At 40.0% G+C, this 72,089-nt stretch overlaps 2 protein-coding genes and 1 pseudogene across 2 annotated transcripts; 1 reads left to right on the plus strand and 2 right to left on the minus strand.

The window, feature by feature from the left end:
* Positions 1–27,254: 27,254 nt before the first annotated feature.
* On the minus strand, positions 27,255–30,604 carry LOC147438430 (uncharacterized). Its single transcript, XM_086484543.1, has one exon. The coding sequence runs from the start codon at positions 28,304–28,306 to the stop codon at positions 27,824–27,826; it is 483 nt and encodes a 160-aa protein (XP_086340669.1). The 5' UTR covers positions 28,307–30,604; the 3' UTR covers positions 27,255–27,823.
* LOC147438431 (uncharacterized) lies at positions 29,604–30,594 on the plus strand (annotated as a pseudogene).
* Positions 30,605–31,585: 981 nt separating the features above from the next.
* LOC147438432 (uncharacterized) lies at positions 31,586–32,820 on the minus strand. The gene has a single exon (XM_086484542.1). It carries the CDS (start codon positions 32,540–32,542, stop codon positions 31,595–31,597), a length of 948 nt encoding a protein of 315 aa, XP_086340668.1. The 5' UTR covers positions 32,543–32,820; the 3' UTR covers positions 31,586–31,594.
* Between the last annotated feature and the right edge of the window lie 39,269 nt (positions 32,821–72,089).

Raw genomic sequence — 72,089 nt, forward strand, 5'->3', positions numbered from 1 at the left:
TCACTTGTATGATCGTACTTCAATGGATGAGAAAGAGCCGGATCACTATGGAAAGTTACTTTTACACATGTGTAATAGCACGGGTATGCTCATTGCCAATGGTGTATCTTTGTGGAGTGGAACCAATGGATTTACATGTAGAAGACATAATGGGGATAGTGTGATTGACTATATGCTACTCTTTGAAGCCATCATGTATCGCATAAAGAGTTTTATGTTTGGTCAATGGACCCCGGAATCCGACCATCGCACCTTATGTATTGACCTTTCATGTGGAGAAGCAACTAAGCATGATAATCTCAGCCAAAGGAAAGAGAAGTTATCACTATGTATGGATTTCAAACGGGCACCAATGTACATTGAAATGGTTGAGCAAAAATTATGGATGACAAAGCTTCAATGTGATGCACCATTGGAAACTAAATGGGAAGCTTTCAAAAAAGCTATTTGTTCTTGTGCGGAAGAATGCTTTGCCATAAAGCATCTCCATGGTATCAACAAAGATAGATCACGCAAAAGGTGGTTTGATAAAGAATGTCAAGATGCTCGAAAGTCCTTGATAAAGCTTGATGCAACTATGGACAAGGACAACTATCAAAGTCATTTGCATACATACAAGGCATTGATTCAAAAGAAGAGAAGAAGATGGGAAGTAAAGCAACAAGAATTTCAAGTCCAAGAAAAGGCACATGCATGTGGAAGATTTTGGAGAAACTTGAGAGGCAAGCGGATTGAGAATTTTGGTAACTTGAGTCTAGTGGATATGTACACACATTGTAGGCAATTATATGAGCAAGAAAATACTGAAAAAATGCCATTTTATGGTTCACTCCCATGTATGCCGTCTTTTTTTACTATTGAGGATGTATGCGGTGGGCTTGAAAAGTTGGCCACTCGCAAAGCAGGAGATCTTCAAGGTATCAAGCCGGAGATGATCAAATGGACGGGAGATTTTACCCATGAGTGGATGTGTGATATGTTCAACCTTGCACTTCAACATGGTATGCCTTATGATTGGAGTACTAATTGGGTTAAGCCTTTGCATAAAGGAGGGGATGTAAAGAATGTAAGCAACTACCGGACTATAATGATTGGGTCTCTTATGGCAAAGTTGTTTGGGTGCATAATGGAAATGAAATTGAGTGATTGGGCTGAAGAGAATGACAAGCGTGCAAAGGGACAAGCGGGTTTTCGTCGATGCCATAGCACCATTGATCATCTTGTCACTCTTCGTGTTCTCATGGAGGAAAGTTGGTTGAAAGGCAAGCGATTGTATTGTTGTTTTGTGGACTTTAAGAAAGCCTTTGATATGATTCCACGTAACAATTTGTGGAGAAGGATGGAAGAACTCCAAGTGCCAAGTGAGTTTATGCTTGCGGTTTCTCGAATCTATGAGAAGGTGATTTGTCAATTGCGCATGGGAAGAGAAATTTCAGAAATTTTTGTAAGCACTATTGGGGTTAAACAAGGATGTCCATTGTCACCAACTCTCTTTCGTCTATGCATCGATCAATTGGAACAAATGGTACTTGACTTTATGCAAGAAGAAGGCATTGAAGAGGTCACTATTTGCAATGCGGTAATCATGCTTTTGTTGTATGCGGATGATGTAGTGCTTCTAGCACACACTTTAGAAGATGCACAAAAGCTTATGGTTGTCCTTGAGAACTTTTGCTTGCATAGTGGGCTGATTGTAAATGAATCCAAAACAAAGGTTATGCTTGTGAAAACCAACCATAAGGAGAAGCCATGCATTGTGTACAACAACGAGACACTTGAAGTTGTTGAGAGCTTTAAGTACCTTGGCCTTGAGGTTCCATCCAATCACAAGTGGCATGAATGTGCTATGCGTCGTTTGGAAGCGGGAAAGAGAGCATATTATGCATTTGAGAACATGTGTAATGCGGGAAACATCAAGTGTTGGGTTCTCAAGAAGTATCTTTTTGATGCATTGGTGACACCGGTTCTTCTTTATGGAGTTGAAGTGTGGGGTGGGAGCATCTCAAAGTCTACTTGGAAAGAGTTTGAGAATGTCCAAAAGCGTTTTCTTACAAACTTTCTCCAAGTTAAGACACAAACATCATATATGCTCCTACTTCTTGAGTCGGGAGTCGGGATCTCTTCCAATTGAGGTTATGGGCATGGAAAGGGTTGTGGAGTACATGATAAAGATGCATCAAAACCCCTCACATCGACTTCCTACAATTGCATGGGAAGCAAGAAAAAAAGTTCAAAAGATGCATAAAAGCAAGATCTTGAGCACGGGATGGATGCAAGACATAAAGAAGTGGTTTGGGAGATGGGATGCATTACACTTGCTACATGATGCTTCAATTGACTCTCAAGTGAATGAAGCTTTTCTACAACGCCAATGTATTACGGCTTGGGAGAAATCCGGTGGGTCACGCTTCATACATTACACCACCTATATTGCCCCCAACTACAAAACCATGTTCTTCGCTGAGAGAGGAAACCGTACTCACACTTACATGCTTGAGCCTATTCCCTTGTCCGCGATACGCACTATCGCAGCAATTCGGCTTAGCTCCCATTTCCTTCGATGCGAGATAGGGCGTTGGGGCAATGGAGAAGAGTCAAATCGATTGTGCACATTATGCTCACTGCAAGTTCGAGAGTCTGAGTACCACACACTACTAGAGTGCTCAGCTTTTGATCACATCCGAACTTGCTTCTCTCACATTTTCAGCCATAACTAGACCTACACACTTTCCTCTCCTAGCCAAAGTGTGGGCTCTCCATTGCGACTCTCATCACTACAATTTTGGAGCATCGAGAGTCACTCATCAGCCATACACATACTACATCACATGTAACTTTGGTCCCATAGGTCATATTTGACCTCCGAGGACAATAATAAAATCTATCTATCTATCTATCTCTATCTCTCTCTCTCTCTCTCTCTCTCTCTCTTTCTCTCTCTCTGTGTGTGTGTGTGTGTGTGTGTGTGTGTGTGTGTGTGTGTGTGTGTGTGTGTGTGTGTGTGTGTGTGTGTGTGTGTGTGTGTGTGCGTGTGTGTGTGTATCTTTATTTCTGTCGCTAGGGGGATCCAGCGGGGGGGAGGGACTCTTATACACATTGTATGAGGAGAAAGAGAGGGAAAAAGAGTCTCAATAGAGACAAGGAGTGATGGAGATTTGATCCAGTCATTCTCTGAGTTAGACACTCAGTAAGATTCTTGTCAAAAAAGCCCATGCATGCATGAAGGTCCATGTTCAATCGTCTTTGCAAGTCTCATTGAGTTCCATGTAACTTGCCATGTTGCATGACATGCAAACGATCGAAGACGTGTCCACGTAACTCGCCGTGTTATGTGGACATCTGACGTGTATGCCACATCTTTGTCGAAAGTTGTTCCAGGAAGGCATCCTTCTAACTTACCAAGTTACGTGGTCTACCTAGTGACAATCTAGTAGTCTTTTTCATGTAACTTGCCGAGTTACGTGGCTTGCCTATGTTTGTATTACCACGTTACTGAGCGAGTTATATGGCAGTGCCATGTGTACATATACGTGAAAATAACCTGTCTCCTTTGTGACATGACCACATCACTTGGTAAGTTATGTGGAGCTTCTTACTAGTAGCTCATCGAGTTTTAGAAGTATGCCACATGTCGTAAGTTCCTGCTTTGGGCACAAGAATAAATCGATGAGTTAGCTACAATGCGGAGGTGGCGCGCTTGGGTGCGGACTGCGGGAATTGGGTACACTCTATCTTGCCTACACCCAAAAAAGAAGATGCATTGCCACTATTGTAAATCTAATGATCACTTGATCAAGCAGTGTACTAAGTTGAAGGCCAAAGAGGTTAATAAGAAAGAGGTTGGCTCCGCTACAAACGCTGGTTCCACTCCAAATGTAGCTATTGTTGAGTCTTTTATGAAAGGAGACAATGATGCTAATGTTGATGCAGAATGGAATTTTAGTGTAGAGTGCACTTATGATCCTTCTGTCCATGATGCATGCATGTCAGTTGCTGTAGATTCATATGTTGGTATTTTTATAGTTGTGCTACAAAGCACATTACCTCACATCGTAATTGTTTCACCTCTCTTGAGTCTGTCCTTCATAGGAATGCAGTCACTTGTCCCGACAATGTGTCTTATCCTGTTCAAGGTGTTGGAAATATTGTGCTCACTACAAAAAATGGCAGTTCTTTCACACTTGTTGATGCATTGTATGTACATAGGCTCAAGAAGAATCTTTTGTCTATGTCTGCACTTGCTAGACTAGGTCTTGTAGTCAAATTTTTGGATGACAGATGACATTACCTGATCTGGGTTTTGGTGATGAAATTGTTTTATCTGCCATTTTATGCCGTGGGTTGTATAAGCTCACTTTGTACGAAAAGTGTGGGAAGAATTTTGCAAATGCTATTGTGGATTATAAGGCTATTTCGGATGAAAAGAATTGGCATGCACATTTTGGGCATTCAAATTTTTCCAATTTACTGCGTTTACAAAAATTTGATACGGTTGCTTCTTTGTTGCCTCTTGAAGAACCTATCAAACATGTTTGTGAAGGAGGTTGTATTTTGGGTAAGATGAAGCATTTGAAGTTTCCAAAGGATGATTCAGTTGGGGCCACATGTAGATTGCAGCTTATGCATAGTGATGCTTGTGGACACATGCAAACTCCGTCCTTGAATAATTACCTTTACTTCGTGACTTTCATTGATGATTACTCCAGGCATCCATGGGTGTATCCGCTTAAGGGAAAGTAAGAAGTGTTTTTATGCTTTAAGAAATTTTTGGCTATGGTTGAAAATGTCTAAAAATGTACTATGGGCACCCTAAGTTCCGATCGAGGGGTGGAGTATATGTCTCATGAATTTAATGCATTTTTGGCTAGTTGTGGGATAAAACACCAATCAACAGTTCTGTATACACCTCAAAAAAATAGTGTTGCTAAAAGAAAAAATAGGTCTTTTAAAGAAATGGCAAGATGTATGGTCAAAAGTCTAGCTTTACCACATTCCTTTTAGATTGAGGCTATTATGTGTGCCAATTCTGTACTTAATAGGTGTCCTATAAAATCTTTGCATTCGATGACTCCATATGAAGCATGGCATGATAGAAAGCCTTCTATTTAGCACATGCGTGTTTTTGGTTGTTTGGCATATGCTTTGGTGCCACAAATGTAGAGTACAAAACTGGATAATAAGGCTATCAAACATATTTTTGTTGGTTATAGTGATTAAAGAAAAGGTTACAAGCTGTATCATCTACAAAAAGCATATCTTGGTTCCATGAGATGTTGTGTTTGTAGAAGATTCAATTCAGCCCTTGCTTTCATGTACTAAAGGCAATAATGAAAGCTCATAAGACATTTACGACACTTTTTTGCCTCTTTTTAGTGGTGGAAGTCCGAATGTAAATTCCAATGAGGAAAATTCTCAACCTATGTTGTTTTTTGAAAGTGTTACAGATCAGCTTTTTATTGATGCATATGTACATGATGTATTTGATGAGGAAAGGGCTGAAAATGAGCAAGCTAGAGGTATGCCAAAATGGATGTTGCATACTTTGTGTGATAGTACATTGGATGAACCTTTGTCTAGTCATATTTGTTCAAGTTCTTGCCATGTTCTTCTTCATCAGATTGTTATGCTTTGGATGTTCTAGTTTATGTGATGTTGAGGAACCTCTATCTTTTGATGAAGCATAAAACTCAAAAAATTGGATGGCTATCAAGCAATCAAAATATGATGCACTTATAGAAAATCTTTCATGGAATTCATGTGATTTTCCTCATGGCAAAAAGGCCATCGTTATGAAGTGGGTTTACAAAGCTGAAATGCAAGCTGGATGGTGAGATTGATTGCTATAAGGCTTGACTTGTTGCAAAGAGTTATGCACATAAAAAAGGCATAGATTATCAAGAGACTTTTGCTTCCACTTGTCGTATGACTACTATGAATTTTCTATGTGCATTGAAAGCTCATTTTGGTTGGGATGTATACCAGTTAGACATTGTTACTGATTTCTTAAATGGTGACATATTTGAGGAAGTTTATATAATGCAGCCTCATGGTTTTGTCAAGAAAGGACCAGAGGATACAATGTGAAAATGTAAGAAAGATTTGTATGGGTTGAAGCAATCCTCGTGCTTGGTATGAGAAGGATGACACTCATTTTGTCAAACGAGGCTTTCATAACATTCCAACAAAAAGAACATTATATGTAAAGCATAAGGGTGATTTCCTTCTCATTGTGGTTCTCTATTTGGATGATTTGCTGATCACTAGAACAAATGAGAGATATATTGCTAAATTTAAGCCTGATTTGAATGCTACTTTCAAGATGAAAGATTTGGGGCTATTGCATCATTACCTGGGCATATAATTTAAGAAATGTGATGGTTGTAATGCCTTGTGTTAGACAAGTTACATAGAGACATTACTATGTAAGTTTCGACTTGAGGTTTGCAAACCTATTGCCACTCCCATGGAAATAGGTTTAAGATTCATTCTTCATGTGCTGATGTCACTCTTTACCAAACTGCTATTGGCTTCCTTATTTTATGTGTGCAACAAAAGGTTGGATATTTAGTTTGAAATATGATACATCAACAGATTTATGCTTTGCCAGGGTCTAAGAATTAGCAGGATATCAAGAGGATTTTTTGCTACTTGAGTAGTACTTTACATCTTGAATTTTTTTATTTCAAGGGGAGATCATCACCGCCAGACTTACATGCTTTCTTGGACTCATATTTGGTTGGTTGTTTTGACACATGAGTGTCCACGAGTGGTTTTTGTTTCATGCTTGGAAACTCATGCATGTATGATGGTTGAGCAAGAAAAAACCTACTATGGCCACTTCTAGTTTTTTGAGGCTGAGTACAAGGTAGTCTTCACAACTATTGTTGAGTGTGTATGGCTTAGATGCCTTATGGATGATTTGGGTCTTGGGTAGGACATGACCAATGCTATCTACATTGAAAGTTAGAGCGCATTGGACGTTGCAACGAACCCAATTTTTCATGATCGCACAAAGAACATTGAGGTGTATTACCACTATGTCAGGGAGCGGCTCTCAGTAGGAGAGATCAGCTTGGCTTATGTGCCGACACAGGACAACCTTGCAGACCTTTTCACAAAGGCATTGTCTCGTGAGAAGTTTGAAGCTTTCCACAAACCTATGGGCTTACTGCCGTTTGTGGACTGATCATGTCCTCATAGGACATGGCACTTCCCTTTACTCTATGTTAAAGCTCTCGTTCACTAAATCATTCCCAGAGGGAATTTGTTACCATATACATGTGGTAATGATGTGTGTGAATAGTGACTTAGGATTGTCGGGGCATTTTGCTCCTCACTAGAAGTCTTTTCCCCAATGCATTGTATATACGCCCATGACTCTAGGGCTATCTTATCTTTCCATTGCACACTACACTAAGTAATATACTCTCTTTTGTGTTCCTTGAGCTTCCTTCATCTTCTCCAAGATATGTGTATTTTTCTGCAACCCTAATTCCAATTGGATCTCTTGTTTAAAAACCGTTAGAAAAGGTAGTCTCCTTAGCTCAAGAAGTAATTGAAATTATATCAAACCATGAATGTGAAAAGTGTGACCGAAAATAAGAGACAATGCATGAGGAGCCAATCATAATAGAGTCAGAGAATCCCAAGATTGTGAGGAACACCACTAATCAATCTTGCAAGAATCCTCCTAATTATGAGCTAAAATAAAAAACGGAAATCAATGAGATGAACAAGTTGTGGTGAAGAGTCAAAGAAGCAAATGAAGCCGATGCTCAAGAGAGAAGCATCAAAGGAGTGAATGGTAAGAGAAAAAGGGCGACATTCCCACCAATAGAGTAGTTTAATGTGGGTACACAAGTGAAATGGATTTTCCATCTTGTTGGGAAGACCAAGGTTCGGTAGTGTCATAAGAGAGCCGACCAAGGTCATGAGAAAACTTCCATCTTAGATGGGTAGTAACGATGAGAAGTTAGGCATAGTGCTTATGCCGTCTCATAGAACGTCTCCCAAAAAGGTGATAGATTTTCAAGGATTAATGGATATCCTATCAACTCCTACCACATGTACGATAACACTAGCAGAGTTGCTAAAGATCAAACCCCAAACATGTGATCGATGATAGGCGAATGTCAAGAATATTTTCAACTCAAAGATCTAGCAGAGAAGATTCAGAGAGGGATCCAAGAGCTTGAGAAATCGATGGCTAACACAAAGCCAGTTTTGTTGAGCAAAGTAGGAGACTACTGCAAAGGAGAAGATGGAAACACCACTCTTTCTATTGAGTTCCACGGTGTAACAACCAAGGCAATTCTTAATAGTGTGATGAAGAAAACCCTAAAGTTACCTTCATTCTTTATGTTGCCATCGTCTTTGTTGGAGTGATTTGAACCGTCCTAAGAAGCCATGTTGATTTTCCTTTTTTCCGTGTCTTTGTACAGTAATTGTTTTTGCTTGGAGTTCTTGGTGGTTTGGATGAATATCTGCAATATTTTGTAGATCAAGGAGATTTTGTAGCTTGAATGTGTGTGAGTGTGTGTGCACACGAGAGAGAGAGAGAGAGAGAGAGAGAGAGAGAGAGAGAGAGAGAGAGAGAGAGAGAGAGAGAGAGAGAGAGAGAGAGAGAGAGAGAGAGGATTCGTGCAAGTTGTATCTCTTTACTTACATTATGAACACTTCTATACTCAAGCTATGTGGAAGTAATATATTAATAGCTAGATTCCATGGACACAATTTGTACTATCCTACCATGCTTCAAACCTTTGGTAGACATGTCAAATTAGGACAAAAAATGGACACTAAACATCAAATACATCTAGAATTTGGTAGGTTCTATCACGTCCAATCAGGGAGAGAAAATAGAGGAGTTTATAGCTCCCCTAGTGAATTAAGCACTAATGGAACATCTCACACATTAGGGGAATGATGAAGAGGAAGATAATTAATGTAGGACAAGGAACATGGATATGGGATGTCTAATCAAAGGGATGATAATGATGATCATGACCAATTTCTTGCAACAGGCACACATGGATAGTAGACAAAAAGTACACATGGGACTAAGGCAATGGGAAACCAGTCCACAGATTAGACCCATCAATAGATTGACCAAACCCAATCTAGTCACACTCATAAAATATGTAGCATGGGGAAATGACCAAGATGAGGCTGCTATCATGATGAATAAGGGAAAAACAATAATGATAGACTTAGATTCACATATAGATCTTGATTACTCTATTGATTGCCCATGTTTCAATGAGAGGTTAAGAAAGGAGAAGGCACTCTAGATCCAAGAGTATCTGAATACTTGGATCTAGAAAGATTTCAGATATTGTATGTGTGGTCCAGGAGAATGATTGATCAATAGAAGATGCTCTATGTGGGCGCTAGGAGAATCATTAATCAATGGAAGATGGTCAATTATCATGAGAAGGTCCCCCTCACCGCAACACCAATCAAATGTTAGAATGAGTGCGTACATACATACTCACTCTTGATGATTTGTTGGTTAACCCATGCTATGTGTTTATTGATTAGTGATCAGGGCTTGCTAACAAGCTAGCCTAATGCTAAATGTATGCCAGATACGGCTTTAAAGGGCCAAAAAAATTCTTATTAGTTCTAAATGAGAGTATAGTTGAAGTGATAATAGATGTGACTTTATGGACTAGAACTGCAATACTCAAAGTGCTCCACAAGCTTGTCTTTAGGGCTCGTCAATTGGATCTAGGGTGAGGAAGATATAGCAGCTTGAAGTTGGGATATATTGCAGTTTTGTATCGGATTGGTCATCTACTGGTGAGGATCCATGGCTAAAGTGAGTACATGGGCCCAAAGTTCTCATCATTTGGAGCACGTTGGTCTTTTCAGATAAAAAATCAAAGTTCTAATTGTCTGAATATTGCCAGTTGAAGTTTCACTAGGGGCTAGTTTTGATCCAGTTTTTTCATCTTGGTCAATGTACCGTATGAAGATTTTTCAGCTTTGAGATATTGTATTCAAATTGTGCGGTATTTGAAGTCCATAGGAATTTACAGCTCTTCAATCGGAGCTCGGGTTTGTGAAATATTGCAATTCAAAGTCGGTGGCAATTACCTGTCGGATGACATTAGATGATTTTTCCTAGTCTTTGTACCTCAGTTGAAGGGCTTCGCAATGTCCAAGAGGGGTGGGCAAGGACTGAAGCCAAACAACAGATCTTTTATTGGAATTTTACAATTTATTAGGTGGATCACCAATCATCAAAGGGCATGCCAATAAAGTTGAAGGGAAAATTAATTCATGTAAGACATATGAGAGTTGATAAGCTGATTGTGGCCGATGTTATGGATGTTGTTGAAGAGGAGGCTAAGGTGCATTCATCCTCAAAAGTACCCAAAGCGGAGGAGCTAGTTCTCAACAATCTGGTGAAAGATATTCAAGAGTTAAATTTGCATCTAAAAGCTATAAAACTTGAAGGAGTATCTGCAAACGGTCTACTTTCTAGCCTAAGCAGCAACGACTATGCAAAGGTTGGGATAGTGAAGACCATAAATATGTTAAGGATAGTGATAGTGAAGACCATAAATATGTTAAGGAGTGTGATAGATTTGGTGAAGCCTATAAAATAAATGTGGTATTCTGTAAAGACATGAAGATTCACCTCAGGGAAACAAGTGAGATGCTCCACTTGAACTTTGGTAGGGGCGGAATGAAAAAGCTAGTGGAAGAAATGCAACATAATGTTTCTCTTGTGGATGCATCTATATATGGACTACATGTGTACGGGAAGGGAGATGATGAATGTGTAGGTGGAAAGGGCCAACTATGGCCTTATGCTACGAAGAGATTAGAAGCAGGCAAGGTGACTTATGGAAACTACGACACGTAGGGAATTCTATTCGAGAAACCATGGGGTGAACTAATCTGGTGGATTCTCTTTTGGTATACTCATTTATCTCTAAGTCTCAAGCTAATGAGGATATGGTGGAAGTGAAGAAAAAATGGGGTGAAGAAGTTGTAGGGACAACCAAAAGAGCAACCTATTGAGTAGCAAGAGAGAAGACGGACGTGGTCCCAAACCTGCTCCCAAAGTGTTCATGGAGGAGGCACCAAAGGACAAGAATCAAGGTAAGCCCAAGGGACCCTCTTATAAGCTGAAATTTGATATTGAATTGGTGACAAATATAAAGGGGTGAAAGCATGTTAACTTGTCATGCTTTTTCATGTCCTGGACAATGCTAACTAGCACAATTTTGACATATGCTAACTAGTACAATAACTTGAGCTACATCTCCAAGATCTATGACATATGATATATCAATAGAAAGCACTTGAAACAAGGAATCCAAATGTACAACCTCCGACAAATTTTGATATTATTTGTAAAAAATTTACCGGACGCCCAACTTTTCGAAGATGTGCTAACTTGAAACTGCTAACTAGCACAAAAAGCGCGACAGGTTAACATGCTTTCACCCAAAGAAGGTTTTTGAAGAGCGCATCCTTAGTAGTAAAGCGGAGCTCACATTGGGTGATATTCTTAGGATTACCAAGCGCGGACTCCATGTAGAGATCATTGATATTATCAAAAGAAAGTTGCAATAGATACCAAGTGAACATGAACCAGAGTCAATCAAGAGCCAGATTATTAGACACATTGAAGCAATTTTGGATGGTAATGAAGAAGAATTTGAAGATCTTGAAGATGAATATTTGAGGCATGTGGTGGTTTCAAGCCTGATTGTACCTCGAGTAAGGAATGTTCATTTTAATGAGTGATGAGGAAGACAGTGAGATTATACCTAGGATTCACTTTTCAGAGGACTCATTGGGCAAGGCCAACAATTGAAATTGTTGTGAAGCTTGACAACATTGAAGAGTCGGTCTTAGCACTTGTAGACCATGGCTCAAAAATAAATTCTATGGCAAAAGGCTTGCACAAAAGGTGGGAATGGTCTATTGATGTGGACCACGATTGGAAGATTTGATCTGCCAACATGCTTCCAGGTGATCTCTATGGTGCATGTGCAAATTGTTAAGGTAACTGTAGGGGATGTTTGTGATGAGAAAAGCTTTTTTTGTATAGGAGCATTCCTCCTATCCACATAGTAAATAAGACAACCCTACATTACGGCTGTACATATGGGGACAAAAGTGCTACATGATGGATCAACCTATGCCAGGGTCAATAGCCGAGATGGTAAGAAAGCAGCTCAAATTTTGACTGTATGTGTTGACCATGCCAGGAAAGATAGTCTACGCAATCATCCATTACCAAACATACGTAAAGAACATAGGTTTTCTAAGGATTTTCTTGTGGTGCAGCTATAAAGTGGGACTATGGTGGTACAAGTGAGGAGAAGTTCTCGCAAAGAGAAACTTTCTCTTCAAGATTTGTAGACTTAACATTTGAAGGTTTAGTATCTTACAAGAAATTCAATGATTTGCCAAAGTGGGAGAAGCAATATGTTTCACGTATCCAAAGTGAATTGCAAGGATGTGATGTGTGGAACTAGATGATATGATTTCAAGTATCTTTGAAGAGGTATCTTATGTAGATAACATGTCAGAGCTTGAGGAGATTATGCAATACCTACAGGTTACAAAGTGGAACTAAAGTTGTTAAGGTCCACTCAATGGACATGTATAAATATTTGGACATATATGAGGCACTTATGCATATTGAGGATGATTTGGGTAAAGCAGTTGAAGCATAGTTAGAGACAAAATAAAAGACTGTTGCAAAGAAAGTGAGACCAGTGGCTACACTTCTACCAAAATTAAGTGATGGGGTGATCAAGGAAGCCTCTCAACAACCTATACTCAAAAATCCGAAGAACAATGGACATAAATATATGAAGGAGACATTGGAGAAGCTGAAGATTGGAGAGGATGGTCTCCTCAATGAATAGAAGGTAAAATGCTTTCAAGGTATGCTAAAAAATCATGGTAAGGCTTCTTCTATTGAGCCAAGTGATATTGGGTGTGTGGATCCAAGTGTTGTTTTACCTATGGTTATATTCAATGTTCCTCACATGCCATGGAGCTTACATCTTATTCCAGTTCCTAAAGCTCACTTTCCAAAGCTTATCGGTTTGCTTAATGAGAAGATACAAATGGGAATTCTGGAGCCATCATATGCGCCATACTCCAATTGATGGTTCATTGCTTTGTATAAAAATGGTACTTTAAGGTTCATACAGGACGTGCAACTGATTAACAAGTTAACAATCCAAAATGTTGGATATCAATTGTGGATGAATTTGCTGAGGTTTTTGCAGGTAGATCTATTTACTCCATGGGTGATCTTTACTCGAGCAATGCTTTTGATGATGATGAATATGATGGTGTTTTTGATAATGATGATAATTGTGAGTAGTTGGCATAGATTGGAGGCTGTGCAAGTTTAGAGGGGGTGGATGTTGTGCAGCTTCTCTTCCATGAAGGGAAAATGAGCAAAGGGATGCATATTAACATTCATTAAAGGCTATGTGTTCATTGATCAGTGATTAGGTCTTGATAACAAGCTAGCCTAATGTTAAGTGCATGCCAGATACGACTTTAAAGGGTGAAAATTTGTCTTATTAATGCTAAAAGAGATTATGATTGAAGTGAGCATAAATGGGACTTTATGGAATAAAATTGCAGTAATCAAAGTGCTCCACAAGCCTATCTTTAGGGCTTGTCAATTTGAGCTACGGTGAGGAAGATATAGGTGCTTGAAGTTGGGATAGATTGCAAATCTATACTGGATTGGGCATCTACTGGTGAGGAATCAAGGGCCAAGGCTGAAGTGATAGTATGGGCCTGAAGTGATCATCATTTGAAGCACGTCGGTATTTTCACATCGGCAATTAGAGTTCTAATTGCTAGGATATTTCCACTTGAAGTTTCACGGGGGGGCTAGTTTTGATCTAGTTTGGCTGCTTCGTTCATTGTGCAATCTAAAGATTTTTCAGTTTTGCCAGAGATTGTATGCAAAGTTTGCAGCATTTGAAAACCATAGGAACTTACAGCTCATCAATCAAATCCCAGGTCGATGAAATATTGTAGTTCAAAGTTTTGGTGGCAACTTCCTGATGACGTCAGATGCTTTTTCCTAGTCTTTTCCACCTTAGTTGGAGGGCTCAACAATGTCAAAGAGCGGTAGGATTGGCACGGCTCGATGCTAATTAGTAGAGCTTCTAGTGGAATTTTAGGACTTATCAACTAGATCACCAATCATCAAACTCGCAGGTCAATAAAGTTGAAGGGAAAATTGGTTCAAATGAAAGTGGAATTGGTTGGATTTGAGAAGCCTTAAGAGTCTTGGAGCCTATATGGCTACCATGTGGCAGGAAAGGGGGGGAGAAGGGGAATCCCCTCATATGGAATGCATGACTATAGAGGTGGTGTATATGGGTTGGTTGAAACACCCTCTACAAGCATTGCAAAAGCCTTGCTTGAGAAGCTCATGGAGCTTGCAGCCATGGCGGTCTGCTCGGTGGGCGCTGCTCCCTATCATGCATGATGGTGATGCCTCTGTTGGATGCAGCAGGAGTCTGTTGTTGCCATTTTGATGGTGGTTTCTAATGGCAGTAGTGCAGATGTGTTTTTGACATGGAAATTTAGTAATAAGGGCTTGTCCCACACCCATAATTCTAGAGAGAAAGGGGGGAAACCCCACTAGAAATATCACTAGTGCCAGTGGAACCTTCCCACGGAGCACAAAGACACACATACGCACGCACGCACGCACACACACACACACACACACACACACACACACACACACACACACACACACACACACACACACACACACACACACACACACACACACACACACACACACACACACACACACACACACACACACAGAGAGAGAGAGAGAGAGAGAGAGAGAGAGAGAGAGAGAGAGAGAGAGAGAGAGAGAGAGAGAGAGAGAGAGAGAGAGAGAGAGAGAGAGAGAGAGAGAGAGAGAGGAAGAAGAAGTCCTCTATAAGAGACAATTTCACACGCAAGAATCAGGGAGTCGAGGGGCTTGTGTGATGCTCAAAAGCCTTGCTAAATATAGCCTATGGGCTCTATAAATCCCAATTTTTTGGCATTTATGAGGTTCAAAGGTTTTTTCTTCAAAGGCATTCATAGAGCAAATTTTGGAGCAAAAAGAACAGGAGAAGGAGAGTTCTTGAAGGCCATTACGACAGTGGAGAGAGGGGCACTTCCATACCGCCATCGCGATGACCGTGAGCTCTCCATCTTCTTCTTCTTCTTTGACATGGTTTCTTAAGCTGTTTCTCTATTATCAATATTAAGTTGGGTTAACCCATTGTAAGGGAGCTTAAATTCCTTAATATATAGCTGATATAAATTACGATGCAGTCTATAGCTAATCTTAATTGTGATGCAGTTAACAATGCCTCTCTGGAAATCAAACATCCTATCTTGTTCATGTTAGCAAACCTATTTATTTTTGTACTTTGTTTCATTTGAAAGAAGTTATTAGTCTATTGTACAGTGTGGTGTTTCTTCTTCCCCTCTCTTTTCCCCCAACTAGCAACCCGAAGCTGACCCGTGGCTTTCCTTTGAACCCTTAAACCCTCGACATTGGATATTAATCATTGTCAGAAGCATACTTGTAATTTTGGCAAAAACCAAAATTCAAAGAAATAAGAGACAGAATGTAGACGGTGGGAACAAGCCTTAGATGGGCACTAGTACAATTACTAGGATCTGGCAATTATTGGATATAGCTACCACCATAATTCTGCAATGTATACTCAATTAGATCCTAGTTCGGGTACCTATAAGTAGGACGCAATATTTTGTTTTGTGGCCTCGGCATTCTGAAGTCAAGAGTTACCCCTTGTAATCATTGAGCATTTTCTCTAAGGTATCATTAAGCTCTTTTGTAGCTTTATCTGGTGCTAGTTGTAAGATTTCTAGTATTTAAATACATATCAATTTCAGTCTCTTGTCTTCATGTTTCCATTCTAGACTTTGTTTGGTTTATGTGCTATCTAAAGTAATATCAATTCTTATCTCTTGTCTTCAAGTTTCCATTTCAGTATTTATTTGGTTTGTGTGCTATTTGAAGTATGGATCTGAAGTCTGGACATCTGATTTGATCTAATCAACTCCAAGTCTCTAACTTGGAATAGCTATCAAAAGTGAGCAACTCATTCCAGCATTTATACCCCACTCTTTGTATAAGGTTTCCAATTTCTATATTTAAGAAAAGAATGTACAAGCCTATGTAAAGACGCTTGCTTCCAAAAACTCAATAAAAACTTGTCCAAATATAGCAAGGATTGGTATTTTTAGAATGTTAAGCACCTCATTAGTTCGATCGGAAATTTTTTCAACCAGGTTCGGTAGAGAACCAACCCCCAAATCTTCACTAGAAATTTCATGGCTATTTTAACGAATAAAATAATTGAAAGCTTGGTAGATATTAAGGTACATAGGCTAAAGGATAAGAAATCACATGGCCTCCTAGATATTTGAGCTAGATATTTTCTTTTTAAGTAGCAAAGAAAAAACAAATTAGTAGACTTGAAAATTAACCTAGGCAAGTGCTTCAGGAGGTATCTTGACCATCTAGGAGGCTAAAATAGAAGCAAGGGGTACCCCCTTGAAGAGTGGGACTGATGGGGAAGGTGTCGTGCAGATGCTTGGTGGCCAAAAGCTTTAAAAAAAAAAGGAGCTCACATTTCAACTCAGACTAGCAGACCTTGGTAAAATCTCTCATGATTAGAGAGATTCTTCTAAAAAATCAGTGACAGAGAAAAACTCTAGTGGCTAATCAATGTAATTAGTGATAATCTCAGTTGATTAGTAAAAGGCATTTAATTTATGTTAATTTTTCTAATTATCTTATTAATTAGGAAAGATTAAGCCTTTTTTCATTATTAACTACACTCTTATATTTTATTATATTGTTGATTACTTAGTCTTTGATTATTATTATTAGTAATCTACTTAATATAACATATATTAAGATTGAAATTGCTTAATTTTGGCCTAATCAAAAGGAATTATATAAATTAAGCCTATTTACTTAAGAGTTTATTTTCAAATCTTGTACACAATGTTAGGGATATGTGGAAATTAGGTCTTAATTTTCTAATTAGTTTTAGTATTTAATTAGGGATTTGTTTTTTGTTTTTCAACCTACAAATGATGAGAAAATTAGAAATAGAGTTTATTAAAGTGTGAGATAACTTTTAGAGCTAGATTATAGTGTAAAAAATCCGTGATAATTATCTCAACATTATTCAATCATTTTATTAATTATATTGGCTTAAAATCTATGATTTTAGCTAAAAATTAAGCAAGATAGCTAGCAAATGTAGAAGTTAATGAATACTTTTCAACCAAAGATTTTAGTGCTAGAAACCCATGATAAATATCTCAAAACTAGTTAATTAGTATCTTGGCATAAAAACTTTGATTTTAGCTAAAAATTAAGAAAAGAAAACATGTTAATTTAGAAGATTGTAGTGTTAGCAACATGCAATTTACCTTATAATTATCTAATTAGTTTTACTACTTATCTTGGATTAAAAACTTTTCTTTTAATTAGAGATTGAGCAAGATAGTTAGCAAACGTGTTTTAAAGTTAGCAAGATAAATTCAAAGCAAGATTATCCTCTCATAATTAGCTAACAAGTTATACTAATTATCTTGCTTAAAAACTCTAATTTTAGCTCAAAGTAATCAAGATAATTAGCAAATGTATTTAAAAGTGAGTGACATAATTTTTAGAAAAATATTGTAGTGTTTTAAACTTGTAAAAATTATCTCACAATTATTCAATTAGTTCTACTAATTATCTTGGCTTAAAAACTCTAATTTTAGCTTTAAATTAAGGAAGATAACTAGTAAATATGTTTAGAAGTTAGTGAGATAATTTTCAATATTATAGTGTTAAAAACTTGCAGTAGTTATATCATTATTAAGTAATTACTTTTACTGATTATCTTAGTTTAAAAACTTTGATTTAAGCTAGAACTTTGGCAAGATAATTAGCAATATAAAATAAATATTAGAGCTTAAAAAGGTTATAAGAAATCTAGGATATAAATATCTTACCAATATAAGTAGTATGGAATTACTATGACAAAAAGTGATTACTTTTGACTTTAATCTAAAGGGAAAAGCTAGCAAATTAGTTTTCCTAAAAATTAGGCAAGGTTTTATAGGGATAAATTAAGGTATGAAGAACTTTTGAGAATGATATCAGCCCATAAGAATCTATTTATAATATTATAACCAACAAATTTCCTAAGTATTTATCCACTTGTAAGTTTGTGTTAGCTTCATTAAAATCTTGAGCTTCTTGGTAGAAATGTGCAGCATTTGTTTGCTCCCTTTGTATCTCATCTTGAAGCTCTCTTTGAACACCTTGCAAGTCTGCACTATTTTGTTGTATCTCTTGGTTAAGTTGTATGCTTTAGTTACCTCTTGTTTGGTGTCCTCCAACTCTAAATATTGTAGGTTGTGGAGGGCTCTTTCACAATGGAACTGTAGTTTGATTTTTTCTAGATGGTCATCAATTTCAAATAAGTCTATCAATTGTCTTCCTTCATCAACGATGGCCTCTGATCAACGCAACCTCGGCTTTAATTGTGTTTTTTGAGGCTGGTCGGAGGTGCCCACTTCTTGTTTTTCTTTGGCCGTCTCTTTCCTTTCATTATCCCCTTGTATTTGTGATACTGGTGGATATTTCTCTTTTTCTTTGCCTTTTACTTTGTTAGCCTCTTGACCTATTGGTGGTGTTGTAAAAACCTGCCCCGTTGTTGTCTTTAGCATCTGTATAGTTTGCTAGAATATGTTTTTTCTTGCTTTTTGATCAGCGGATTCTTGAGTGGAAAGAGGAGTGGTTGGTCGATTTGTTGTTGAAGGGATATTTTTAGTATGCATTTCCATAGGATCCACACCACCCTCCTCTCATTAGGAAGAGGATGGGGTGTAGGAGGGCCTCTTTATTTGTGATGAGCTTATGGAGGTGATTAGCATATTGACAAATAGGTGTACGCCATGTGTGCAAGAATGGTGAGTGTGTAAGAGATGTGTAAGAGTGGTCAAAGGATGCACTTTTCCCCCCAAAAGGAGGTGGAAAATTTTATGATTTTCGACCTTCCAACACTCCCACATATGGTCTCCAATTTGAGCGGAGATCATAGATCTGCAATCTACACATTGAGCTCTATCCATAGATATGCTACATGATATAATTTTACCCGTTAGATTTTAAAATTCATTTTGGGGGGAAACTTTGAATTCAAATAAAATAGCGATTTTGCCTGTTTGAATTCAAAACCTGTCCTTTGATTACTTTGTTAATACTAAAGGTTTGACTTCCTTAAAACTGTCAATATTGGCCCTCCTAGACCCCATTTTCTTGCTAATGACTATCTCTTTCTTATCAGATCAAGTTTTGTCCACCTCTTGGGACTTAGTGGATTTGTTGATGATTTGAGATCATCAAAGCATTGTTGCTTGGAATCTTGTTGTTCCTTCTGTCCTTCCTTACGGTTGAGCTCTTCTTTGATCCTTTACCACATTTTGCCGGAAACTTCTAAATCTGCTTTAGCTGTACGTCTCTTGTATTGCTTAATCTACTCAAGTCACTCTCCTTTTCTTTGTTTTAACGGCCTATTCTGGTTTCTTTCTCCTTTATCATAAACGTCATCTCCGAGCACCCTCTTTTGCGGAGCTCTTCTCTTAGTTTTTGGGCTTCTTTCATTGATATGCGTGCTCGAGAGATCCCTCATCCTCTTCCTTCCCTTTCTCCTTGTCATCTGAGAATTTGTATTGAGACAGGGTGTCCTCACTCAAATTTACATCCAACTCCGTCTCCTCACTATCAGACTTCTTTCTTCTTGAGCTTTGCCCAATCACTTTGTTTGTTGGAGGCTGTACTATAGAGGGTCCAACCGCTAATTTGGCTGTGCGTTTGGATTTGTGAATCAAATCCAGTTGTATCTCTATAGGTGGTAGCTTGTATACAATTCGTAGTTCTTCGTAGGCTATCCTTGTCAACATTGGTCCACCGTTCCTGCATGTTTTGTTGCGGTCGTTGTTTTTCAGGTTTACCTCCACCAAGTTTTCTAATAGGTAGATTCCTAGATTGCACTTTATGGTTCTTCTCTTTGATAGCCTTATTGCCATTAGTACTACAATGTGAAGGTTCATTTATGTGTATCTTGGTGGCTTTTAAACCTTTAGGTGTTGGGCGATTAGTCGGAGGGGTAGTTCAGTCTCTGAGTATACTAGGCCTTTGTAGTTGAATTTTTGACCTTATCCCCTTACAAATGCTTTATCATTATCATTGGACTTTGTCTTCAGGATCAAGCTATGGTTTGCAGGTGGTAAGTGCAATGCTTGATTGATCATGTCCAAAGTGATTTTGACTTTTTTAATTTTGGTCATCCTTGTTATTACAATTGAGCTATGGGCCGGGCTTGTTGGCTCCACATGTGTATTCATAAGTGATCACTGATGATAGGCGCATGCCACATTTAGGAGAGAGAGAGAGAGAGAGAGAGAGAGAGAGAGAGAGAGAGAGAGAGAGAGAGAGAGAGAGAGAGAGAGAGAGAGAGAGAGAGAGAGAGAGAGAGAGAGCATACTAACTGTTGACCAAGTGTGGATGCCCAAGTGTGGTTGAGACGACTGACATAAGGACTTGTAACCATAACTTTTCTCTCATTCTTGAATGTTTGGTATGCTTGCTCTCCTTCTCTTCCACGTAGACTCTTGTTGTGTGTGAGCATGAGAGAGAGAGAGAGAGAGAGAGAGAGTGCAAGTGAGGGTGAGTGAGCGACCTTACAGTAGAGACGAGCCGGTTGAGCATCGGCAACGGCAGGCTCCCTCTTCATGGTGGTGCAAGATTCCAACAACAAAAGGGAGATAGAGGTAAGTGACACACCATTTTCATTTGTGAGTTTATCTGCACACAGGTTGTGTGTTTACAGCCTTAGTAGACACATCGCACAACTAGTCTCCTGCAATACAACATTTTTGGCACCATCTCCGAGGAGGCACTATGCGTTTAGCTTGCAATGCAGCTGGTTTTTGTCCTTCCTATAGTTTTCTAACTTTTGATGCTTTATGTAGATCTATTGTCTGGCTAAGAAAAGGTTTAGGGTTTGAGCAGATGTTGTATTTTTTTATTCTTTTATTTTTTGCATTCTACAGTAATTTTTAATCTTTTTGTAATTTTTGCATTAAATTTTTTGCATCTTCTATAATTTTTTAAATTTCTGGTTTTAAATCTATATTTTTTTCATTTTACAATAATTTTCTCTATTTTTTGCACAAAAATCTACATTTTAAAAAAACTAAAGTAAAATAAAAAATTCAAAAGTAAAAGTTATAAAGAAAATATAAAAAAGTATGTAATAAAAGAATTATTAAGATCATTCTCCAAGCCCAAACCCAGGCCTAGGCTAGGCCTGAATCCCCAATCTTATGATATAGTATAGACCCAAAACTATATATATAGTCTACCCTCACAAGAGGGAGTGAGGGCATGTGGGACATATCCTCCATCCTCCCTTCACAATTACACTCTTGGACTTTCCATTTTAAGCCTTATTTCCAACTAGAAATATAATATTTTGAGAATTCTGAGGGCATAAAGTAACCAAATATTGGGTTTGTAAAGCACGCCAGTTCCTCTGACCGAGATTCTTCTTTTGTTGTATCACATGCTATATTCCATAACTTCATTAAAAAAAGGACCAAATAATAAAAAAATTGAGAGTAAAACCGGGTTGCAAAACACCCAAAAAACTAGGTGAGCGGCCTTCATGGGCACTCATCAATAGTTCTAGGGTGTCAAGGTCACATGCACCTACACTCTATTGTGTGCTAGAGAATGAGCATTTAGAGAGTGCCTTTGTTTACGCGGGCACCAATTATTCCTCCAAATTAGACTCTAGGTCCTCAGCGAGAACTCAAAGCACTACTACTCCAGAGCCCCGCCTAGTAGCCAATGACTCTCCCTATGAGTGAGACACGAGGTTATCCTATACAAAACCCAGAGGAAGAAGGACATGCTTCCATCGGGGCTCCACAACCTAGTGCTAGAATGTTTAGCCATTTTATAGAGACATTTAGTAGAGCTACTCGCTCCGAACTAGAGGCGCTACCTCCCTTGGAATTTCCCTCTAAAGTACCAACCACAAAAGGCAAAACCACGAGGAGCAACATTGTTTCCACCTCGCAAAGGACCTCTAACATGTCAAGTCTGGAAGGGGTATTCCTTAATGAAAACAAAAAATATAATCTCCACACTCAGATGCTGATGGATCTATACTGTAGCCACTCCTACCATGTACGTTGGATAGAGATTGTACAATCCACATCTAGCACCATTAATATTGAGGAGCAACAAAGAATAAATATGTGATTTCTTCCATGCCATCATCCACTCAAAGAAGGAAAATAGAGTCAAAAATGTATCCTCAATTGGTCCCATGATATTTCTAGAAATGAGTAAGGCCAAAAAGCCTACTCTATCACAAATGGAGACTCATATGATGAGTCTCGTGGATCTCTCATATGTCGTTTCTCCTGGAGTCCCAATGTAGTCCAAGCCCACAAACTACAACTTTAGTTTTCCTAGTTTGGCTCAACTTCCTCTTAAAAGAAATAGCTACGCCTACTCTAGTGATGGGTGTGACAAAGAATGCATCCATGAACTTTAGGTCTAATGCAGTACCGCTACCTAGTGGTAGAGTACCTACAATTGGGACCCAAACGTATGTACTTGTAGCCACTTATGCACACCTAGATCTTATACGTCTGATTGTACCAATAACATATGCTCCAGGAGTGCCATTCTTGAGACCTTATCGGAGTGGACCTAGGCCAAGTCATATTCCATATCCTACATTGGCTACATATATGCCAGGGTCAATAACCACCCCCGTACCACATATGATTGCAGAGTGCCTCCCTCCACCATACCTCCTCATATAGGTGATTTGGAAGCATTTTCTCAAACAATAGGTCGATCTATTACAAAGAATTTGTGTCATGCACCTAAGGAGAACCTAGGAGTAAAGCGGTGCAAATTGCAAAGATTACGCAAAAATTCAATGGGGATTAAGATGCTCAAAAGCACATCAAATTATTTAAAAAAAGTATTTGATTCCCTAAGAAAATACATAAGTGTAATGCTTTAAACTTGACTTTGAGTGGGAAGGTCGGGTATTGGTATAGGAACATAAGGAGGATAAAAGTGAAAATGATTTACCCTACTCTTTGGAGATTTTTACTGAAGAAGTACATACGAGAAGGTGTGCTTTGGGGTGTAGCATCTCAGGTACAATAGGCCAAACGTAAGAAAGGTGAGTCAATGAGAGACTTAATCAGTTGTCTAAAGCACTTAAACTCTCGTTGCCCTTTAAATGAGCATTTCAACAATAATCAATTTCTCGATAGATTCCTTTGAGGATCACAAAATGAAAATATATATAATGTCCTAGTCATTAGAGGTATTACTACCTGTGAGGCAGTCCTACTAATGCAATCCAATTGGAAGACAATTTAATGATTGCAAGTGAAAGAGTGTCCTCTGAGCCAAATTCTAGTAGCTCGCAAGCATCGGGGCATGCGCCAATGACCATAAAGCCTATTGTTAAAGAGCCAAAGATATTTGAGATGACTTTGGCAGATATTACTAAGGCCATTCAATAAAGTCTTAGAGATAACCATGCTCCACAAAATGGTCATATGTATCCAAGAAGGGAACAACAATGGTGCTCAATTTTCTTTGGTCCACATAGCACTAGTCGATGCCCTACATTTAGAGTAAAATAGAATGGGAATTGTGATGCATATGGTAGGTATGGTCACCAAGCTAAGGATTGGGCAATGTTCAAACATGTGATGGGCCAGACGGATTCACCTTGAGTTCCTGCATTGATGCCTGTCCCACTTTGTTGAATAGCTATTGCAATACATGGTTCCTAGAGCCCAAAATGTTGTCCAAGCTACACTACTACCACCTCCACTGCTAGTACCATAGCCCCCGCATTCAAGAGTGAACCCTATGAAACATATGGGTTGCAATACATCTAGTGCTTGTTTGGGACTATGAGAAAGATATAGACACTAATATTGCCTATGGGATGGATGCACTTGAGGAGTTTCCACAATACTACATGGAGGACTACTAGGGACAAGTCAAACCTATTTATCAAGTAGATTCTCTTGCAGCTAGAGGACAAAATATGAATCTCACTCCCAAGAGACCACCACTTCAATTCTATGATTATGGGGGTCCACATCGTGTAGCTGAGTGTCCTATTAGACTACAAAAGAATGCCACAATAGTGTATACCAATCAAGGGAGCACATCTACAATGATGATATTTATGTGTAATCAATGTGGCATAAATCATTTGATTTCACAATGTTCGAATAATCCAAATGCACCAAAGATCACACCATTGAACTTAATTGAGATTACTAAGGTGCCATCACAAAGTACACTCGTAATACGAGTAAATGCACTCACACAGTTGATGATTCAAAACCAAAATTATATTCTTGAAGAAAGAGACATGGCATCAATTTCCCAATCCAAGAAGAAGAAGAAAACACGAGGGAAGAGATCACAAAATGTAGAAAATTCAAACCCCAGTTCAAAGACTAACATAGGAACTGGTGATGACCCTGTGTATATGAATGATACTAAAAATGATTTTGATTTAGATGAGACCATGGAGGCTAAAATGACCATTACAAAAGAAAAAAACAAGGAGGATCATGATGATGAGCCACAATGGACACAACCCAAGGAACATAGGAAGAAGATCCAAACTTACCGAAACCCTATAGAGGAGATTGAGCGAGTCAATCAATTAAGGATTTTTGTAGATGATACCCAAAGGGAGCTAGAACCAACACCTAGGAAGATCCAAACTACAGTCACAATGTTTCCTACACAAAAATCAACCTCACAAGGACCATAGACCACTAGCCATACCTAGTGTCATCCAAGAAGAAAGTGACTTTAAGTCATTGAGAAGTAGGCGTACTCCCTTCTTGTTGGAGAGAATGTTTACAGAGGGATTACCTCACCCTATTGAAGAAATTGAGATTCCATCTTCCCCATGATGTTAACCATTAGGTGAAATTTGGACTCACAAAGCAGCCCTTTAAGGAGTTTGACTTTACCTCTCTCTACCAAAACGGGTGCATGGATAAATTTTTGCAAACAAACTCCAAATTTGGCGGGGGTTTGAGAGTTAGAATGTCCTCTTCAAGCTCTATCTACTGATCCGATAGATAGGTTCAATGCAATGCCAATAGAGGAGGAACCCTTAGATCCACAACCCAACCTAAATGAGAACTCTGTTGTTGAAATTTTTGTTAAAAAGTCGGGACAGTACTTTGCAAGTGATGAATCCAATGAAACTCTACCAATAACTACCAAAGGATGAACAGTGAAGGGAATCCTTAATGGGGGGCGTTGGGGTTAGCATTGTAACTTTATTTTTGGGAATCTATGGGAACACCTCACCTTGGGACTACAAACATAATGGTAATGATGGCCAATTGGACCACTATTAGACCTATTCGGATGCTAGAAGATCTCAAGATCAAGGTTCTTGGACATAATTAAGGCATACCATTGTTATGAAATTTTCCAAGTACACTAGGTAATCTGAGATGATCTTAGGAAGTCCTTTCATGAGGGAAGAAAAATGGTACATGACTAGTCTAAAAGCCACGTCTACTTTACAGTTCCAAGACTCTGTGATTCGAGTAAATATTGTGACTGGTGGAGCATATCCTCTAGGAAACAGATTTAGAATTGACCATTGATATGACATCAAAATTCACTCGGCCCCATTGCAATATTGCTACACGTGTATGAATGTTACCTTCCAAATCTTATTAACGTAGTCCAAATAACCTAACGGCCCCCTTAACTAGTCTCTAAAGTCTCTAATTTTGGGTAAATAGAGCCATGAATACTACTTCCATACACAAATTTTTTATGTGCTTACGAATGGAATTACTTTCTCTATTTCCCTTACGTTATCAATGTAACCATTTTTTTGAAGTATACACGTTCAAAGATTCAAATATTGTTTTCGACTTTTGAAAACATCTACATTTTAATTGATTTGCAAACACACATATGAAAAATTCTTCTGACACTACCATGGATATAACAAATTGGAATTTTATATTAATAATGATCAATTATCCAACTCCCCAGCCTAGTGCTTTATCTAAAAATACATATGCCAATTTGATAATCCTGTTTTTGAATTTAAAACTTTCACTAAATACTTTCAAACAACTAATTTTTTGTTTTTCAAATTTAAGTTTATGTTAAAGTATGATTTTATTTTTAGATTTTTTATATATATAAAATGACAAAATTATTTTCATGTTTTCATAAAAACAAAACAAATAGTTATTACTTTACTATTTTAAAATTGACTCGACTAACTCGAGGTTTACTCAAGCTTCTGCTGGCTATACTATTGTCTCCGTCGTCCTTCATCGATTCCGTTTCCATCTCATCTTTGTTGTTGCTTCCTCTTGCTTGTTTTGGAATTGAAATTGCTCTCTTTTTTTCTCTCAAAATGACTCTCTCTCTCTCTCTCTCTCTCTCTCTCTCTCTCTCTCTCTCTCTCTGGCTTCTTGGCACTCAAATAGTGACTCTCAACTACTCTCCTTTTAGTCACAATCTCTTTCAAATCCCACTTCCTCTCTTTATCTCTCTAATTATTCTCTCTCTCTCTCTCCCTTTCTATTGCCCTATGACAAATCAACTCTCTCTCTTTATTGAATCATAGACACACATTTAATCATAAACTTACATACAATATGTCGGAAACAAACATACACAAATATCTTTACCCACTCCTTCTCTAACTCTATCTCTTTTTGTCTTACTCTTACTCTCATACACACACATGCAATATCACAATCTCACACACTCAAACTCACACTCTAACCTACAATCCACTCCATTTCTCAGTCTTGTAATACTCTCAATAAGCCTTACTACAGAATGATCTTCTCGTTCTCTCTCTTACTCCATGAATACTCACACCAAGTAAATCTCTCTCTCTCTAACCCTTTCACTAACAATTCTCCTTCAAGAAAAATCCTTCTCTCTTTCTCTCTGTGTTACCGAGGGATATGCAGGAAGAAGATGCATGAAGCTTTATTGGAGGGTATCAGTTTTCTTGTGCGGCTATCGGATACAAGGGACAACAGATGCTATCAAGATATGTATGCCACGTGTGGCTCTTATTTGGTCAAATACAGTTTAGAAACTTTGCGAAGTTGTGATGGATTGAGAGTGCTAAGGGTTGGTGGATCTCACCCTCAAATGGTGCTATGATGTATGGAGGATGCTTGTTGTCTAGGTGCTAATACCTAGCAAGTTTCCGATCGAGAAATATGATAAGCAACTATGGTTTCCAAATGGATAGTCAGCTCTATTTGTGATCCTTAGCTAAGCATGGGTTTTTTTTGGTGGAGCGGGGATCAAATCCGTGTCATGGGTGTGGAGGCGAATTGAGCAAGAGTTATTTTTATGTGGAGTGGAAGGTGATGACGAGGGGCTAAAGTGGAGCTTATCTTTTTGGGACTGCAAGAAGTGGAGGTTAGACCAACCCCATGGAAAAGTTCCCACATTAGGAGCGGAGTTGAGCGACGTGGGAAAGGCAGTAAATGTAGAGATTGAAAAAGTATGCTTTTTAATGTGAAGGGGGAGTCGCGGCATGCTGGATCGGAGGACGCTACCACTCCACATGGGAGAAGGACACAAAACAGGTAGCAGAAGGTGAGGCCAGCCGAGTGGGGGGCGACACTACAGGTGTTTTCTGGAGATGGCACCATCTGGATACAAGGCGGGCCGCTTTTGCATGCGAGGGGGCCAATAGACTGTTTTGAGGGGTCGTGACCAGATAGAAGGTGTCCAATTAGAGGGGGCTGCAGGAGGGCGACACCTGCTACAAATAGTTAGGGAGGCGGTACTTTGAGGGTTGAGGGCTGCCAATGGTGGGGTGGCCGTGGATGGCGAGAGGTTGAAAGGCACAGGTGGGTGGAGGGTGGATAGCCGTCGAGGACTGACAAGAGGAGAAGAGCTCGACAGCAGTAGACATAGGCGCCAACCAAGGGTAGTGTGTAGAAGCCGCCAGGGCGTGAGGAGGAGAAGAGGGCCGAGAGGCTGGACGAGTACAGGACGGGGAAACTGAGACCCTGTGTTTGAGGGGTTGAGGAGAGCTATCGATTGCAGGACAGAGAAAGGAAAAGGGAATGGAGAAAAGCAAAGAAAGGGGTTCGCCTGCATGAGGAGGGGTTGGTTACATATGAAAGAGATTTGAGAAAAAGTGGAACAAGCAGTGCTCCCTTGAGATGCCGGGAGAAGGAATTGGAGCTTCAAGTTCGAAGGGCTTCATATATTGTCGAGCGTGCATAAAGGAGGCATGTAAGGAAAAAAGAGCTCCCATAGTGCAGGAGTAACGCTTGTGCTCCACCATCATCAACGGCAAAAAAGCATCATTCTAGACCTCTCTAAAGCATAGCCAATTGCATCGATATTGGCATAACTTCTATATTCTCGATGTTTAAGTGTATATTTTTTCCTTCTCTCTTTCTCTCGTGTTTTATGGTATATCGAGTGTGTGAGTATGTCCAAAGTGAAAATAGTGCGTGCAAAATAGATGTCGGATTAATATCAGAGTGGATACTCTTTTGATCCACTCTTTTGTATGGTTGTGGTGGGTATCTCGAGCATGATAGTTAGCAAGAAAGTTTGAGTCTATCGATGATCTTGGGTGTCTGTGAGTATCGGGTCTATTTATATGTGAGTGTATGGTGCTATCAAGAATCAGAGATCGAGATAATTTATTGTATGCTTTGCGATCGAGTGTATACAGTTAGGGTTGGTTGGGAACAGGCTTGGGCATTGATTGTTTGTAGATTGTGTGTCGAGGTGTGTGTTTGCTAGGGGATAAGGATGTTGTGAAATAACTGGGTTATAGAAAGGCATTCAACGAGTGCGCTGGTGGTTTTCTCGTTTTCCCCTTTCCATCTTGTGGTGCCCCCGCTAAGGATCTACTGATTGCTTCCTAACAAAGTGTTCGTGAATCAAGATGAAGTAGGAGTTTGGTCCGGTGTTCAAAGGAGACGAAGATGCAGACGATTGGATTGACGATTTTGAGCTATTTATGTTGGCAGTATTGCAGATGCCAGGTGATGAAGCAAAGCTTTGGACTCTACCTTTGGTGCTGCGAGGTAAAGCAAAAGTTTAGTTTGATGGCTTAGAATATGTGCATAAGCAGAACTGGATCAGATTTCAAGTGCACTTTCTACAAAGGTATCGAAAGGTGGTGTCGGCTTCGGAAGTAGATGCAAAGCTCAAAGGCTTGCAACAGGAAGTAAGTGCAAATTTGGATGCGTTTGTTGATAAATTTGAAGCTTATTAGGGGGATTTTGCGGTTTCTACCCAAGCAACCCATGTGGGATACTTTAAGCTGGAAACGTTTCTATCTTGCTTGTATCCCTATGTTCGTGAGAGGGTGGAGTATGAAGATCCAAGGACCTTTGATGAAGCTGTCAAAGTTGTTAGAGCAAAGAGTCAAAAGATGAAGAAAAAGATGGAGGTAGGATTGCTACAATCTACAATTGCGGTAGCCAGTGGACCTAGGCCCAAGAAAATTGATGAGCATCAAAAGGTAGAAGCTCATTTTATTGATATGCATTTGATCAAAGTATGTGAAGGTGATGCCAGGCTAGAAGAGGTAGAACAAGTACCAGTAAGGGCTCAAAAGGTGTAGAGAGGCATATTCAAAGTGCCACCCAGCTTGCTTGCTCAAGAGAACAAGGTGATAAAGGACTTCAAAGAAGAAGTGCTGGTTCCAGAACTAGCAACGGGGAAGGTAGCAGTGGTGAAAAAATCGGCAAGATCAGAAGAGGAGTCCGACAGTTCTCATAGCTCTAGCAGCATTTTGGATATCGATGCTACATGGGAGACAGAATCCATGTATTCTAGGTATGAAATTTATGATGTTTCTCATGTAGATGAAGCGGAAAAAAATGTATACGAGTTGCCCGCCAGTCATTTGAAGGTAAAAAGAGGAGCATAGCGCAAGTGTGGAGATGCCTTGTGTGAACAGGCCAGTCGAGCAGCCCTATTGAATGTCTTGTGATGATGAGTCCCTATTGGAGGAGGAGGTATGGTTTGATTGTGCATCAAACCTAATTGAAGAGAAGGTTTTTGAGGATGACTTGCAGCAGCTAGGAGCAGAAGCTGTGGTAGGTCAAGTTGATTTATCTATGCAGGGGGTGGGGCAACCTTGCCTTGATGGGCATGTCGAGGTGTACTTTAAAGTTTTAGAGTTTGTGTGTAGCCATGGAGAGCTAGCTCCGACAGATGACTCTATAGAAACTGATACAGGTGCAGCCTATAAGAGAGAGGTTCCATGCAGAGAGGAAGGTGCCACCAACCTTGTTGGTGATGAGGTATTTGAAGAACAGGTTGTAGATCGAGAAGGTCATACTCTTGGATATGAAGAGTTGGTGTCAGTGCCTATTATAATGGATTTGGATACAGGTTCGCAAAGGGAACAGGTTTAGGTTCGCAAAGGGAACAGGTTTACTTGCCTATGCAGCAGGCTCAAGCAAATGGCATGGTTTTGAAGCTATGTGTTGTGTTGTTGATAGATATATTGTTGCAGGTTGCTTTGCAAGGTGTACTATGCAGGTTTCACTGCTCATATGATAAAGGTGATGATATGGAGAGTTCTCTAGCAGGTGACATGATAGGTGCTTATGGTACCAATGCTTCAAGTGATCGAAAGTATTCTTATGGTTGGCGCAAAGGCTTGTGGATGCAGGGTGACAAAGCTCCATGCTATAAAGAGCTGTTAGGGTGGCCTATCTATTGGCCTACAAGTGCATAGGAAGGCTTGGAAATGCATGTTGTAGAAGTGGATGGCCACGGCCAATGTTTTGTTTTTGATCCAGGTGGAGATTACACCATGCTTGGGGGAGCCTCGAGCTTTCCATTTGATCCTAGCAGATGATTGCAGTAGTAGATGATTTTCTCTCTATCTCTAACCTATCTATATAGCCACTATATTATCATTTTTCTTATGCAGTCTATGTAGCTATCTTATATCATTCTCTCTATACATTCCTATTTTACCTAAATAATGCTATAATTGAGCAGAACCCTCAACGAGAGGGTGGGTAATGATGGTGTAGCCAAACCCTGTCGACCGAGGGATATGCAGGAAGTAGGTGCATGAAGCTTTATTGCAGGATATCAGGTTTCTTGTGTGGCTATCGGATGCAAGGGACAATAGGTGCTATCAAGATGTGTATGCCACGTGTGGCTCTTAATTGGTCAAATATAGTTCAGAAACTTTGCCAAGTCGTGATGGATTGACAGTGCCAAGGGTTGGTGGATCTCACCCTCAAATGGTGCTATGATGTATGGAGGATGCTTGTTGTCTAGGTGCTAATACCTAGCAAGTGTCCGAGCAGTATGATAAGCAACTATGATTTCCAAATGGATAGTTAGCTCTATTTGTGATCCTTAGCCAAGCATGGGTTTTTTGTGGTGAAGCGGGGATCAAATCCGTGTCATGGGTGTGGAGGCGAATTGAGCAAGAGTTATTTTTATGTGGAGCGGAAGGTGATGATGAGAGGCTAAAGTGGAGCTTATCTTTTTGGAAATTGCAGGAAGTGGAGGTTCGACCAACCCCATGGAAAAGTTCCCAAATTGGGAGCGGAGTTGAACGATCGAGGTGGGAAAAGCAGTAAATGTGGAGATTGAAAAAGTGTGTTTTTTAACATGAAGGGGGAGTCGTGGCATGCAGGATCGGAGGATGCTACCACTCCACAGGGGAGAAGGACACAAAACAGGTCGTAGAAGGTGAGGCCAACCAAGTGGGGGGCGGCACTGCAGGTGTTTTTTGGAGGTGGCGCCATCTGGATAAAGGGCGGGCCGCTTTTGCATGCGAGGGGGCCAATAGACTGTTTTGAGGGGTCGTGACCAGATAGAAGGTGTCCAATTAGAGGGGGCTGCAGGAGGGCGACACCTGCTACAAATAGTTAGGGAGGCGGTACTTTGAGGGTTGAGGGCTGCCAATGGTGGGGTGGCCGTGGATGGCGAGAGGTTGAAAGGCACAGGTGGGTGGAGGGTGGATAGCCGTCGAGGACTGACAAGAGGAGAAGAGCTCGACAGCAGTAGACATAGGCGCCAAGCAAGGGCAGTGTGTAGAAGCCGCCAGGGCGTGAGGAGAAGAGGGCCGAGAGGCTGGACGAGTACAGGACGGGGAAACTGAGACCCTCTGTTTGAGGGGTTGAGGAGAGCTATCGATTGCAGGACAGAGAAAGGAAAAGGGAATGGAGAAAAGCAAAGAAAGGGGTTCGCCTGCATGAGGAGGGGTTGGTTACATATGAAAGAGATTTGAGAAAAAGTGGAACAAGCAGTGCTCCCTTGAGATGCCGGGAGAAGGAATTGGAGCTTCAAGTTCGAAGGGCTCCATATATTGTCGAGCGTGCATAAAGGAGGCATGTAAGATAAAAAGAGCTCCCATAGTGCAGGAGTAACGCTTGTGCTCCACCATCATCAACGGCAAAAAAGCATCATTCTAGACCTCTCTAAAGCATAGCCAATTGCATCGATATTGGCATAACTTCTATATTCTCGATGTTTAAGTGTATATTTTTTCCTTCTCTCTTTCTCTCGTGTTTTATGGTATATCGAGAGTGTGTGAGTATGTCCAAAGTGAAAATAGTGTGTGCAAAATAGATGTCGGATTAGTATCAAAGTGGAAGCTCTTTTGTATGGTTGTGGTGGGTATCTCGAGCACGATAGCTAGCGGGAAAGTTTGCGTTTGTCGATGATCTTGGGTGTGTGAGTATCGGGTCTATTTATATGTGAGTGTATGTTTCTATCACGGATCAGAGATCGAGATAATTTATTGTATGCTTTGCGACCGAGTGTATATACTTAGGGTTGGTTGGGAACGGGCTTTGGCATTGATTGTTTGCAGATTGTGTATCCAGGTGTGTGTTTGCTATGGGATAGGGGTGCTTTGAAATCACTGGGCTATAGAGAGGCATTCAACGAGTGTGCTGGTGGTTTTCTCGTTTCCCCCTTTCCAACGTGCCTGCTAATACAATGGTAATACATGCACATAGAACGGGCACAATAAAAGGAAATTTATAGTAGCCAATTTAAAAGCATCTAAAAACCCCAAAGGGTCCAGAGGTCCTCTCTCTCCTGAGGACTTTGATAAAACTAAGAAAGAAAAATTATGTTTTCAATGTTTAGGAAGCAGTCATGGCAAAAAGGATTGTCCCAAAGGGAAATCTGCTACTCATGGCAAGGAGAAAGCAATACACACGGTGCAGCTGCTTCCTCTTGAGTCTTCCTCACGATTCTGTACAGTGAAAGTAACACACACCGAGGAAGTGCATGAATGCTGTCTCGAAGCTTCCATGTGGCAAGAGACCTTCGGACCACATGAGTTAGTACGTATGCACGGATCTCTGCAAGGGCACAAGGTGTGCATCTTGATAGATGACGGTGCTACTCACAATTTTATCAATTATAGATTGGTGAAAAAACTTAAATTGCCTCAAACTCCGAGTACCCGCTGCTACAAGGTAACAATGATGAACGGACATGATACAAAAATCTGGGATACTCAAGTTCGAGCCGTCCCATTGGAAGTACAAGGCTACTCCACATCCTTGGATTTTTAGGTTATGAACATGGAGAGGGTAGACGTGGTCCTTGGTAGGGAATGGTTGCATAGCTTAGGACCATCACTAAAGCGTAGCTATGAGCAGAAGAGCTTGATGCTCGAATCCCATGGCGCACATGTGTTGTATCAGGATGACAAGAGTTAGGGAACTACATGTTTGTCTCATAGGACTAAGAACACTTTAAGCATTGAATTGCACCTAAGTAGAAAAGAAAATGGGTCTTGTTGTGTACCGTGCAATCTTTTCCTTCAGAAACTTTCTGTCTGATATTGGTAACAGGTCCTGTCAAGCAACATCTCTATCTTGGCCCTTGCGACATGCAGCTGAGACCTTCCCTGGATTTTCGGCACGGTGCTAAGCGATGGACATGACATGGTTGACACTATCCAATGTGGTGTAGGAGGCGTGAACCATAGAAACAGGGGACCCGGGGACGTGGTCCTTTTTGGTAGGTACAGAACGGGGGATGCACGATGGGACGGGGGGATGCGACGCAGAGGGTTTCCTCACATGGGACACAGAGGGGAAGCATCCCGGGATGCGGGTCCCCGGTGACACATGCAAGGGGGACACGAGCAGGGGACCCCACACCTTTTTTCTAGGGCTTTCAGAGTCTTGAGCTATATATGAATGTTGCCACTAGACTCTACTATTCCACTCTTCACTTGTACATCATTAATTTCTTCCCTCTTGAGTATGATGACTGATCATCACGTCAACATGTGCAGCGCATGCTCGCCACGTTCTTACCGCATGTCATATTTTAATATTTATGAGTGCAAAACCCACTTTTTCTTTGCAATCTTGTGCTCTTAGTGTTGTTTAGTATAGAACAAGTTTTTTTTAGCACACATCCCTTGGCCCGTCCCCTGCTTTGCCACGTCCCTGTCCCCGGGACCCGTCACGTCCCCATGTGACTATGGCGTGAACTCCAGCATGAAAGTTGCATGTCTTTAGTAAAGCATCTTGTGAGCTCACCACTTGAAAGCTGTAAATTTGCATGCCACTTCTTGTCTACGCTCCACATTTATCGAGTTGTTGTCTCCAATATGATGACTACATTACCATCATTTACCTTTTTGAGCTCTCCCATGGGCGCAAGCCTTCATAGAAATTTCAATACCGTAAGCTCTCACTTAAGCTTATTTTTGCCTTGATATCAACCTCCATCTAGAGGTCTCTTTGAATTCAATGATTTGTTATTGATGGTTGCACCAGTGAGCTCCGATATACATGCTCTAGCATGCATCTTCTCCAACAAGGGTGCTTTCATTGAGCTTCTCTCTTCCAAGAAATGTCTTTTAGGTGCCACAACCATGTGGAGACTTCATTGTGCTTCCACCACCAAATGTTCTACTCATCTCCTCTACAAGGGGATGTTCGATTTTTGGAGGTCATCTCCTGGGTTTCTTGTCTAGATCTAGGGAGAGAGGGCTTCTTTGTGGCTGTGCCCACTCTTGTGAGGCTCTACCAGTGTCTGGGGGTAATGGATATTTTCTAGTTCTTATCCAGTATAGCCACTGGCGTGCTAGTTCTGGGAGTGGTGCCCTACTTTTATCACTGACGCTTGATATTCCCCATTTTCTGTGGGTTACATGTATGGGTCAACAACCTTGCTGCATTCCTTTTAGTGGAAAATGGGTGCCCCCATCAAGAGAGTTACGTAAGAGCCTTGTATGCCTCTTGTTCAGTGCATTGTACAAGCTCTCTCTCTCTCTCTCTCTCTCTCTCTCTCTCTCTCTCTCTCTCTCTCTAACACACACTTTTTTCGTAATGTCAGATTGAATTACAAGTGGGAAACCTCAAAGTGAGGAAAACCCATAGAAAGTATTACAAGCTGTAACCCAGAAATAGTCAAAGTAGAGCTGGTAATGGCTAATAGGGAGCTCATCCAAGTCATAGGCAACTTGAAGTGACCGTCTAAGAGATATCTTGAAGAAAGAAACATATTCCACTTGAATCTACTGAAACATGAGGGAATTCCGTGCTTTTCACATTGTCCATAGTACCCAGAATCTAACTCAGCCAAAAAAGTATGCATACGGCCGAAGAAAAGGCCGAAGCACTCCAAAGATCCAAAAAAATTTACTAGATTGTGATCCACGGAAACATGAGCGAAGAGCTGAAGAGATGCTATCCACAAACTGTCGCGTACAAGAACAGGACCACAAAAGATGTGATATATTCGCAATGCCTGCACCACAGCGAATGCATCTTGAAGAGGCCAATCTCCTAGAGTGCAATAATTTTCCAGTGGGGAGAACCCCAACAATACATCTCCACATAAACAATTGCGCCTTGAGAGGTAGCTTAGCATGCCACACTTTAATAACTTTACTCCACCACCAAGTAACACTCTTATGCATATTTCATACCTTTTTATAGTGTTCTTGGATTGAAGAGGACGACTGCAAATGATAGTACACTTTCTTTGCCGATATCGAGCCAAGTGAAGAACTAGCATAGAGCTAATCACAAATTCAATTGTCTTCAACTAGCGGCGGGATGGGAGATACAGAATCAACCAATTTCTTAATAATGTCCCACATGTATTTGTAGTGTAACCCAAGTCTAAAGGTATGAGTAGCCTCTCTGAACAAGAGCACCCGCCCTTTAGCACCTACGACGTCTGCTATCCTGTCAATACCTTTGTGGGAGAGAAAGTAGGCCTGTATAGGAGAGCGTTGAACAAGAGTCGGAGCAAAAACTCTACTCTAATGCAAACTCTCCAGCCGAAGTGAATTTCCACAGACCTCATCTCTACCATTCCACAAAAATTTTGAGGTGACCACCTTCCAATCCGACACTAGACTAGAAGCAAAGGGACATCTCAAAATTGTAGCTTCAACTTTACCGAAAACCACATCCCAATACGACGGCTGTCAATGACCGAAGGCTGGCATAGAAACCACATGAGAGCATAAAAATGCAAGCATCTGCGTCCAAGACTGTTTTTGCTCAACCAACACCAACAACAAAGTAGCCTTCCTTGCTGTAACATGAGAACACAAATGAAGGATATTCAGACAACCACAACGTTTTGGAGTACAAAGCCTATCCATCACAAGCAATTGCAAGCCTTTTTTGTGAAAGTAAGCGGACCAAAAGTTCTCTAGAATCCGAGACATGAAATTCCGAAGACAACGGGATGGCCAATGCAACAGCAGTAGGAAAAATTGTAGGTATGCCACCAAAATAGATTGCACTATTCTAAGCCTTACATGGAGTGGCCAGGTAGACAATTTCCAATACTGCAATTTGGATCTCTGTTTATTCTCAACCCATTGCAAAAAATTCGCATTGTTAACCAATCAAGGTAACGGACAACCAAGATGTCTCACAATTTGATCAGGATTCACTATCTCACCGGGCCATAACAGAGCATGCCACCTGAAAAACGGCAACCATTTAGAATTTTGGAAATTCACTTGCTGACCTACAACCACCCATAAATATGCAAAGCTTCCATTATACAACGAACATCCTCAGGATGATTTTTGGGCTTGAACATGGAGTCATCCGCATACGCTTGTGCCACAAAATGATCATGAGCTGGCAGTTGTAGTCCATGTAGCCAACCAAATGTTGTTAAGGAGTCCAAATACAACAGTACAGGATGTGTAGCAATAACATAAAACATAGCACTCAAAGGGCATCCTTGCCTGACCGATCGCCCAAGATCCCATAACTGAGTCAGCTCACCGTTAAGAATTCCGACAGATTGACTGTTTTCATAAAGAAAATAGACTACCTGGCGCATCCTGGGCCCAAAGCCCAAAGCCGTCATGATCTGAGCAATGAAGTCCCAGTAAACAATGTCAAATGCTTTATCTATATCAATCTGCATGATAAGCACATCTTGTCAAGTATATTTTGCATACTCAATTCCAATAAAAGCATTCGCAATATTATCCATAATCTACCTATGAGGAATAGATCGATATTGAGTCAGATGTATGCCGGAAAACAAGTGGTCAGCAACATGAGTAGCTATCATTTTTGACAATAACATGTATACAACCGGCATAAGCATTATTGGTCGCCAAAAAGTATTCACACAATGCTTGCTTAGGCAGCAATTTCATTTGTCCTTCTTTCCACAATTGCAACAAAGATTGCGCATTCCATGCATGGTTTATCATGAAAAGGAGAGACTGCTTAAAGGATTCCCAAAAGCAAAGAAAAAATTCCACTATAAGCCCATCCCATCTAGGCGATTTCCAACGACTAAGATGCAACAAACTGTCATGCAATTCATCCTCAATCAAACTCTTCTCAAGGTTTTCTACATCATTCATTGTCAATATAGGATGTACATACGACAACAGCAACTATTTGGCTTGCAAAACCTCAGCCGAGGAGGCTTCAGGCTTTGCAAAAACATGTTGAAAATGATCCACCATTGAATCCGCCAATTGACCTTTCTTGGTTGTCCATTCCCCAGCTTCATCTTTAACCATTTTGATAGAGGTAGAAGTCCTCGAATGATGCAAATGCTTAAGGAATTGTCTTGATGAACAACCTTTATCCATAAAAGCATATTGCCCAGATCTACTACTTTACATTTTTCAAGTTTTCTCTGATCATTACGCATCAACGAGGTTTTAGCTATGAATTATTCCTCTTGTTCTAAGCCAGTAAGCGTTCTAGTATTTGCAAGACTTCCAAAGGCTTGACATATTGCCTTATCTTCCTACACTTTATTTATCAATTGATACATGTACTACAAACCATAATCCTTTATGACTTCCTGGATACGCATGACAAAGCGATACCAGGGCACACCCACATCAATAAACATCTGAGAGATAAGTGGTGGAATTACTACTTCAATCAAAGTTCTAAATGTTGTATGTGAAAGATACACATTATTAATATGCAACAACTAGTTACGAAGGAGTGAGGAGTCTATATCTATTGCCTCAAAATAGACCCAAAGCCAAAGAGGAAAATGATCATATAAGGTGAAAGAAGCGACAAGAGGGACGTAAAGGCCAAAGTTAATGTAGTGCTAGCAAGAACGTGAGTTAATAAGACAATCAATCCTCATATCACAGGCATATCAACGATCCAAATGTTTTTGCATTGGCAACAGCCTGGCGACAGCAAGAAGCAGCAGATCCCCTAGCGTTAGCAGATTTCCCATGCAGAATAATAATCAGCCTTGCGTTTTTGCATCAATTTTATCCTCAACATTTTTGCAGACCTTCGCGATAGAACCTCTAGTAGACTCAGCTTTTTTAGTTTCCAACAGTCAGTTACCACAGAAGAAGTCCCAACCTTGCAAATCTCACCTTCTCGCAGCAAATCCTCACTGTACGGTGAGATTCATCAGGGTTTATAGTTTCAGCCCGAAAAATGCAGATTTCAGCATTTGCATTTTCAACTCATCGTCGTTGCTGTTGTCACCGACATAGAGTCAAAATTCAACAGATAAAGATTTGCAAATTTCAGCCATTAGCGTTTTCAGATATGAGCACGTCTCGTCGTCGTCCTCATCGTCATCAAAATCGTCGGCAAGTCCAACGCATTGTAGAGATTTGTGCAATCATAAGTAGACCGCTCTCGCCATACAGAGTGGGGACTTCGGAGGAGGGTTTGACAACATTCTGGTGCCGTATTCTTCTCTCTCTATCTCTCAGTCTCAGTACCCTCATTCACAGTGTCTATTCACTTTGTTTGTGTCCATTGCACTCTCTCACTAAAGGAACGGAACGCTCTCCCTTTTGTAAGTAAAAGGAACCTTGAGCACAGTTCGGAGCACTCATCTTGAGCAAAGTTCAACATTCACTTCCGTTGCACCTTACATTGGTATCAGAGCTTTGGCAATGTTTAGTATCACTCAAGGAAAGAACCACAAAATCCACATAACTTTTTTTACTTGTTGAGATCGCAAGTAACCCAAGTCCTCTTGGGCGTGTCAATTCCTAGTCATGTTTTTAAAGAGTGACAGGAAACCCAAGAAAGAAGGGCTTGTCGAGCCTCCCCTTGTTGGACTATCGAGCACTAAACCATATCACTATCAAAAACAGATTTCCCGTGCCTCGGGTAGAAGATTTGTTTGATAAGCTACAAGGCTCTACCTACTTCAGTAGGATTGACCTTAAGAGTGGCTATCATCAAATAAGGATAGTGGATGAAGATATCCTAAAGACCGCGTTTCGCACAACATTTGGTCTTTATGAATATCTAGTCATGCCTTTTGGCTTGACTAATGCACCTGCTACTTTCAATCGTCTCATGGAGAAAATTTTTAGACCATATCGTAAATTCACTGGAGTGTTCTTTGATGATATCATCATCTACTCCAAGTCTTTGGAGGAACATAAGCAACATCTCCAAGTGATTTTTCAAGCCTTCAGGGAGAACAAACGTTTTCTCAACCAAAAGAAAAGTGAATTCTTCCTTTAAGAGATTCAATATCTAGGTCATATTATCTCTCACGATGGTATTCGTATGGATCCATCAAAGTTAGAGGTAATAAAATCATGGACTAACCCAAGGAATCTACATGAGCTAAGAAGCTTTATTGGTATGTGTGCATACTATAGACGCTTCATAGCAAAATTCTCTCAAGTAGTAGGACCACTACACGACTTAACAAAAAAGAACGTTAAGTTTGTATGGACTCCTAAGGAGCAAAATGCTTTTGAAAAAATCAAAGAGACGCTTACTTCCCAACCAGTCCTCGTGCTTCCGGATCTCTCAAAGCCATTTGAGGTCCAATGTGATGCGTGTGGTGATTGCCTTGGAGCGGTTTTGCTTCAAGAAGGGCATGCCATAGCATATGAGAGCCGAAGGCTCAATAGTGATGAACGAGTCTTGGGTATTTATGAGAAAGAGCTTTTAGCTGTTCTACATGCCCTAGACACATGGAAGCACTACCTATTGGGGACTCCATTTATCCTACGAACCGACCACCAAAGTCTCAAGTATTTCATGACGCAAACCAAGCTTTCCGACAAATAAATGAGGTGGGAAAATTTTCTTTCGCAATTTAATTTCCATATTGCTCACATAGCTGGTAAGCACAATCAAGTTGCCGATGCACTTTCACGATGACCAAAAGTTAATGCGGTGTCTATAGCTACTCACAATGATCTATCCTCTATGATAGATGAGTATGCTACTGACCCTGACTTTAGAGACATAATGTCAGCCCTTGCTTTGGGGAAGAAACATGAACCATTCACCTTGGAGGATGGTTATCTTCTCCACGGAAATAGGCTATGTGTTACCCATTCCCTTCGTGAGAAGGTTATGTATGAATCCCCTGCTCCTCCATATGCAGGGCATAGAGGTATTCAACCTACTCTCCGAGGAGTAGAGACGTATTTCTATTGGCCTACCCTGAAAGTGGACATACAAGAGTATGTTTCAAAATGTGTAGTATGCCAAAAGACCAAGTATGATAGAGGGAAGCAACCTCGATTACTCTAGCCATTGCCTATTCCAAATTCACCATGGGAGAGTATATCCATGGATTTCATCTTTGGATTACCCAAGTCTATCCATGGGAATACGGGAATATGGACAATAGTCGACAGGTTTAGCAAGCAAGCACATTTTATTTCTGTCAAAAAGACTATTAAGGCACATCAAATGGCAACTCTCTTCATATCTCAGATTTTCAAGCACCATGGATTACCCACATCCATCGTGTCAGATAGAGATCCTAGAATGACCAGTAATTTCTGGAAAGGTCTCTTTGAAAATCTAGGAACAAGATTGAATTTCTCTTCGGTCTATCACCCACAAACGGATGGCCAAAGTGAGATAGCCAATCTTACGATACTCGATCTACTCAAGACTTATGTTACCGACATAGATCAACACTCACAATGGGAAAAGTATTTACCTCTAGTAGAGTATGCCTACAATAATACTGTCCATACTTCTACCGGGAAAGCACCTTTCGAGATCATAGAGGGAAGACCTAAAAGTCCCTTGCTACTCAAAGTACATGGGAAGATCTTCGCCACCGATGAATATAGCCATGACAATCTTTTCAAAAGATTAGGGAGGCTATAGCCATCTCTCAACAAAGGCAAAAAGCTACTGCTGATAAGCACAGAAGAGCCTTAATGTTCAACGAAAATGATGGGGTCTTACTCAAGTTTCCTAAGGCTCGATTAAGGCAAACGACGGGCAAAAATCCTACGGGCCATCAAAAGTATTATGCTAAACTAGCAAAAAGATACTATGGTCCTTTCCAAATCTTGAAGCCTATCAATGAGACGGCTTATCAACTCAAGTTGCCCAACCATTGGCTTATACACAATGCCTTTCATGTAAGCCTACTTAAGCCCTACAAAGGTGAGAAACCAATTGAACCAATTATTGAAGACCCTCCCGAAATTGAAGACCAAGAAGAGGTGCTACAACCCGAAGCTATTCTTTGGCATGAAGACAAGGTACTACGACATGGTAAGATAATCTGACGGTATCTTATTAACTTCAAAAATTATCCTTTTGAAGATGCTAGATGGATGCAAGGAGTACAACTTAAGGATAGTATGAACCTTGTCAATGCTTACAATGCTACATTAGAGTAAGCAAATGTACAAATTTCTTTTAAATGACTCATGTTTTTGTCTTATATGACTAGTCCTCTTTTTAATTGTGCACAAATTTAACTAGTATGCATGCTTAGAATCATGTTTGTGATGACGACGTCTCTCAAACACCAAGTAGAATTTGTCACTCTACTTTGGGAGAATGAAATGGACTAAAGAGCAGACATGCTTGCGGCAGCTATGTCTCTCAAGCACCAAATGGATTATTCATCCATCTTGGAAAGATGTTTTAGGGTAAAAAAGGGATCCTCTACCCGCTAAGTACGATTGACTAATGACTAAGCCTTTATCTCTTCTACATCATAGTCGAGGACGACTATGATTTCAAGAGAGAGGTAATGTCATAAAATCTAATATCTAACCAACCCAAATGATTTTCTCATATTAAATTGATCACTTAATGTGGGAGAATAAACAGGAACAAGTGTAAGATATAGATATGTGCTTATAGATCTATCTCAACACGGGGCCAATAGTAAAGGGGCCCAAATGGGAGATGGTCTATCAAGAGCAAGACTAACCAATGGAGCATAAGACCTTAGGGTTAGCTTCATTGAAGACCTCCAATAATGTGTGTAAAAGTTCTTTGACATTAGGTGAGCTTGAGGTGGGAACCCGGCCCAAGCTCGAGGTGTTTGTCCTGCTTAAGGTGCTTGTCGTGCTTGAGGTGTTTGTCCTGTGGCATGATTCCTCTCACTCCCTCTTGAATGAATTTCAAGGAAGAACAGGGTTCTTTTTATAGGTGAAGGTGAATCTTGATTAGGGTGGGATTAAGTTCCAATTACAATCAATCTTTTCAAAGTTGATGGTGTAGTGATGATGAAGCATTCTCCCAACCACCTTGGTTTTTTGCATGATTCCCAAGTGATGACTAGGCCTAAAAGATGCCCTCATCCATGTAGGTGGTTACCTTAGCTAGGATCCTAGTAGGTGGTAATTGCTAACTGATAATGTACAAGGGTAGAAAAAGTTAGTGATGATGTTAACAAAGCTAGAAAAAGTCAGTACTACTAATTTTGAGTGTGTGTCAGTGTTTTAGAGCCATGAGTGACCACATTTAAGCCCCTCGGGTCATACTTATTGGTCAAAGGTCCATTCTTTGGCACTAAAATAGAGGATACGGAAATGTTCACCTCAAAAATTAGGAGAGAGAGTCAAATTCAAGGTCTTCTTTGGACTCTTGTGGAGAGGACTTATGTGTCTTCCCGTAGGTCCCATAGCCCTTTCTTTTGCATGTAGTCCACACTTCCACATGTCTTATTAGGCTCCATTTCCTTGAGTCATCACCCACTTGTCCATTGAGTAATATTTCCAATGTCTTCTAGCACTTCCACCTTGGAGACTATAATCATTCCATATCCCCATAATTCAAAGGTTAAGAAAAGTGTGTGTCCTCTTACTCTTAAGTTTTCTTTGAAATATAGAGATGGCCCTTGAAGCCTTGTCTACTTCTCCTAGAGTAGATTCCTCTTCGTTTAGGTATATTAAAGGAAAAATCCTACTAGTAGGAATATGAGAAAATTATGAAAAACATATAAAAGATATTTATATTAAGAAGTACATTAGCTATAGGATCTATCTATAGTATGAGATAATAATGAGATGGTAGACTGAAAGCACCATTGCTTTGTTTTAGCTATTGAGAAAGTAGAAATATGTTACCCTTAAGATAAATAGTAGGATGCGGTAGAAAGCTTATACTTATACTTATAAATGCATATGTAAATTATGGAAAATATTCTCATGCATCTAAACGTCAAGAATTAATCTCTTAGCACTCGTTCACATGATGAATTGTTTGCCACTCTCACCATCCAATGATGTTTTGTGTCCATTGTGCATTTACATTTGTTGTAAAGAATGTTTGACATTATATTTATTCAAGAACCATGGTAAATTAAGGCAAAAAATGGTTCTTCAAGTTCACCTACCTTGACCAATGACTCTGTAGTAGCCCGTGCCCAATGGCTTCTAGAATAATGGCTCCTATGAATACTTTGAGGTTCTTCCCCATCATTAGAAAATTTCACTTGCCTTACATTCCAAGAATACTGATAGCATCCCACCATAGCTTCATCACCTGATTTAGCACAATCATGTACTTGTGTTTTCACAGTATCGCCCTCAACTTGTGGGCGAATAGACTCTCCAAGTGTTTGCTTCTTTCTCTTGATGATGTCAATAATTTCTTCATAAAATTCACGCTTGGCTATGCCAAGCACATCCCCCAAAGTAAACTCAACCCTTTTATTCAAAATCCTCTCCTCTAGAAATTTCTTTAACTCTGCAGCAAGCTCAATGTCAGATTGTAATTTGTAAGCTAGTCCTTTTGGCTTGGACTTTTGTTGGGTCCCTTTTATTCCTTGATGTAGATTCCTCCATAGTCACTTCTAGTGAAGGTGCCTCCTATGTTGGTGGTGCTTGCAAAGGTGCTGCATCATTCCTCCCTCCACTTATTGCATCTATTTTTGGAGGCCCTTCATCACCATTTTCACGCCTACACTTTTCTTCTATAATGGCTTGAATATGGATTTGGCAGTTTGTAATGTATGCATGGATATACATTGAATCCACTGGATCACTCCACCCTGTTTCTAGAAGTATGCAATCACTTTCTTCATGTAGAATGTATTTTGTAAGCTTTCCCTTTTTAGCTAATTCCATGACATTTGGCCAAAGTCGACCATGATGATCACTCACCTCTTCATCACTAAGATACTCAATTTCTACTCCATAAGTAGTTGCCTCAACCAAAGAGGTGGCATGGCTAGTTGCCATATCTTCAACTAAGGTTTACATTCCCCCTTCCCAAAGCTAGTTCTCTAGGGTAGATTTGTCTCTCTTAAGTGGATTTTACCATCTTGAAAAAAGACAACTTTTTTGTCAAAGCATCACTAAAACTATCACAATCCCTTCTTACATGGTCTGTACTATCATACCAAATACATTAAAACCCTTCTTTGGGCTATGTCAAAGTGGCCGTGGTGGTTGGCCTTTTTCTTCAAGCTTTGCAAGCTTCACTTTCAAGTCACTCTTTCCCTTCACAAGCTCATCTAGCATGGAATCATCAAAATTAGGAGATATAAAAGTAGGCTTTACCATTTCATCTCACCTTCTGACACGCGATGCAGCTCCATCTACTTCACATACTCGCACAAGTACTTTTTTACATCTTTTCCATTGAACTGATCCATTCTATTAATGACTACTTGTATGGATTTGGTTGCTAAAATCTTTCTTCTATCATTGGCATATTGTTGTTGCATGAACATTGCAAATGCTTGAAACATTTGCATTGTTACTATGTCAAAATGCATACCATTTTGCTACACATGATCACCCATGGTTACCCACAAACTCTCACCCCTGTAGATTTGTGTCGAGTTAACCAAAAATATGTCAAGAAGTTTACGGTCTTGCCTGGAAACCATGGCTTTTGGCTTTAAGAGTTTGTGAGAGAACTCCAAAAACTATATGATGAGCTATACCATAAATGCCATGAAGTCTAGGGTTTGGAAGGAAGTGCAATCAAAAAAGCCCCACTCTTTCTCTCTTGCACTCACACATACAAAGAAAGAGCACAAAAGAGTATATCAAAACTGCACAAAGATGAAAACATCAAGGCTATGGTTGTATCATATCATGGGTAATATGAAAGGGTTAATAGATGAGTTAATGGCATTCAATCTTTGCCGACCAAACATGCTACGAATTGTTCTTTGGAATTGTAATTTTGTGCTTGCCATAATACATATGTTTTGTCTAGTGATTGGGATTAATTGTGTGTACAAATCCTCTTCGTTCATAGCAAGATAACTACACTTATGTCAAATAAAATCTATATTATATAAGGGTTAGTATGATGGGATCCGGTGAAAGAAGTATTTCATTGAGCCTTTTTGGACCAATGAGAAACACTATACATTGTTGAAAGTGTATTCTACGGCTAATCCATACGTTAATTGCAATAGATTGCATAGAGTGGAAGCGATACAAACTCACATCATGTGGATTATTCATGAATGATAACTCTATTATGTGCAAAATGTAGATATGAGAGATGTGAAGAGAAGAGAAGTTTCACTCCCAAGACCTATTCTTGCCCGTAGACAATAAGGATACTTTGGTTAGAGATGTAACTTGTGCACTAGTATTTCTTCACAAAAGGTTGTTCATAGAGCGTTGTTGCTTGAATTCCTTCAAGAGAAACAATTAGGACACAAGAGAGATGGAGATAGGAGTAGAGATAGAAGTAGTAGAGGACGTGGAGGTATAGGTTGGGATTGGAGATGGAAAACAAAAAATAAACAAAGCAAAAACACCTTACTTATGAACCCCTTCGAGAGTATTTGCCAATTTGATGAAGATGGCAAGAGATAGAGGGCTTCAGCCTTGATTTACTAGAGTTGATGTTTACAAGGATACTTTCAAGTTTAGGTAGCCTTCCTCAAAGGAAAGTGTAGGGCTAAAGGCTAATTTGGCATGAATCCTCTCACTCCCTCTTGAATAAATTTCAAGGAAGAATAGGGTTCTTTTTATAGGTGAAGGTGAATCTTGATTAGGGTGGGATTAAGGTCTAATTATAATGAATCTTTTGAAAGCTGATGGTGTAGTGATGATGAAAAGTTCTCCCCACCACCTTGGTTTTTTGCATGATTCCCAAGTGATGACTAGGCCTAAAAGATGCCCTCATCCATGTAGGTGGTTATCTTAGCTAGGATCCTAGTAGGTAATAATTGCTAAGTGATAATGTACAAGGGTAGAAAAAGTTAGTGATGATAGTAACAAAGTTAGAAAAAGTTAGTAGTACTAATTTTGAGTGTGTGTCAGTCTTTTAGAGCCATGAGTGACCCCATTTAAGCCCCTGGGGTCATACTTATTGGTCATAGGGCCATTCTTTGGCACTAAAATAGAGCAGACAAAAATGTTCACCTCAAAGATTAGGAGAGAGAGTCAAATTCAAGGTCTTCTTTGGACTCTTGTGGAGAGGACTTATGTGTCTTCCCGTAGGTCCCATAGCCCTTTCTTTTGCATGTATTCCACACTTACACATGTCTTATTAGGTCCCAATTCCTTGAGTCATCACCCACTTGTCCATTGAGTAATATTTCCAATGTCTTCTAGCACTTCCACCTTGGCAACTATAATCATTCCATGTCCCCATAATTCAAAGGTTAAGACAAGTGTGTGTCCTCTTTCTCTTAAGTTTTCTTTGAATTATAGAGATGGACCTTGAAACCTTGTCCACTTCTCCTAGAGTAGATTCCTCTTCGTTTAGGTATATATATATAAAAAATATACTAGTAGAAATATGAGACAATTATGAAAAACATATAAAAGGTATTTATATTAAGAATTACATTAGCTATAGGATCTATCTAGAGTATGAGATAATAATGAGATGGTAGACTGAAAGCACCAATGCTTTGTTTTCACTAGCGAGAAAGTAGAAATATGTTACCCTTAAGCTAAATACTAGGATGCGGTAGAAATCTTATACTTATACTTATAAATGCATATGTAGATTATGGAAAATATTCTCATGCATCTAAGTGAACAATTAATCTCTTAGCACTCGTTCCCACTATGTACATACCACAACATTCACTTGAGTGATCTCTGTCTGAGGACATAGTTTGACCAATTGGTGTTCACAGCTTTTGTGACAATCTGTCTCTAGTTGAGGATTTTCTTCTTGCATTTCCTCTTGGCTGTAAGTAGGCTCTGACCTAGTTAGGCTGCTTTTTACAATGAACTGCAAAGTCCATTCTTCCATCTCATACCTTCTTTCTTCAAGTTGAAACACAGGAGGTGGAGGTTTTATCAGCCTCACCACACGTGTTTCTCTCGTCTACTATTGCTCTAAAGGGTAGTATCCACTTTAATTGTTCCAATACATTGTAGTTGGTACCAGTGCTTGTTTACTAGATGCTTCCATCAATGATGTGTATCTCATGTCTACACGCATTCTAGCATCTAGTGGCAAAGGTTGTTGTCCTAAGACAGGCTCTCCCTAGCTTATTCCTTGCTATACTAGCACTCTTTCCTCATATGGTTTGTCCATTTCCTCTCAATTTTGCACCTATTAGGCTCCCCCAAAGAAGACTTTACAAGAGGAGTTAACCTCTTCACTATGTCGTCAATGAACTTTTTTGATCGATAGGTGCCGTTGGTTTTGCAATGAACTCAATCATCTAGAAATCATTGTGTGGAGAGGATGTGTCATCCTCTCATATGAAAATCCTTCTAAAGACCCGCATGTCTCATACCCTGGATAAACATCAGCATCAATCACGCATGCATAGGTATTTTTGCTCTCGGATAGAACTTGACAATATCTATTGAGCCTTAATGTTAATTTTCATACAAGTTCACCTTCTTTCTGCTTGGATGTATGAATTACAAGACCCTATTGTGAGCTATACCGCCTTTCTACAAGAATTCTTTGATGAATTCTTTAAATAGATCATCAAGAGTCTCAAAATCAAATCTTTCCATTGAGTCAAAACAAGTAGCCATGTCATCTTTTAGACTCAATAAAAATATTGCAAAATGTGTTGAAAATTTTGAAACTTCCTCTGCTTTGATCACTCGTGATGATGCCACCATGTGATCTCTTGGATCTTTATCTTTGGAGTATTTCTTTTTTACCCATTTCTAGATTTAGGACGGTTTGATCCTGCACTGATCTACCAATCTAATTTTGTTTTCCCAATCCATCTCTATTTCCTAGCCTTTGATCATGGTTGGAGTTTTCCCCTATGTTGTCCCTGACTTTGTAACCTCATTGTTGACTAACAACAAGAGGGTCCTTTCCTAGATTTCTGTTTTCTTGCCCACACTCTGCTTGTAACATTTCAAATCCTAGAGATGAGAGGCGGATGTGCAAAATAGACCCGGTGACCTCTACACCAAGACTATGCACGATGGCCTCATCATGGGAGGTACACAATAGGGGCATCACCTACCTTGGGATTTGGCTAGGACATAGATATAGATAGCCAAGACAATAGGAATGACACACAGTCAATGAGGAAACACTTATGATACAAGGAGTAGGAGGAGCACAGTCAACGTAGTGATATGCATGGCACATGTGAGTGGTCTACATCATAGCTTGTTTGGCAGGGGTAGCTCGCTATTGGAGGCATTGTAGTGTGAGATATTTGACAAAATCAAGACAATGTGACTCGCAAAGATACTAGAAAGAACAATCCCAAATGGAGAGCTAGGGAGATGGAGATAATCACATACAAGCATGAGGAGATCGAACTTATTTTCTTAATGATACTTACAATGGTGGTTTGGACATGACACCAACATCCAAGAAAGGGGGCGGGGAGAGAGAGAGAGAGAGAGATCATGATGTAGAGCATGCACAAAGGAGTATGGACCACCATATGGTGCATGGCAATCTCCAGAGTTAGGAGTTTACACTATAAGAGTAAAATTCAAGAACCACTATCATTGCCATGGATTAACAAAAGAAAATAAAAAGGGAAAATATTGTGTGTGCGGCAATAGAAGGGGCAAAGGATGCGCTAGTAATTTAACAACAATATACGTGATAATAGGTGTGGTAATATAGTCACGATTATTATCGTGCATATTATGGTGCATATTGCTGCTCATATTACCTCATATATTATCGTGCGGCATATTACCGCCATACGGATTTTCAAAAATAAAGATGCTCATCTGGTCCATCCAATTTGGATGGCCCAAATGAGCATCTTTGTTGTTGACCTGCATAAAGTCATGCAATCTATGACTATTTTCTTCAGGAACATAGTTCACATCATCAAAATATTGGTCGCTTCTTCTTATTCCTCTTCTCTCACAATGGACCTCTATTTATGTCAAGGGCTTTAAAACTTTGTAGCATTGTCATTTCCATTGTCTCATACACACTCATTTTCTCCTCAATACATGTATGCATTTCAACATGTTTGGTCTCAGACAAGTTTCAACACATGTGGTTGCTCCTTGCCTCCAAGCTACTTAGGAAAAAGAACATTTTGAATGAAAGGATACTTGCACCTGCCCTTGATCTCCAAAAAATACTCCAAGCCCTTTTCACTTATATGCTTTGACCACTTGGTAGAATTGAAGTTCCTCTCTATTTTTTGTTGCATATTAAACCTTTTTGGATCTCCCCTTTGGTGGATTGCATATGGGACCTACTTCTCTAACTCGCTAGGATATTTTCTCTATCCGTGCTAGTTTCCATTTGGCATTCTCAATGATTATGCATTTTGCTCATTATGACATCTATGTAGGTAGATATAGGTAAGCAAATAGATTGAATTATCATCCACAAAGGTCATACATCACTTATGGAAAAAAAACAAAACATTACAAAGTTCCTTCTGAATGAAGGGGTTGTTGGATACATCTCAAATAAGGAGTAAGGGTGGAGTTCTTACTTTGTCTGTTTGAGTTAGGTGGGTGTTAGATCTTTTGAAAACCAGAATTTGGTGTCCTTGCAATTGCTCAAGGAGTTTTATTTGATTCCCCATGGTCTTGAAAGTGAGGATTGCATGGGTGGTGCAATGTCTGTGTGAAAAAGAGGTAATTGTGGCTGACCCCATTGTACCATGTGGGCTATTCTTTGGATGTGATCAACGGAATCACAAAACAATGAAGACAATATCCTCTTGGAACTGTTGTTCATGTAGCATAGATACTACACATCGATCTCAAACCTTACCAAAGATAATATCTTGCACTTGCATTTTGACCTCCTTTGTGAGGGTGATATCTTCTTCCACCTTTGTGTTATTGAGCTTGAGGTCCCCCTTCCCTTTCCAGTTTATTAGAAGCCCGCCAATGTAAACATTGAGGGCCATATCCTCTTGGTAGTGTCGTTCACGTAGCATGGACACTACATAGTCTTCATCATTACAAAAGACACTTGGGTTTTGACCTCCTTTGTAAAGGTGGTCTCTATTTTCACCTTTGTGTTTTTGAGTTTGATTTCCATATGTTCCATCCCTTCCTTTTTGCGGTTCTCCACTATGGTGAGTCAAGCCTTGATGGTGACGACTCTATGCTTCAGCTCTATCCCTTGAGATGAGGCTTGAGTGGCCATGATAGGCACATGCTTCGTATGAAGAGACTCAAAGCATCAATGCTAAAGAGTCACGAGTAGCTTGAATAGAGTCAAAGTCGATTCTCAAGACAAGCCTGAGAGTAGAGAGGTTGTATCTACACCTAATCTCTTTATATACACTCTCTATTTCTACTCTTTGTGTCTCCTCCCTCTCTACCTAATGTCTATACCCTCTCTATCTACTCTATCCACACCTCTCACTACAACCTAATCACTTCCTAAATCATAACCTTATATGTCTATTCTCCATATAATCTTTATCTCGGTCCTCTCTCTATACTGTAAGCATAGAGAGAGGTAAATTTGTACACTCTCTCTACTCCCTCTATCTATCTCTACACTCTATGTATCCTCCCTCTCTCTATATACACCTTTTCTACTCCTATCTACATCCTAACCTCTATCTAATCTTCTTCTACACCCTAACCTCTATCCACATCTCTCTCTATCTAATCTCTATCTCTACTCCCTTTACCTATATCCTAATTTCTCTCTCTACATCTAATCTCTCTATTAACACTCTTTATGTATCCTCCCTCTCTACATCCTCTCTATCTACTCTATCCACACCTCTCTCTGGACCCTAATCTCTTCCTAAATACTAACCTTATATGTCCACCCTCTACGTAATCTCTATCTACACTATCTATGTATCCTTCTTCTCTACCAAATCTACCTAAACTCTACACCCTCTGTATATACTCTATCCACCCATCTCTCTACACCCTTAATCTCTATATACTCTATACACACCTCTCTCTATACCTTAATCTCTTCTTAAATCCTAATCTTATATATCTACTCTCTACCTAATCTCTATATCTACCCTCTTTCTACCCTATAGATAGAGTGCTAAATAGAGGTAAATATCTACACTCTCTCTAGTCCCTCTATCTATCTCTACACTCTATGTATCCTCCATCTCTCTATCTACTCTATCCACACCTCTCTCTAAACCCTAATCTCTTCCTAAATCCTAACCTTATTTGTCTACCCTTTACTTAATCTCTATGTATCCTCCCTCTCTACCTAGACTCTACACCCTCTCTATCTACTCTATCCACCTCTCTTTACACCCCAGTTTCTTTCTAAATCCTAACCTTATCTATCTACTCTCTACCTAATCTGTATATCTACCCTCTAAACATGGAGAGTGCTCTAAATAGAGGTAAATCTCTACACTCCCTCTATCTACATCCTAACCTCTCTCTACTCTCCCTCCACATCCCAACCTCTATCCAACTCTCTCTCTCTCTCTCTCTCTCTCTCTCTCTCTCTCTCCCTAATCTCTTATATCTCTACACTTTCTCTATATATTCTCTACCTAAACTACTTAATCACTACAACCTCTCTATCTATTCTATTCTACATCTCTCTCTACACCCAAATCGTTTCTTTACCTAATCTGATCTATCTAATCTCTATATCTATCCTCTCTCTCTATCTCCTAATGTGGACTCTCTCTATTTCTACTCTCTATGTATTCTCCCTCTCTACATAGTCTCTACCCCCACTCTATCTACACCTCTCCACACTCTAATCTCTTTCTAAATCCTAACCTTATCTATATACTATCTATCTCTATCCCCTAATCTTGACGCTCTCTCCATGTAATCTTTGTCTCTATACCCTCTATCTACTCTCTCCCCATCTCTACACTCTCTCTCTACACCCTCTATCCTTGTTTCTCTCCCTAATTTAAGAATCTCTCTCTACTCCCTCTCGCTCTCCACACTTTCTACACCTTTTATCCCTCTTTTTCTCTCTAAACTTTCTTCTTCTTTTTCTCTCTTTCTCTCTCATCCAATCTACACTATTTTAACACTTCTCCTCTCTCTAATATCTCTTCCTACATCTCTTTTCTTCCCTCTCTCTCTTTTCCTCACTTACACTATTTCACATACACTAAATTGAATCTTTTTCTTTCTAATCTCTCTCTAAACCCTTTTTTATTATACAATTTATCATATTCTATCATGTTTTCTTTTTATCTTTTTCTAATGTTTAATTTTTTCTCTTTTTGTCTCTCTATTTTTCTTTCTCTAATTTAACATACACATCTTTCACACATCAATTCACTCTAAGTTAACACTAATTTAAAATTAAACACACAAGAAGTTTAATGTGTAGGGGTGAAAGAATGTATAGGTGGACCGCTTTTGCCACTATATAGTATATGGTTTTTGGGGTTGAGAAAATGGGTGGTTTACGCATTTGAAACAGTGGGATTAAATTCAAAATTTATGGAAAAAAAGGGTTAAAATTTGACGTGTACTAAGTGAAAGCGCTTACTCATTAATGATCACCTCAAGGTACATTCAAGCACTTAATGCAAATATTCTCTCGAGTCTCGTCCCTCCCACTCTGTCTCGCTCGTTCCTCCCCCCTCTCTCTGTCTCGCCAGCGCCATTCAGGTTTGTGATTCCCTCTTTCCTCCCTCCTTTGCGTTTCTCTGCTAGCCGAAGCAACAAGCAGCAACATCACAACAACAACAAGCAAATTCAGGAGGAGTACTTTTTGATGGGCTGGTCATCAACTTCAGTAAAAATCCCCTGCAGCAGCAACAGATATGTGTCATCATGTAGCTTGAAGCATTTTATCTCGAATGTTGGTTGAATTTGAATGTGGTTGGTTTTCCTAGGTAGCATTTCCAGGTAGCATTGATCCATGTTTTAACATGCTTCATGCAGATGTAGAAGCGATGTATGCTTGTCTCTGAATGTGTGGCAAGATAACCAAAGGGGGCTTGGCCTAGTGGTTAAAGTGAATGGGTGGGTGCGTAAGGACCCAGGTTAAACCCCTAGCGATATGGTCTGCTCTCTGTTGGGGAGGGTATATTGCAAAAAAAAAAGAAGAAGTGTGGCAAGATAATCATGGATTGTAACTATTAATGATGCATGTGTAAGTTTAGAATTTATTTCTGGAATGTATATGCATTTTGCACATCTAATTGATCACCCTTGTGAATGCTTTATAAAAATGCATCATGCAGATTGAAGCATGAATGCAGATTTTATAAACTATGTGTGCATGCTTATACGAATGCATCATGCAGGTTCAAGCATGAATGCATTTAACTATTGATCTTGTATCTATGTGGCATTTGTGATTTTTCAGGATGAAGAACTAGGCTACAAAAGGACCTTCAGACTCTGACAAGGGTACACCTAGGAAGGAAAAGAGCTCTATGCAGGAGTTGCCTATCAAAACAGGTTAGATGCATCATGCATGCATTTCTAAAATTGGTTTTATGTCTTGTAAAATTTCTGAATTTTTTGCGCATGCATGCTACAAAAAGAACTTTCGAGTCCCCCAAGGGTACACCTAAGAAGCAAAGTGTTCAGTAGGTTAGATGCAGGTATTTCCCGCATGGATTCAATTAAAGTGTTGCTTTATTAGGAAAAAGTAGTGTGCACACCACTAGTAAATATCAAGTGGGTGAACCCCACTTTTTATGGGTACAACACCACTGATAGGTTGTATTGAAGTGGTGCACCTGCAGCACCCTTTAAAGTTGGGCAGAAACCATGGTTGCATCACTACATAGTTATGCTGATATGGTGCACCATCTCTTAAAAGTGATACTGGACCACTTTAAAGTGCTGGGAAGCACTAAAAAGAGGTAATGTTCTAGTAAAAACTGACAATACAATGGGTGCATCACTTTCCAGTGGAAAACCCTAACTATTTTGTGGTGAAGCATCACTTTTAAGCGAAGCATCACGATGGTGCACCACTTTTCAGTGGTTCTACACACTTTTAAGGTACAGAATAACGTTTTAGTTAAGAAGCACCACTTTCTAGTGGTCTTCACAACTAGAACTGGGTCAACATCACTATAAAGTGGTAAACACAACTATAAAGTGGTGCTTCTTAACTAGAACGTTATTCGGTACCTTAAAAGTGTGTAAAACCATTGAAAAGTGGTGCTTTTTAACTTGAACGTTATTTGGTTTAAAGTGGTAAACACCAATAAAGTAGTGCTCACCACTTTTTGTGGTTCAAATCACATTTAAGTGGTGTTTATAGTGGTGAGGACCACTATAAAGTGGTGAACATCACTATAAAGTGGTGCTTCTTAACTAGAACGTTATTCGGTACCTTAGAAGTGTGTAGGACCACTGAAAAGTGGTGCTGCTTAACCTGAACGTTATTTGGTATAAAGTGGTAAACACCAATAAAGTGGTGGTCACCACTTTTTGTGGTTCAAATCACATTTAAGTGGTGGTGCGTGATGGTCAACCACTTTCAGTGCTGTAGAACCACTTTTTAGTGATGCTTTAGAAAAGTGCAATAATCGTTAGTTCTGTATCTTTGCTAAAAGTGGTGGTTAAGTGATTTTAAGTGATGAAGCTTTACAAGGAGATACCACATTCTATTGGTGTAGCACCACTTTGTTAGGAGTGTAGCACCAGTTTTAAGTTGTGTACAACAATTCACATCGGTTTAGCACAATTGAACAGTGGTTCAACCCACTTTTATGTGTTGGAGCACCACTTTAAAGTGGTGAAGAAACACCAGAAGGGGATGTATCACTAGAAAATAGTGGTGTAGCAGGACTTTTTAGTGTTACCTAACTAGTTTTAAGTGGTTGAGAACCATTTAGTGGTACACCACCACTTAAAAATTTTGCATTACCACTGAGAATGGTGCAGAAATCATTTCAACCACTTCTTATTGTTGATAAAACAAGTTTAATTATGGCTCATTACATACTAACATGCATTCTTATATGTTTTTACAGGGAGGTGGATAGTACCACGAGTGGCCTTACCCACTCAAACAAAATTTTTCTTCACCAAGGAAGATTTTCATACCAAAATTTTTCTTGCTTGGTTGGCCAGGATCCGAAGCTCCTATGTAATGATGATTTCTCAGATAAGGAGTGGCTTAGTGTATGGCTTTACAAGCGCCACCAAAAGGAGAAGATGCATTTAAAGGGGCTGAGGCCTGAAATGTATGAAGAATGTCTCCTGCTATACCACAAAGTATATCAGGGAGCTCCCCCAAACAACGAGGTAGGCGTGCATTTTGCACATGGATTTACTTGGCAGAAGTGCAAGGCCGCTGAAGATTCTGAAGGTTTACTTGCATGGGCTATGTATGCTGAAGGTGTTATCAAAATGTTTCGCCAACAGAAAACTTTAAATAGGAAATTGGAGAAATGGAGGTCCACAAACGGTCCATGTCTTGAAAGCGAGTGGAAATTTAATGCAAAAAATATGCCTAATTACACTGACAGTACTTGCACAGGCTTTGACTGGCAGACATACTCAGGTGGACATCAACTTTCAGGGCAGGCTAAGGAGGAATTTCTAAAGAAGCAGCCCTTTGGCTCGATGGGAACATTTGGAATGTCAAATGTTTCCTCGACTACATTTTCTGCGTCAACGGCTGATGTAGTAGCTATTTCTAACATGAAGGCTAATGCTGCTGAAAAGTTAAAAGAGAAGGAGCAATGTCTCAAAGCAATAAAAATTGCTTTAGATCAATCAAAGACAAAGAGAGATGAGCAGGTTGGTTTGATGCGAGGTGCCGCCAAGATCGTAGAGAGACTGAACAAGGATATGGAGGAACTCAAGTTGCATAAGGCTGGGCTTGTACCAGACGAGGAAGCAATGGAAAAGCTTGAGACCTTGATTCAAATCAGAAAGGAGGCTCTCAAAGACATGGGACTTGATATTGAAGTGCACAATCTCGATAACCTAGGTGAAGAGGCAGCATAGTTACAGGTATGTAAGCTTGATTGATTCACCTAGTAGTAGTTGATATTACTTCAAAGTGGTTAAACTCTAATTAGAAAAAAATGGTTAGAGACCATTTTATATGGTAAAAGACCACTTAAATGTGTTTATATAACACTCTTAAGTGGTACCACATAAAGTGATGAAGACTCTTGAAATTAATGCACAAAAAAATATACTGTTTTATAAAGTACACAGTGCTATTTTTTCACAGGGTCAGCATGACACTTTGTTATGGGAAGTAGAAGTGGCGCAGGGCATCTTCGATTTGTGGAAACGATTATTAATTTTTTCAAGTCAAGAATGCCTATCCTTCCTGTCAAGCCGCCGGTTCATTTGGGATCGAACAATAGCTGTGTGCAGTTAGGTGATTGTGTTGCTTGTGGGATGTCTATCATGCAGACTGTTGTTACCGGTGTCTACATGCTCCGGTGTCAACATCCCTATCAATGTGAAAAGTGAAAAGTGATCGTATTTTGAAGAGATTGGTGGAGCTCCAAGAGACCTTGCAAGTGAACCTATGTCTTTCAAGCCCCTTTACCATGTCTGGAACAAGTTTCCAGAATACGACTCCTCTCGGACATTGCTGGTAGATGACTCCATATATAAAAATCTGTGCAATGTCTGGGACAACTGTATATGTCCACCCACCTTTGATCCTCTTGATGAAGAACAAGACCCTGATTACCTCACGCGCACACTGTTGCCATGGCTGTGCAGATGGGCACTAACCCCCAATACCCTGGAGTATACAAAGGCAAACCCCATCAGCAATCCCAAAGATGAAATTTTGAGTCTAGCCTTTGAGCACTTTGTTATAAATGGAGATGAATGAGATTGTACATCTGGAAGTGTCAGAAACGTTATATATTGTACATTCTTGGTGGATATGTAGACGTTTGTGGATAATTGTTATAATATACTTTTTGTAATATACAAAAGTTCTGGCACTTTACTGTCTCTGCACTATACATGTCTCTACACTTCTGAATGTCTTAGAACCACTTTTTAGTGGTGCTAAACCCCGAAAACGTGGTTAAATTTTTATTATGTTATTGCAACAGTTTTTCTGGAACTACAACACCATTTAATGGTGATGTTTGGGGGGAGTGGTGAAGCATTCTTAACCACTTTTTTGTGGGGCTAAACCACTTTAGTTCCACTAAAAAGTGTTAAATTTTTATTGAGTTTTTCTGAAACTGCAACACTTTTTAGTTGTGATGTTTGGGGGGGGAGGGGGGAGTGGTGAAGCATTCTCAAAAACCAACATGTCAATTCCATCGTACGTTTACACCAATTCCATCTTGTTCAATCTTTCACTAGATGATATAAAATCAGATTTGATTTACAATTCAAAGGGCATGCTATTGTATATTGCCTCATGGTTTTCATTGGAAAGTTCGAACACTTCTCCTATGCCATCGAGCACTACAGGCTCCATAGGGAACTTTATTGCCCTTATCAAGTGGGAATATATGAAAACTATTGGCTTGTTATCCCACAACTCATACAAGTTTGCTTGCAGGGATTTATACCAATGGCCCTTAGCTACTACACACTTCAAAATGTAGAAGTCAACAGCCTCCTCATTATTCTCTTCAAAAGTGACAATAAAATTGTCTCCAGGTGTGAGAGCATCGCTTAAGGAGTCATAATGACCTGCATAAGTGGCACCATGGAACTCCTCATCGTTTGAGTCTCCGTATGACTGGGAATCATTAGCAAGTGGCTCCAAAGTGTGATATTTCCACGTCTCCACATGTGATCTGTTCATACACTTTCCCCAATGGCCAAGCCTGCAAGGAAAACAAAAAGCATGACAACCGTTTTGATCGCAATGCACAAGTGTCGTTCTCAGAATACCCATTCACACAGTGCATTGCTCTTGAGCCCTTCAATGGTTTGCAGTCCCATTGATGGGATCGCTGAACATCACCTAGCTTGACCTCCCAGAACACCCTACTGACCTCCCTCTTTTGCTTGTCATAGATAGAAGTTGCTCCAATACTGAGATGCATTCTCAAAAAAGAGACAACTTCAACTACACAAGTCAACCGCACGCTATTTTGCTTCAATTTCTCATGAGTTAGAGCCCTTTTAATAAAAGCCCCAACCCCATCATATTCCCCCTTTCCATGTCGTGAGCAAAAAAAATTCCAATTCATTTCCATGCTAGTAAGGCTCCAATATCTAGCAACAAAGTAAAACGGTCGCTTTGCTTTAAATTGTGAAGCTGCGCCATCTGACCAAACCCAATGTTTTTGAAAGCTTAGCCCTTGATCTCTCAACCATTGAGCATGTAAGAGAAAAGCATGCTGCACAAATAAGGTGTCATCTTGCTTATCATCTGAGACAAAAAAGTGCATGGTCTTCTTTATTGCACCTGATGCGATGCGGAAATAAGTAATCAGGACAAAGATAGTGACCTGCATAGTGTACCAATGCATTGACTGGATCTCATTTTTCTCCTTGAAGGAGTAGTTCTCTTCAAAGTAAACGACGGAGACAACCACATCATCTAGAGACAAAGAAATGCAGTCCTTGAACTGTTGTGCTTGCCACCTAAATATAAAATTGTGAGTGACATACTTCTTCGAGTGGTGTTGGTACACTCGCAAAAGTTCTCTAGGCAGCATTTTCTTGTGGACAATGTCTTTCACAGTGCTCTTTCTAGCTTCATTGTTTAATCTAGTAGCACCCACTATATTTTCAAAAAACTTCACAGATACTTGCTTACTCTGCTCAACTTCTTCTCTTGGACAGATCTGAATATTACCTACACCGCATGCATTGCATGTTCCCATTAAGCATTGGTAGCTATGGAAACTATGTTCTGCAAGTATAGACTCCAACAGTGAAGTGGTACTCATACTTGCATTTTTGTATGCAAGACATCCATGGTTGACAACTTCGTCATGATGAAGGCATATAGGACAGTTGCACATGCAGCAAGAACCATGAAGATCAAAACTTCGAGTCCACATGTGATTTACTGCCTCTTTAAGGAAAATCATTTGTACATGCACAATACAACAACAGGTGTAGCGATCCCTCAATTTTCGGACAAAGAACGGTTTCATAGACTCGAAGCAATGTTGCGAAATCTGAATATATGCATACTTTGTCTTGAATCTTAAATAAAGCTCCACCTGCAATATACATGTATACAAACGTTAAAAATAAACTAAGCATTCAAAACTGGTTAAATTGTTTCAAAACATTAAAAAGTGATTCTATATCACTAAAAACTGGTGTGCACCACTAAAAACTAGTAGTGATACATTCAGTAGTATTGTTTTACCTATGAAAATAATGCACCACAAATACAAATTAGTGTAGAAACTAGTAACCATACAAAAAGGTAGAATATTAAGAGGTTGTGTGAGGACAATTTAATAGTGGTGAGAAACCGCATTCAGCGTAACTAAAAAGTGGTTTGGCACGACTTAAAAGTGAATTCAAACCACTTGACGGTGATGAACCGCCAATAAAAAATGGTGTGCACTACTTGAATATGGTGGGCAACGATTAAAAATTGGTGAGGAAGGACATGAAAGTTCTGAGGAAGTTCAGATCAGAACTAGCACTTAGAAAGTAGCTGGGAGGGACAAAATACTAGGCGACAGACCAGCATTAGCACTAGATAGTAGTCCAACACAGCTTGAAAGTGGAAGAGCTCTTGTGAAAAGTGTTTGATGACCACTTTAGAGTGGTGAGCGACTAGTTCAAAGTGGCCAGTCACCAATTAAAATCTAGCACTTAAAAAGTAGCTGGGAGGGACAAAATACTAGGCGACAGACCAGCATCAGAACTAGGTAGTGGTCTAACACAACTTGGAAGTGGAGGAGCTCTTGTGAAAAGTGCTTCATGAACACTTGAGAGTGGTGAGAAACTACTTCAAAGTGGGTAGTCACCACATGAACGCGGATTCTAGTCACTTGAATGCGGTTTTTGGCCACTTGAAAGCGGGAACTTGCCGCTTGATTGTAGTGACAAGGTTTTAGCTACCACTTGAAAGTAGTGTCTTGCCACTTGGGAGTGGTGCCTCATCACTTGCATGGAGTGATGACTGACGTAGTGACTTAGCACATGAAAATGGTGTCTCACCACTTGATGACCACTTGAAATTAGTGAGAAACTACTTCAAAGTGGGCAGTCACCACTTGAACGTTGATTCTGGTCACTTGAATGTGGTGTCTGGCCACTTCAAAGCAGGAGCTTGCCACTTGATTGCAGTGACCACATTTAAGCTATCACTTGAAAGTGGTATCTCACCACTTGATGACCACTTGAGAATGGTGAGCAACTAGTTCAAAGTGGGCAGTCACCACTTGAACGCGGATTCAAGTCATTGGAATGCGGTGTTCGGCCACTTGAAAGTGGTGTCTCACCACTTGGGAGTGGTGTCTCACCACTTTCATGGAGTGATGACTAACGTAGTACTTTGCACATGAAAGTGGCCGTGTCTCACCACTTGATGACCACTTGAGAGTGGTGAGAAACTAGTTCAAAGTGGGCAGTCACCACTTTAACGCATTTTCTTGTCACTTGAATGCGGTGTCTGGCCACTTGAAAGCGGGAACTTTCCGCTTAATTGCAATGATAAGGTTTTAGTTACTACTTGAAAGTGGTGTCACACCACTTGGGAGTGGTGCCTCACCACTTGCATGGAGTGATGGACTGACGTAGTGACTTAGCACATGAAAGTGGCTTCTCACTACTTGAATGCTGTCAAACACCACGTGAAAGTGGTTTTTATACATGTAAGTGTTGTGTGCACCGCTTCATTGTGGTGTGACAGTACTTGTAAGTGTTTACTAACAAAATGTGTTCAAACTCCACTAATATGGTTTTGGTTACCATCATAAGGTGGTGGGCACCATTCGTGCAGCAGCAGTAGAAAGTCTATGGCACTACTATAACTGTTGCACCATGACTAAAAGCTGCTACATCACTTGGAAAAAGTGAGTTGCACCACCAAAAACGTTTGCACCTGTAAGACCCCTAAGAGTTTGTAAAACACATCTGTTAGCATTGAGTAAACAAGACTTTTTAGTGGGTGAACACCACTTTGTAGGGTTTACGGTGAAGCGTTGGTGCATTTCTAGTAAAAACTGTTTCTTAAACATTAAAACCTGCTGCAAAATATTAAAAACTGGTTCAAACACACTAAAAATTGGTGTGGAAACACAAGTAAAAGTTCTTCAAAAACATTTAGAACTATTGATCAAATTTTAGAAGTAGTTCAGATACAATTAGAGACCAGTATAGTAATGTTTCACCACTTTTTAATGTTGCAGCACCACTAGAAAGTGGTGCAAAACACCAAAACAAGTTGTAGCACTAATAAAAAGAAGTATAGAAACATAATGTTGTGGCAGTAATGAGTTGTAGCACCAATAAAAAGTGGTATAGAAACATAATGTTGTAGCAGGAATATGAGTTGTAGCACCAATAAAAAGTGCTAAAAAATATATATCAATTACCTGAGGCTCCTCAAGAAGGTGGATTGGATTCTTTACATATGAACATCTAGCTAGTCTCTTACTGCAACCATCTTTCTTGTTGGGGGACACCCTTGTCTCATCCGTCCAAAATTGAAAGACTATGTCTTTAACAGTTTGAGTGATGTGAGTTCTCCGTGCATCATCTCTATGACACGCAGATGTAGGGAATGAACCATCGGATTCACTTGACTCTATTAAGTGATGTTTGGCTAAATATAAGTTTCTTTTGTGGATCCTCATAAGCTTGGCAGCTTGCGGTATGCTCATGTCAGTGTTTTGCTCCTTACTTCCACCATTCACCAACATCATCATTGCTGATTTCTTCACAAAAAACTCGTCTGAAGATCTTGGGACCTTCACATGATTCAAAGTGTTGCTGATGTTTCTCAGCATATTTTCTTCCAACTCTTTGGATTTACTCTGCATAGTAAGGAAGCAAGGATGTTGAAGAAGTTCATCAAAGATTTCCTTCCTACAACTTGCATCCATTCCCACAGTTAATGTATCAAAGTGTTGTACCATAGATTGACGTATCCTTCGTTCCTTTCTTTCATCCATCTCCCCTGTATTGCTTTCCGTCACAAAGTTGACCGTTGCCTTACGTTGCTTTCATTTCTGAATAGCCCAATATTCCCTCATTAATTTTTTGCGCTGAAGTTGAGCTTCTCTACTCAATGACGATGAGCTGATAAACAGTTCTTCACTATGCTCCATTGTTGCAGTACTTTCAAAGGATTTCTCTACAAGAAATACAATACAAATCATAACTACACGCTATACTTTTAATTAATACATGGCACTTCTTGCACTAATTAGCAAGATAGTAACAAAGCATAATAAGTGTTTACATACCTTAATAATCATCAAGTAGAAGAGGAACCTATAGAGATAGAGTTCGTGAGAGAGAGAGAAAGAGTGCTGAGAGAGAGAGAGATGAGCACGAGCTCAGACACAAGAGGAGCCATGATTAGAGAGAGAAAGAGAGAGAGAGAGAGAGAGAGAGAGAGAGAGAGAGAGAGGGGGGGGCGAGCGATACAGAAAGCTCAGCAAGAGCTCTGTGAGAGAGAGACGGAGAGGAGCTAGATAGAGCTCCAAGAGAGATCTTAGAGACAAAGAAAGCTCAGACAGGTTGTAGCGGGAAAGAAACGACGGACAATAACCTAGCGTTCAGCAGTAAATTACATTTAGTCTCATTAATTGTGGTACGTTAGGAGACTTAATTGATGTACCTTAGGAGAGTGATATTCTTTTTGAGATTTGAAGAACTTTTAAAACACCCACTTTTAAGCGCAAAAAAGCAATGTCCTTGACATTACTTTCCAGGCCACCTATACATGCTTTCACCCGTAGGTGTGATGTTTTATTTGACTTTTTCTCTCTTTAACATATATTTAACATTAATCATGAGATCTACGCCAATCTCTCTTCCTCCCTCTCTTTTTCTCTCTCCTTTATTTGGAAAGAAAGCAAGTATGGAGGAACTAATCACACGCCTACAACAAACAATCAAACAAGAAAAGTGAGGTCAACCAAGCAAGAAAGAAGTACCTACACCAAACATGAAAGAAGTACAAAATCTTTGAGTCTAAATTTTTGAATGTGTGTGTGTTTAAGACAATTGAGGGGGGGGGGGGGGGGGGGGGGATTGTGTAGAAATTTTACCTCTTGTGTTCCTGTAGCATCCAAATATTCTTGTAGTCCTCTTGTGTAGAGCCCTCTTACAGTCCACCCTCTCCTCTCCAACGACCATCGAGTGGTGGAGCACTCCACCAATGATTGACTGCACGTGTGTGTGTGTGTGTGTGTGTGTGTGTGTGTGTGTGTGTGTGTGAGAGAGAGAGAGAGAGAGAGAGAGAGAGAGAGAGAGAGAGAGAGAGAGAGAGAGAGAGAGAGAGATGGGTGTGAGCTTTGAGAGGGAAAGAAAAGAGAATACGGTTGCAAGTGCGATGGAAGTAAGAGTGGAAGAGCAAGGTATGTTGCAAAAAACATGGCATACCACGCATACACAATCAATGCATGGAAAAATTTATGTTTCGCAAGATGTGGGTATAAGCAATTTGCTTATTGGCATTTGCTGGCGAGGCTTTCTATTCAAAGCAATGTGATATTCTTTGAATCTCCTATGTCACTTGCTTCACTGAATGTTGTAGAGATTTTTTGAAGTCTTACTTATCTATTTGATGCTTCTTTGGGATCCATTTAAGTCTTGTGGCTGGTTGTCATGTTTGGTATTGTTCCGGTTCTGGCTTGTTTGGGAACCCATACTTGTCCGAGCTTTGTTTATGTTTGAAGAGACTTCTTTGGGATCCACCTAGTTTTTGTGTAAGTGAGTAGTGGCCTTTGCTTCAGTCCTTGTATGCTTGGTTGAGGATTGGATTTAGACTTTGGGAGTTGATACTCTAACTGTTTTGGAATCCAAATAAATTATTGACCTCTTTGTGCTTGAATCAATTTCTTTGGAACCCAAATCTTATTGCAAAAGCTTATGACTTTGTGATTTTCTTACAGGCATCGGCTATTTTTTTGTTGGCATTGGATCTTGTGATTTCTCATTAGAGATCTTTGTCTTCTTGATCCATACCTGCTTCTGGCCAGTCTGGCTCTTTGGTATCCAGATTTGTCAAACTTTTTGGTTCTGTCTCATTCTTTTCTTTTGGCTTTCCTTGGTTGTCATGGAAGCTATTACTGATGGTGATGACCTTAGATTTTTGTAAGGAATGTTATAATATTCATCATTATTGTTGCTATCCTTAGCAAGGTTGCATTCCAGCACTTTCTCTTTGTGGTTTAGCTTGTCATGAAAAGTTACTGATTTTTTGCTCTTGGATTGCTATTTCTGGGAGGGTGTTTTTATAAAATTGATTAAAACTTTGTTAGCCCGTTGACATGGTTGTGTTCTTCTTGGTTGAGTTTTTTCTTCATGTATGGGATCCACGTATGAGGATGCTTGTTGCAGTTGCATTTCCATTGAGGGTTTTGGAATCCACTTTTGATGCGCTTTATTCTTGTAGTGGTGACATTGGTTTTTAGGTTTTCGATTCAGAAAGTCATAAAACCATACATTAGTTAAAGTTTTGTTCTTGTCACTCACCTGCTAGGTTGTCCGGATCTCTATTATCAACATCTTCTTGAAACTCCATGTGTTTTACGGATTCATAGAACTCGTCTTCTTCTTCGTCTTTGTTTTCCTTGATCACACTCAATGCTACAAAGTAAAGGAATTACATCATAGCCATACTCATCACAAAACTTCATTTTTGGACCATTTTAAATAGGGCACACATCGAGAGTAGCCAAGACGTGTTTTCATTCAAGTGGATTCAAAGCTTCCTCAAGAAAGGGTTTTGGGATATAGTCCTTATCTTCAATTTCCCTTTCTAGGATGCATTGCATTGCAAAGCTTCACACATCCAGAGCTCTTTAGGTTTACACAACCATGCTGGAAGTTTGAATCCTTCTACAGTAGCGGAATCAAACTCGTCCACGGCGGTTCTCATCACATCCCTGTAACTATGGTCCTTCAAGTTTTTCCTTGTCCTGGTTTCCATATGTCTCAGGTAGATATAGTCATAACCCCAGTCCTTGACCATTTTCAATTCTTCCTAGATATATTTCATAGTTGTTCTTTGTGCCAAAGTCAACAATAGAAAAGGTCTTCTCATATTCAATGTCACAAGATGTAACAATTTCTTTTTCTAGCAGTCCTAGGGGCCTTTTCGTGTGTCCGTCTGGAAGCTGCAATTTGAACCTCGTAGCCCTCATTGCTTTCCCATTTTTTCCAGATCTCTTTTGTTGCAATGGAAATTCCGGCTCCATTATCAAGGATTTCCATGGTTTTTATAACTTAATTCCACAGGAAGAGTGGTGTTTCCATCTTCTCCCTCATAGTACTCCCCTACTTTGTTCAGAGGTACTGGCTGAGTGTTTAGCTGAGGCATTCAAATCTCTTTGATCCCTTCCTTGATTTGAAAAATTGGTTTTTTTATGCCAGTTTTCTCTAAGCATTATTTGTCATAAAATCTAATATCTAACCAACCCAAATGATTTTCTCATATTAAATTGATCACTTAATGTGGGAGAATAAACGGGAACAAGTGTTAAGATATAGATATGTGCTTATAGATCTATCTCAACACGGGGCCAATAGTAAAGGGGACCAAATGGGAGATGGTCTATCAAGAGCAAGGCTAACCAATGGAGCATAAGACCTTAGGGTTAGCTTCATTGAAGACCTCCAATAATGTGTGTAAAAGTCCTTTGACCTTAGGTAAGCTAGGGCTGAGCTTGAGGTGGGAACCCGGCCCAAGCTCGAGGTGCTTGTCGTGATTGAGGTTCTTGTCATGCTTGAGGTGCTTGATTAAGATGCTTGAGGTGCTTGGCTGGCTCCATGCTTGAGGTGCTTGACTTGGTGCATGATTAAGGTGCTTGAGGTGCCTTGAGAAGCTTGCCTGAGATGCTTGTGGGAACACCCCCTACTTCAAGTGCTTAGTCATGCTTGATGACTAAGGGGCTTGCTCATCCAAAGTCCAAAGATCCCTACAAGGAGGGGGGCGAGCCTACAAGGGGGGGGGATGAGAGAGAACACACACACACACACACACACACACACACACACACACACACAAGGGAAGCCCCAGCTTGAAGAGGCAGCAAGGAAACTTGTCAAGTTCCTCCTCATGTTGCCCTCATGGTGTGCCTGAAGCCTATTGGTTGGCCACCCAAGGGATCCAATGATAATTTAGAATATTTAATTAATTGATTTTGCATTTATCAAGTCCTCTCTCTCAAAGGGGAAAGGGGGACAATTGTCCCAAGGCTACCCCTGTTGCTTGTAATGGCTCCTGCTTGTGATTGGCTAGGCCTGGAAGGGTCCAATGAGCTTCAAGCATGAGCTACAAGGGGGGGTCGACCCAAGCAAGCTAGGGGGGGTGCTTAGGGGGTATACTCACCCACACACACTCACAAACACTCTCATTGTGTGCTATGCAAAGTGCAAGAGCTCCCTCTCCAAGCACGTAGAGGTTGAGATCCTACACCAACACTCTTGGCTATGGAGTGCAAATCCAACCAAGAGCCATGCTTCAATGCTTGAGCTTGTCATCTCCTTCTTCTTCATTACTATGCTATTATGTATTCTAGCTCAAGAGTTATGATAAGTGAGGAACTAGCTCTTTCTCATATGAAATGTTTCTTCTTCCTCTTCCCTACCCTCATTCCCTGCTAGCTCTCTCCACCTTCGAAGGTGTTTGAGGTCTTGGGACTGAGGCTTGGTATAGTTAAAGCTTTCTTCAAGTTTAGGTTATGCTATGATGGTGATGCATGAAGATTTCCATCTTCATTGCTTCACCTAGGTCACAAGGAACACAAAGAATGTATTGTAACAAGTCTCTCTTTATGGGAGAAATCATAATACAAATGCCTATTGGAGGGGGGACCGGCTCCACATAAATCCGGTCCTCAACTGTTGTCATGTTCTCTAAATTCTCTCTCTTGCAAAAGTATTGTCTATGCCAAGTTAACTAATTGCTATGATTATGTTGCTATCTTCAATTATGTCTACCCGCTATGCTCACAAAATCATTTCTTGAAAGTATTCTCATTAAATTCCGCTACTCTCAAATTGAATAGGCAAATTCCATTACATTTTTCCACAGTAACCAACATGTTTTGTCATATTCTGAGAAACTCTGCTAACATTATCATACATGTGATTGGTGTGAACAAAATTTCTATCAATCCTTCTGAATTGATGACCTTGTTGGAAGACGGTCTCTGTGATGGGATCTTCGCCACCGATGAATATAGCCATGACAATCTTTTCAAAAGATTAGGGAGGCTATAGCCATCTCTCAACAAAGGCAAAAAGCTACTGCTGATAAGCACAGAAGAGCCTTAATGTTCAACGAAAATGATGGGGTCTTACTCAAGTTTCCTAAGGCTCGATTAAGGCAAACGACGGGCAAGAATCCTATGGGCCATCAAAAGTATTATGCTAAACTAGCAAAAAGATACTATGGTCCTTTCCAAATCTTGAAGCCTATCAATGAGACGGCTTATCAACTCAAGTTGCCCAACCATTGGCTTATACACAATGCCTTTCATGTAAGCCTACTTAAGCCCTACAAAGGTGAGAAACCAATTGAACCAATTATTGAAGACCCTCCCGAAATTGAAGACCAAGAAGAGGTGCTACAACCCGAAGCTATTCTTTGGCATGAAGACAAGGTACTACGACATGGTAAGATAATCTGACGGTATCTTATTAACTTCAAAAATTATCCTTTTGAAGATGCTAGATGGATGCAAGGAGTACAACTTAAGGATAGTATGAACCTTGTCAATGCTTACAATGCTACATTAGAGTAAGCAAATGTACAAATTTCTTTTAAATGACTCATGTTTTTGTCTTATATGACTAGTCCTCTTTTTAATTGTGCACAAATTTAACTAGTATGCATGCTTAGAATCATGTTTGTGATGACGACGTCTCTCAAACACCAAGTAGAATTTGTCACTCTACTTTGGGAGAATGAAATGGACTAAAGAGCAGACATGCTTGCGGCAGCTATGTCTCCCAAGCACCAAATGGATTAGTCATCCATCTTGGAAAGATGTCGTAGGGTAAAAAAGGGATCCTCTACCCACTAAGTACGATTGACTGATGACTAAGCCTTTATCTCTTCTACCTCATAGTCGAGGACGACTATGATTTCAAGAGAGAGGTAATGTCATAAAATCTAATATCTAACCAACCCAAATGATTTTCTCATATTAAATTGATCACTTAATGTGGGAGAATAAACGGGAACAAGTGTTAAGATATAGATATGTGCTTATAGATCTATCTCAACACGGGGCCAATAGTAAAGGGGCCCAAATGGGAGATGGTCTATCAAGAGCAAGGCTAACCAATGGAGCATAAGACCTTAGGGTTAGCTTCATTGAAGACCTCCAATAATGTGTGTAAAAGTCCTTTGACCTTAGGTAAGCTAGGGCTGAGCTTGAGGTGGGAACCCGGCCCAAGCTCGAGGTGCTTGTCGTACTTGAGGTGCTTGTCCTGCTTGAGGTTCTTGTCATGCTTGAGGTGCTTGATTAAGATGCTTGAGGTGCTTGACTGGCTCCATGCTTGAGGTGCTTGACTTGGTGCATGATTAAGGTGCTTGAGGTGCCTTGAGAAGCTAGCCTGAGATGCTTGTGGGAACACCCCCTACTTCAAGTGCTTAGTCATGCTTGATGACTAAGGGGCTTGCTCATCCAAAGTCAAAAAGATCCCTACAAGGAGGGGGCGAGCCTACAAGGGGGGGGGATGAGAGAGAACACACACACACACACACACACACACACACACACACACACACACAAAAGGCAATCTTAACCTATGCGGTTTCTAAAATAGAGTTTTGAACTCTAGGCGCGAACCTAGAGGAAGTGAAAGGACAATTACACAAGACGCTCATGTTTTTCCCTAGTTTAGGTCTCTTCAATCTCCGGCAGCGGTGCCAAATGTGGGACGCATGTCTAACCTCACCATCCTATCTTATTGCAGTATTAGCGAGAACGATTAATTTGTCAAACCATGGGACGGAGCTGACTCGACTAGTACATAGAGGCTACAAGAAGTTTTCAATATCTTGGAAAACAACTAACAACTTGCATCTAACTCAAGCTACACTCAAGTGACTGAAATCACCAAAAGCCAATCGCTCATCGGCAATCAAATCACATCCGTTACAGCATCAAATGACATCCAAATGTAACGAAACTTCTAGGACAAGTTTATAAGACCTCAGCACACATGCCTATGGCCTCAAACCCCACCTTAGGTCAAGTTCCAAAATCACGATTATTAACATCAGTGGATTTTTGACCTAGTCGTTTTCGACCCAGAATGCATCTAAATTCTTAGCAATGATGCCCCAATACCCCGCCTATGCTTAGTTTTTGATTTCAAAGTGTAAATTCCAAGTTATGGTGAAATTAGGCCATGGGTCCGCGACGCCAAAAGCTACGAAATACTATGAATGGCTTACGTCAATGTGTAGAGCTCTTACCTGCGGTTGCAATGCAACAAATATAATCACAATGTGACAACCAGGGAGGGAGTAGGAAGTGCGAGAAGGAGAGAAGTGAGCGTTGTTATCTCACGCTGTGTATTTCTTATCCAAAAACTTACAAAGATTGGCTTTTATACCTTACCCAAGGTTTTTGGGTGGTCAAAAGTGATAATCTGGAGTTCTACCACAACTAGGAATTGATTGGCTGATACAATCTGAAGCTTGTAGCCCCGGCTCATTAATTACAAAGTTTACAGAGAAAATAGGAGTTATAATATTCCCGACTTATCAAAAATAATAATTGTTTTACAAGGAGAACTCCGAAAAATGGTCTATGTGCTAGCTTGCTGATAACACTTTACTATAACCACCAACTGGAAAACCTTAGGGTGTGATCCTTGTCCCACCAAACTAGGAACAAAAAGAGCTAGATTCCAGTCACGAGCACGGAGAAAAGCTCAAGGACCCCACATTAGAGAAAAGGATAGTGTTGAATACCACAGATAAGTCTTCAAAGAGATCTCACAAAGCTATAGTTAACATTTGTAAAGAAATAGATGGTCTTGACAAATTGTGGAAAAAAGTCAGAGAGGCAAAGGAAGAAAGTGAGATAAGCAGACAAGTAAACCAAACAAGTGATGAAAGGGGAGTGTCTCTTCCACCAATAGAGGAAATTGAGACTTGATCTCAAATGAATCTAGAAGTGGAATCGTATTGGGGAGACAAAGGATCTTTATAGTCTATGGACAGTCAACTCCATTCGCTAAAAACATTACCATGCGATACGAGAGAGCACGAGGCCAAGTTAGATGTTATTTGAATCCCATCACAGAGACCGTCTTCCAACAAGGTCATCAATTCAGAAGGATTGATAGAAATTTTGTTCACACCAATCACATGTATGATAATGTTAGCAGAGTTTCTCAGAATATGACAAAACATGTTGGTTACTGTGGAAAAATGTAATGGAATTTGCCTATTCAATTTGAGAGTAGCGGAATTTAATGAGAATACTTTCAAGAAATGATTTTGTGAGCATAGCGGGTAGACATAATTGAAGATAGCAACATAATCATAGCAATTAGTTAACTTGGCATAGACAATACTTTTGCAAGAGAGAGAATTTAGAGAACATGACAACAGTTGAGGACCGGATTTATGTGGAGCCGGTCCCCCCTCCAATAGGCATTTGTATTATGATTTCTCCCATAAAGAGAGACTTGTTACAATAAATTCTTTGTGTTCCTTGTGACCTAGGTGAAGCAATGAAGATGGAAAGCTTCATGCATCACCATCATAGCATAACCTAAACTTGAAGAAAGCTTTAACTATACCAAGCCTCAGTCCCAAGACCT

The sequence above is a fragment of the Adiantum capillus-veneris genome, chromosome 16 (genome assembly GCF_014529385.1).
Source record: "Adiantum capillus-veneris isolate H3 chromosome 16, ASM1452938v2, whole genome shotgun sequence".
Lineage (NCBI taxonomy): Eukaryota > Viridiplantae > Streptophyta > Polypodiopsida > Polypodiales > Pteridaceae > Adiantum > Adiantum capillus-veneris.

Coding starts and splice junctions, on each gene's coding strand:
- LOC147438432 (XM_086484542.1), bottom strand. CDS start 32,542: ATGCCTCCTTTATGCACGCTCGACAATATATGGAGCCCTTCGAACTTG.
- LOC147438430 (XM_086484543.1), bottom strand. CDS start 28,306: ATGCAGGCGAACCCCTTTCTTTGCTTTTCTCCATTCCCTTTTCCTTTC.